Source organism: Lepisosteus oculatus, chromosome 18, assembly GCF_040954835.1.
Source record: "Lepisosteus oculatus isolate fLepOcu1 chromosome 18, fLepOcu1.hap2, whole genome shotgun sequence".
Lineage (NCBI taxonomy): Eukaryota > Metazoa > Chordata > Actinopteri > Semionotiformes > Lepisosteidae > Lepisosteus > Lepisosteus oculatus.
In genome coordinates, this window is record NC_090713.1 from 2,369,330 (window position 1) to 2,441,418 (window position 72,089).

General features: G+C 39.3%; 1 long non-coding RNA gene across 1 annotated transcript; it reads right to left on the bottom strand.

The window, feature by feature from the left end:
- Window positions 1–4,845: 4,845 nt before the first annotated feature.
- Window positions 4,846–46,446, bottom strand: LOC107075985 (uncharacterized). The gene is made up of 6 exons (XR_011182440.1): window positions 46,318–46,446; window positions 45,243–45,292; window positions 30,593–30,858; window positions 25,067–25,154; window positions 22,053–22,106; window positions 4,846–5,275 (listed from the first exon to the last, which is right to left on the bottom strand). It is a non-coding gene; the product is annotated as an uncharacterized lncRNA (long non-coding RNA).
- Between the last annotated feature and the right edge of the window lie 25,643 nt (window positions 46,447–72,089).

Sequence of the window (72,089 nt, forward strand, 5' to 3'; positions counted from 1 at the left end):
ACTCATTTCTGTTTTATTTTGCTTCTCTTGATTTATTTGTCCATCACAGTGTCTATAAAGTAGGCAGAAATAGCAAAACCTTTCCAATAATAAGCATTTTTAGTCCTTGAAATAAAAAATAAAAAAATCTAGATTAAATGTTTATGTTTATTTTTTTAATGACAACTAGTAATGTGCAGAAAAATTAATTGACACCAGGTTCTAAGAAATACTGATTGTTTTCTGTGTGATCAAGAGTTATCATTTCTAATTGTATTTTTCCTTCTTTGAGAAGGAACCCAATCTGGTGGTAATCTTCTGAATATTATTCCTGGTAAATCTGCATTATTTTATGGATGTGTAGAAAAGAATAGTAGAAATCTATCAATCTGGGTGAGGTTGGGTCAGGTGAGAAACACCTGAGAATGATTAAAGTAAGTTTTATTGGTAAATGTGACGTATTAACTGCTACTTCACTTCATATGATCTTCTCCTGTATAATTTGCCTTGAGCTGTTGCGAGTTTTTCAGCATTGATCAATGTACATAAAGTCTTATCACTTGACAAGCTTTTTCGCATTTAGATTCAACTATGCTAATAAAAAGAATGTAAGTTATTTAAGATGTATATAAAGTAAATTTATTACATATATGGTTTTTTCATAATAGTATGCATACTGAAGATTTTCACAACCTTTAAATACAAGCATTTTCAAAAATGAAATCTCAAGTATGGATATAGTGCTGACTTACTGTATGTACACAATGCACAAAATCTAAGTTCCCTCTTACCAAATCCGCAGTGAAGTTCTCTTGTACAATATTATGGAAATCCTCCAAAGTAAATCAGTCCTGTCCAGCATTTATCTTTATAGCAGGTGTCAACAATGAACACCTGTACCAGGTGGCTCAAGCAAACTGGCTATACACATAATCATCTCAATTATGCATATATTCTGACTGACCACACTCTGCAGGTATCATGCAAATTAAAATGTGTTTCATTCAAATCAATGTATCAGGAGGTCTGACGCAGATGTGTTGGAGAAAACAATTACATTCAGAATTCTACAAGAACTTCGCAGGTTCTGAGTAAAAACAAAAAAAAACTCCATCAAAACTCACCCACATATAAAGCAGGCTGCACAATGAAGTCTGCGGTGAATGCTGGACCCAGCCCTGCTATACATAGTCTCATCTGCATATCATCTGTTTTTACGTTCATGTTTTGGACACTGTTTGGTAAATGGAATCCCTCCGGGCTCCTATGGTTTACTGGTGGTACCCCTTTCTGTAAAGCATGCTCAGTCCAAAAAACAGTTTTTTTGTCTCGGGGATTAGCCAAGTTTCTACAGCTCATCTTCATCTCCTATGAATCCATTCTTATGTCTTGAAAAATCTACAGGAAGAGTCAGAGCAGATGAATTCCTATTGAAGACTACTGTATTTCTCTTCATTATCTGTCACGGTTGTCTCCCTCCTCTAGAGTAGTTTTTGTATTATGTTTAGTTTAAGTACTTTCACCTGAGTCTTGTCCCCCTTTTTGTTATTTAAGACCGGCGTCTCTGCAGTCTCTGCAGGCCCAGCTTTGGAAGACAGATGCCCTGAAACCCACCTACCTCCGGGCACAGGAGTGGCCCGAGGGCACAGGCTTCATCACACTATCCTGACTCCTGAATCTGGGGATCGGAGCACCCAGTGCTGTTATGTTGGACTGGACATTGGACTGTGCCCGAACTACCCCATTGGATCTCCCTTGGATTTGTTGCCTGGTCCCTTTCCATGTGTCAATTAAGCTAAGTGTGTCCAAATTCGCACTCCAGTAGGAGGAAGATTCAACCAAGTCTCAGCATGCACTATAACAATGTCATCTGTGGAGACAACTGTTATTAGGCAGCAATAATTGCATTAAATTAATTAATAGTTATAATACTTCTTTGTTCTTTTTATAGCTTTAGAAGTAATCAGCCACATAGGAATTCTTATGTGTTTTAATAATATTGAAAGGTACAATTCGAAGAGGAAACTGCTGCTGGTGTTCAAGGACAGCCATTTCTCAAAATGAGTTTGACCAGTATCTAGCTTTAGATGACAGCAGATTTGAATGAAATGCATTAAGCACACACATCTATAGTGATAAATCTTCCAAACCATTTGAACATTATGAAATTATCTGGAAAATTCTTACCCCACTTTTTAATTAAGATTATAAACACTACACCAAAGTCGTATAAGCAAAAAAAAACAACAACACATTGTGTCAGACGATCACCTAGGATAGATAGTGAATGGTATTTTTCAGAAGGATTTAGGGTTAAAACAGCTGGCTATCACTTTGTTCTTAGTATACTTAAATTAGGTAATTTGAGCACTTTAAAGATACAGACTGTTGCTTTTTGGGAATATTAATGTCATCTGGACTGGAAATTCCATTTGTATTTTGATGCACTGTTTGGTATTTGCAGTGTAGGTTCCCCATTTTAACACCCATGTAAAGTGATTTTTGTCCTTTGTATGCAGTTTTGTTTCATAACAACATTTAATAAGAATTTCTTATTGCATAATAAATGGGTCCCCTTTCCTCTACAGTATTTGTTCTTTGTAGCATTTAGGTTTTTACAGGCTCTGTGGAATCCTGGGCCCAGGTGCTGACTGTTCTTGTAAATACCAAGCCCTCAAAATGTACCCTTTTTTCATCAACAGAGGATACCCTAGCAGTATTATTGACAGGGCTCTTGCCTCAGCCAAAAACAACCCTCGGAACATTAACTCAATCAGGAACTCCCGCTGTAACATCCACATTCCTCTGGTGCTTCCCTACCACTCCAACACACTTCCTAGTCCCAGGACTATTAACGACAACTTTTCCATCCTACAGGATGATCCCTCCATTGGGACCACCCCATCATTTCATATCGCCGACCACCTAATCTGTGTAACCTTCTTGTTCACAGCTCCCTTGACTGCCCTCAGCAACCATCCACACCAGGCACTTTCCCTTGCAACAGAGCTCACTGCATCACCTGCAAGTACACATCTAACGCCACACTCATTCAAGGCCCCTCAGGACAATTCAGGATCACCAAGTTGACATCTTGTACCTCCAGCAACCTTATTTACTGTATCTCTTGTAGTAAATGCCCAGCCATCTACATTGGGGAAACAGGAAGGAGACTCAGAGACCGCTTCAGAGAACATGTTAGGGCTTTGAAGATTAAAGATTTCTCCAAGCCCATTGTCTCTCATTTCATCTCTGACGGCCATGACAACTCTAATCTCTCCGTCTATGTTCTCAAAGATGGTTTTCCTAACTCATACATCAGAAAGACTACAGAAACTAAAATTATCTTCAAAATCCTCAAATTTCTCTCAACGAAAGATTATGTTTCTTCTAAATTCTCTTTATTCATTGCAGATTTCATTTCACACCTCTCCTCACCTATCCCTACTTCACACTACCTGATCGGCCACTCTGTCTGTCCCCTGTTCCTGCCTCTCACTCCTCCTCTCTCCAAGCTTTTGTTCTTCTATGGTACATCACTTTTGCTTACTGCCCTGTCTTTCTTAAACCTGAAGTAGCCTCTACAGCTGAAACCGTGTATTTTCTTTCTTCTCTTTTTCAGCATGCAATAAACCTATTACTTGTTCTTGTAAATAACTGCACATAGCCTGTAAACAGCAGTTAGTATTGAATTTTGTAAAGTATTTATTTGTCTTTTTAAATTTGTGCCTTTTTCATTATCTGCTACTTTACATTGCCTGGAAATGTTACAACACAGTACCCAAATGCAACAGGGGCTGTGCAATTGTTAATAGGGCCAGCTGATGCCAGGAGCTGATTTTATGATTCAGAACTGAGCCTCATTTATGTAATTATTTTTACATAGCCCTGCCTGTAATAACATGAAAAGTACAAATTAGTTCTGAGGGTTTGAATAATTTACATGATTTCATCAGTGACAAATGTATTCATTGTCCCATCCATTTATGAAACGTGGGTGATTTGAATGGACAAGTGGGGAGAAAGTCTATGTCAGGCAAAAATAAAGAAACTTAATGGTTCAGTTTCAGAAAGAAATTGGCATGGTTTTACCAATGGGAAAAACAAGTTGAAACAAAAATAAAAACTTCTTGAGTTTTAGGCCTACAGCTTCCCAGCTAAATCTTTGGCATTTGTTGTGTCTCGCTTATCTCTGTAACGTTTCCACTCTTTTGTCTCTGCTGTCAGTTCCTTGCCTTTTGCAGTCTCATCTCTCTTCCGGATCAGTGGTGAATCGCTTGCTTCACACTCTTTTCACACACCTTCTACAAGGGATTTGTATACAAAGGAGCTCAGATGTCAGGTTTCAGAATCACAGAAGGCGATTGTGTTGTTTAAGTTGGTATATTTTGACACAAAATAACATTACCTTAAACTTCAATGGAGAAATATACAAGCTGTGTAATGTACTTTCTTTAATGTTTGAGCTGCACTTATCCATGGAAACGTGTTCTGCTTGAAGGTTTAATATGTGATTGGCTGATCAAACTGTCATCTCTGAAAAAGGGTGGAGAAACAATCCTGCATCAGGAGCTCATTGGTGCAGCCCATAGCAGACTTGTAAATCTATCCACTAACTGCTCCAGGAAAACTATTTGAACTGAAATCCTCAGGGCACACTAACTGAGGTAAGACACAGATTAGTTTATTCATTATTTTGCTATGTAATTATACTCCATTAATGCCTTGGTAAACATTCAGAGTTATGTGATGGTAATGTCTTTTCACATTCTTAATATTGTTTTACCATATTTTAACTTTGGTTTCTGATGATTTTCATTACATTGGACCATGGGAGGAGGATAGTTTCAGTTTAATATTATCAGTGTAACACGGTCACAGAGTATAAATGAACCACTTCTGACAGATCAAAAATAACAGCAGTCACAGGAAATGTTACTTACATTTGCAAACTGAAAATGTGTAACATGAGGGTATATTCAAAACACTAAATTCCTTTCAACAGGTATAACACAGCCCACCCAACACCAGGTGAACAGAAACAAAATAACAATAGAATAAAACACAATTTTAAAGTCTTGGCCGTAACTGCAGTGTATTAACCACATTGATTAATTTTGTCATGTGGGATATGAAAAACCTTCCAGTTACAGGTACAGAGCTCTTACCACCCTCACTAATTAAATTAAGCAGATGAAGTTCATTCTGAATTGAATTGTTGATTTTTCAGTTCTTCATGAATCCAGCAGTATCCTCTCTGATGTCCTTGAATCAGTCTGTGCTTGACTCTTTTAATCTGCAAAAAATCCAAGTAATAAATCCTTAAAAGTTTTAATCTTAGATAATCAAAATCATCAAGATTAATGTTGTTATATATTTTGGATTATTTGCTTTACTGTAGTCTAAGCAGAATTGTGGGTAATGTAGGCTTATTGTTACATTAATGTATCTGTTACGACTAAGTGAAAAATGTTATACTTCAGCTCTGTTCCCTGCAATTCATGACTTTTCCAGAAAGATCGAAGGGGTAAAAATATACATTAACTGACAACAAGGACTCTGGATTTCTAACTGTGCTGTACTGCTCTTTAAAATGGCCTGAGGAAAAGTACAGTGGGTTGCTAGTAAAAAGGAAAAAAATAATAAAACACTTAATGGACCTTTTGGACAGGTTGATGAAACAGTGGAAAAGTGGGGATTCTACACAAAGCGATTCGAGTTTTTTGTCCAGGCAAACAAAATTGCTGCCAAAAGAAAAGCAGCGACTTTTCAACATGTAATGGATGCTAGAACCTTTGGTTTACTGTGCAGCATGGTTCAACCTAATCCGATAACCCTGATACAAAATCATACATTGAAGTCCTCAAAATACTAGAAACACTTTTCTCTCCAAAACAAGTTGGTATAGCAAAGAGATTTCGATTTCACAAGAGAAATTAAGAGTAAGGTAAAACAATTACCTGGTTTGTAGGTGTTCTTAAACTGATCGTGGATCACTGTGAATTTAATGAAGCACTAAATGACAGATTCATCTGTAGCTTGTGCAGTGTGGCCATACAAAAATAGTCTAGTCTAGTAAGTCTAGCGTTACCTTGAATAAAGTCATTGAAATTGCAGTGCCAATGGAAACAGCAGTGAAAGAAGCACAATGGTTGAGTACATTTACAAGAGTACACAAGTTATCTACAGAACATGGGCATACATCAGCTGGAACACGAGAGTACTGCCATTCCAGAAAACCAGGACACATCCATCAGAATGTTGGCAATAATCGGAAATGTTAGAAAAACGGTCACCTTGAGTGGGCTTGTAAAATAAATACTTTATCAAAGACATGACAAAAGTGAAAAAGCAAAAACAGCAGGTTGGCAGAAGAAAAAGATAAATGCTACATGTTGTAGAACAAGTACCAGAGGACAAGAGTGACACACAGACTGAAGAAGACATTCCATTCAACATATTGTCGATGGCTGGGGGTTCACATGCTTACTGGGTAACACCCCTTACAGCAGGGCAACCAGTGTGAATGGAGCTTGAAACAGGAGCTGTACAAGCAGAAGTTTCAGCATTTAAGTTTTAGCAAAATTACTCTGAGAACGTAGACTAGAGGATCAGTTCCTATGCTCTGGGCTGTAGTTGCCAAAGTGGAGCTAAATTTACAGACAGCGACCTCACCCTATACAGTATGTGGTGAAGGGCAATTATCATGCCCCAATTGGTAGGTCTTGGCTAGACAAAATCAGTCAGCTGGACCAAAGTGTATACCATGATGAAAGAAAATGATGGATTGACAGTGGTGTTGGGGACGCATGCTGCTCTTTTTGATGGAGAGCCAGGAAGTATGAAAGAAATCAGTGTAAAATTAAGTACGGAACAGTCAACAGTACTGCTATAAACCAGACCTGTATGTTACGTGATCAGGCCTAAAGTGGAAGCTGACCTTGAATGTTTTGTCAAAGCAGGAATTTTGGCGCCAGTCTCACATTGCAAATCGGATACATCCATAGTCGCAGTGCTTAGGAAAGATGGTTCTATTAGGTTTTGTGGGGTCATTTTTGCAGGGTTAGCCAGAGGTCAGAAATTTAATAAAATTAATTTGTGTCAGGTGTAGTGTGTTCTCACGAGGCACCAGTTCTGTAGGGTTTTGGCATTTACGGGGACAATTATTAATTGTAGCCGTAAATCACAAAATTGATTCTTTTGATGGCTTTAGAATCCAACTGTAGCGGCAATGCTTGTTAATAAGACAGAATTAAGCGTTGGTATGCTTTCCTAAAGGAGGCCCCATCTCACCCTCCAAAGTATTCATGCAGGCTGATTTAAGATGTTTTCTTTTGATAAGGAACAAGCTCCCAGACGGGGATGCACTTAGCTAAGTCTGGCTATCATGATCAATGGTCATCCATTGGCGCCTATCAGTCTAGGGAGTGCCGAATGGACATCTGGACTGCATTCCTAAGTGTCAAGAGTAAGTGACTTATATCTCACCTTGACCAACCAATCAGGGACTGGGTGGGCGTGGTAATACCACATGGGTCTCCAATGCCTGCCAAACTCTCAACCAATCAGCACACATCTGGGTCTTGGTCAAAAAGGGAGCGCAAGCTCAGATCGGGGCTCTCCTTGGCCATTTTCACGCATCCTCAGAGACAATCACGTGACAACTGCTGTTGTCTGCAAAGGGACTTGGACTTTGTTCTAAGCGCGAGGCCGAGGATCCCGTACGTACTCAGAATTCTACCAACGTGAATGCTCCGCTTGATCAACGGCAGCCTACAGTTGGACCCTCGTCGACAACCTGAATAGCTTATTCAGAAGCAGCGCTGAACCGGGAATGAACCAGTTTCTTCCCAGGCAAAAGAGTGACTTGTGAGGACTCGTGGTCACACTCTGTGCATAGAGTTTTTCTACTAGCCAGCCGGACTGCTGGTAGATCCCCTCGGAGCAACGACTGCCCTGCGCACCGCAGTCAGATTCCTCCGCCCGTCCTACTCCGAGCTGCACCTTGACTGGTTGGCTGGTAGCCAGAGGACGCCGGGACAACGCCCATTGGACAACCGCTGGAACAGAGGCTGCAACAGAGCCTGTCAGCTGGTTTGGTGTTCGTGCCGGGAAATTCCAAATCCATACATTGTGGATAAGTAAACCCCATGTTCTACATTGCGTCTCGAGAATTCAATTGTACCTCAACATAAGTTGTTATCAATTTATTCATGAGTAATGTATTTACTTACGAGTTTAGAGTAACAGTGGGTAATAACACTGATTAGCGATTTGGTAACCGAACGATATATATTGACATATATTCTCTGTTGTGTATCTCTTTGTGTTTGCATCTCTTCGAGATTATATACCTTGTATATTGATAACCCTCACAGTAAGGTCTGCCGCTCGTATCCAGGCAGACTAGTATATGTTTGGTGCACAATTTATATTAATAAATGTATCTCGTGTATTGAACCCGTGTGTGCGTTGTTAGTTGTTCTGACGATTGATTTTCTAAAAGCCCCAACGAACAACCTCGTGATTACTGCTACAATTAATAATTGTCTCAGTAAACCCATCAAACCTCTACACAACCATGCGATATAACTCAAACAACGCACACACACAGGCACTAATACACAAGGATACATTTATTAATACATAAAATAAGCATATAAACCTAACAGATCTTATCGAGAGGGTTATCAGAATACAAAAGGTATATATTCAGTCAGTTACGAAGAGTTACATATATCAAGAGGACATACGTTCAGTATATCATTCATTTAGACCGTTTCGTAAATGAACTTGGTTATAACTTCTACATTAGATACTCAAAACAAGTACATAACTCTTAGGAATTAAATTGATATCATCTGGTTGGGATAACAATTGAATTCTCGAGCAGTAATGCAGTGAAGTTGAATACTCATCCAATCTCTGGGGATTCAGATCTCCTGCTGGCACAAAGAAACAGTTGCAGGCTGTTGCTGTCCAATCCGCGCTCTCTGGCTCCGTGCCAGGCTGTGCTGTGCGGCTTGCGACGGTGCGCTGCTGATGCTCACTGACCGGCTAGTTAGTGTTGGCTTTAACTAGAAAAGTTTGCGCACAGGAGAAAAGATAACTGTGGGTCCCAGCAAGTCAGGAAGAGGACCGGTTCGTTCCTGATGAAGAGCTAGTTCTGAATACCGATGCAGCTGTCCACAGTTCCGACCTGTTCATGAGGCTTGCTAACCTCGGGTGGATCCTCTGGTTACTCTCTGGCAACCTCCGCTCTAGACTCTTAGAACAGAGGAAAGTTCTGGCACTTGGACACACTGGCTGTTCCACGGTTGTCCGGGCTGAGTCTCAGGATGGTCAGGAGGTGCGCTGCGAGAATGTCCTGCCCTTGGGACCCTTCTGCTCCTGGGTCGTCCTGCCCTGGAATTCTCCTTAGAATTCCCTTTAGAATTGTCTCAGAAAGTCTCAAATAGTCTTGGAGCTCTATGTTGCCTGTTTTTACCTGGAGGAACTTCAGCTCATTCATTGGCTGAAAGTTCCATGGGCATCAGAGTCCCACGTGGGTTACTCGGCCCTACCAGTCCCTGATTGGTTGATCAAGGTGAGATATGAGTCACTTACTCCTGACACTTAGGAATGCAGTCCAGATGTCCATCTGGCACTCCCTAGACAGATAGGCGCCAATGGATGACCATTGATCATGATAGCCAGGATTAGCTAAGTGCATCCCCATTTGGGAGCTGTCCCTTATCAAAAGAAAACATCTTTAAATCAGTCTGCATGAATAGCTTCTCTGTGGCTGCACCACAGAGATGAAGAGGCAGATGGGGCCTCATTTGGGAAAGCACAGCAACACTTAATTCTGTCTAATTAACAAGCATTGCCGCTACACAGGTATGCCTACAGATGCACATACAGTAGGGAGAAAGTCACAAGAACTGCTGACCATTGTGACACACATTGTGTTTTCTTTTTTCCTACCTTTTGGCATCGACTCAGCTCCAGCTTTATTCCAAAAAACTATAGACCACATCCTGAGGGTTGGCTGGGGTCCAGTGTTACCTGCATGATATCCTGGTAACTTGCAAGAATGAAGGGGGACACCTGAAGAAAGGCTCCTTTTAAAATCCAGGCTTTAGTGGCTCAGAATGTAAGCCATTAATTTATTACATCTAGCAACCTTTCTTAAACCACTACACGAGCTTCTGTCAAAAAACACCTGGAAGTGGGCAGAAGCTTGTAAAACAGCATTCCACTAGACAAAAGGAATCCTTGGTAAATTCAGGAGGCCTTGCATATTTCAGTCCATCTTTATCTCTTCATTTGGCATGTGACACCTCTCCTTACAGGTGGGAGCAGTGATATCTCACATCACAGGAGAATAGGGACCTATTGCTTTCACATCACTAACCCTAAGTGTAGCCAAGAAAAAAAAAAACTATCCCTAGACTGAATGTGAGGCACTGGGAATCATGTTTGGAATCAGGAAATCCATCAGTTCTCATCTGGACAGAACTTCACATTTGTCACTGATCTTCACCCTTTGATGTTCATTTTTGGGCCACAGACATTCCTTCTGTAGCTGTGAACGGTTGCAGCGTTGGGCACTGATTCTTTCTGAACACATACAATACAATGTATCAAAGATCTGAGCAGCATGGAAATACAAATGGCTTACCAGGACTACCATTACTTGTCACACAATGACACATGCAGACATCTTTAATTTGGGTAAGTAGACAGCAGACCTGTCACTGCTAGATAAGTGAGGATAGTCACCCGTATGGACCCTGTACTGCCTCAGATGTGGGATACTACATGTTAAAAGGCCATTTGGGAATTGTTTTCATGAAGGAGACTGCGCAAAGCTATTTCTTGTGGCCTGATCTGGACAGAGCCATTGAGGAGAAAAAGAGACCTCAGCTGGTGCCCTAGCATCCATAGGATTGGCCTGAGAATCCTTGACTTTGTGGAACTTTATTGAAGGAAACATGATCTTGATGGTTGTTGATGCCCATACCAAATGGCAGGAGGCTGCTGTATGACAATCACCACAACAGAGTAAACAATTCAGAAACTGAGAAGGATATTCAATCGCTACAGTCTGCCAGAACAACTGGTGAGTGAGAATGGGACACAGTTTGTGTATGAGGAATTTAAAACCTTCCTAAAAGCCAATGACATAAACCACATTACCTCTACACCATCCCTCTACAAATAGATTGGAAGAATGATTTGTTCAAACATTAAAACAGGCTATAAGGTCAACACATGACAACTATTTAAAAGAATGTAGATATTGCTATCATATCAAAATACACCACATGCCACTACCAAATTATCTCTTGATTTTCTGATGATCTGGCATCAGCTCCATATTTGCTTTGACCTGCTGAAGCCAAATAAAACAAGTGGAAAAATTTTCAACAGCAAGAGCAAATCAACTGAAGAGCAATAAAGGCGAAAAACCAGAGTTTCCAAACTGGCCAGTTAGTTCTTGCTCAAAATGATAGTGCAGGATCAAAATGGATTTCTGCAACAGCTTTAGCACAGACAGGTCTTAAACTGTTCTGATGGTCAAGCCTTCCCTGAAAACAATCTGCCTTTGGAAGGATCTGATCCTGCTACAGCTTGTAACATCTGTTTTGGTCAAGGGTCACATATTTTTTACTCAAGTGAGACTTAGCTGCAACCCACAAGAAGAGAGAAAACACTTCACAAGTCACACAGTTTATCCTCTCCTTTTACCTCCTCCATCCTGCCCACCTTCAACCAACATTTAATTTTTTTTTAGTGTGTTACAGTGTGACAGGGTTTCTGTCTTTGGGAACATGAATATTAAACACTCCAAGACCTTCCCTCTACCCTTCTTGTATGTTTGTGAGTATGCCAATGAAGTGTGAGTAACGCTTACTTCCTTTTTTTCCCAAATCGTTGGGCAAGATGGCCATCAGTCACCTTTCTGTTTGTTGATTCTCATACTACTACAGTGGTTAGTGAAAGGTTAGTTGTAGGTCATCAATAATTAACCAATAAACACACAATAACTGATAGACATACAGTAATTAATAATTAACTGATCTATTTTCCTTGTTTAAACGTATTACAGGGGAATTGCAGTCCCAATTTCTCAGACCGGATTTTTAAATCTCGGTAACAAAATAAATGAATTGACGGTATTGCAAAATTTGACTAATTCTGAATTAAGCACAAAATCGTGAACTTTGTGAAAGTACTGGATGGTCACAATTGTTGTTGCAAACCCCTGGTCTCATCACGAGTGAGAACTAGAGTTTGCACAAATTGCGATGTGAAGCGGCCCTTCCTGCTCACTAGTCACTGTAATGACTAATGTGATATGATGTACAAGCAAACAAGTACAGGCTGTGCAGCAGACATTTCATTATAGAAATGTTTGAACGTGATCTGCATTCAGAGTTAACAAGTAAGTTGTATTTGTCTGCAAAACCTTCTCAAAGTCAAGAGCAATATTTCTATTGTATTCACAAGCCTGTCTGTTTACAATGTAATAGAGCCGCTTCACTTCCCCAGAAGTTTTTTTGCCTTGTTCTGAATCACATAATATGGCGCTGCCCATACCTGGAAATTATGTGTATTTTGTGATGGAAATTGGAGATTTTACATATTACTGTGTACATTTGTTTTGTCATTCATTATAGTACTTGTTATGATGTGGTGATGAATCAAATTTCATGACTTATTTCATTCTTAATAGGTCAATATATAACATTCAAATAAAGTTATATACCCCCCACCACTGCTGATCGACAAATGACATACAATACAAATAGAAGAGAGAATTAGGGCCCTGAGAAAAATAAATTTGTGTAACAAATACTCATCTTTGAGATTTCCTCTTTGAGAATTGTAGGAACAAACTCCCAAGCCAATAATTCAAAGCTCACAAAATCAGATCATTTTTAATCAAGCTACGGTACAAACAAACAGATAAGCAAAGAGGGCCATTTGGCATTCTCATGTTTGGTACTTTGCTCATATTCTTTTGTATAAAAGTGTTTTTGTAGCAATAAAACTTTTTTTTTCTTTTTCAACCAGGAATATCTGACCACCATAACTCGATTTCTTGTCTCATAATGTGGGTTTTCCACACCAATATTAGTACAATCCTCAACTCCAGCACACTCAATGTGACAGACACACACTGCGAGTCTACAGACCTTCACAGATTTCCTGCTATGCTATGGCTCAAAGCTGCCGAAGTTATTACTGCCATTCTTGGTTTACCAGCCAATGCTAAAGTACTGTGGATTATACTGAAAAACAAGGCTGATTCCTCCACTTCTGACATCTTCACAGCAAATCTTGCACTGATGGATATTTTGTTCTGCTCAATGATTGCTCTTGAAATCTTAAACACTCATTTTCTGAACCAGCCAAATATTTCACAGGGATTATATTTATTCATGGGTTTAAGTGAAATAGGTGGCCCTTTCTTCCTCACCTGTGTCTGTGTGGATCTGTACTTGGCAGTGCTTCACCCCATTGCCTTCATGAAGTTCAGAGACCACAAGTGGAGAGCAGTGTGCTCAGCTGTAGTTTGGGTCTTCACTGTCTGTTACTCCACCTCTTTGATGATAATTCAAATGGATTATATGGAAGTAATACTGTCAGTTATCCAGTTCAGCATCTTGATAGTCATTGTTATCTGCAATATATATATCCTCAGGGCTTTGAAGGAGTCTGGACCTGGAGGACAGGAGGTCCATCCTATAAAGAAGAGAGCCTACAACACAGTTCTTGTTAATTTTCTAATTATAATGATATCTTATATTCCCGCAGTTCTAGCATTTACTTTGAAGAGCCGTTTTACTAATCATGTCTTCTCCTGTTATATCATACCTTTCCCCTTATCGTTTATGTGTGTGAGTAACTGTGTTCAGCCTTTTCTCTATATATATAGAGTGGGGAAACTATTTTGTTGGTGAAATTCAATCTTACAGCCTGAGAGGGTTGACTATCAGAACCTCTTTAAAAGTAATAGAGCACAAAGTAAAACAGTATACAAATGGAAAATTCTGGCTCTGAATTGAATCTTAAGATATTAGAATCACATGATAGAAATATCACAAAGCATCACAAAGCATTTCTTGTTTCTTGTATCATGACAGCAAGTTATTTCTGGGGTTGCGGATGTTATGTGAATGAATATGGAGTTGACTGACAACCTATAATAATAATAATAATAATAATAATAATAATAATAATAATAATAATAATAATAATAATTGCTTACACTTATATAGCACTTTTCTGGACACTCCACTCAAAGTGCTTTACAGGTAATGGGGACCCCCCTCCAACACCACCAATGTGCAGCATCCACCTGGATGATGCAACGGCAGCCATAGTGCGCCAGAATGCTCACCACACATCAGCTATCATTGGGGAGGAGAGCAGAGTAATGTAGCCAATTCATAGATGGGGACTATTAGGAGGCCATGATTGGTAAGGGCCAATGGGAAATTTGGCCAGGACGCCAGGGTTACACCCCTACTCTTTTTGAGAAACGCCCTGGGATTTTTAAAGACCAGAGAGTCTGGACCTCAGTTTTACGTCTCATCCGAAGGACGGCGCCTGTTTACAGTTGTAGCGGCGAGGCTTATAAATAAGAAAGAATTCTGAGCCTTCCCAAATGAGGCCCCATTTCTCTGTTCATCTCTGTGGTGCAGCCACAGATAAGCTATTCATGCAGGCTGATTTAAGGTTTCCTTTGATAAGGACAGCTCCCAAAGGGGGATGCACTTAGCTAAGCCTGGCTATCATGATCAATGGTCATCCATTGGCGCCTATCTGTCTAGGGAGTGCCAGATGGACATCTGGACTGCATTCCTAAGTGTCAGGAGTAAGTGATTCATATCTCACCTTGATCAACCAATCAGGGACTGGTAGGGCCGAGTAACCCACGTGGGACTCTGATGCCCATGGAACTTTCAGCCAATCAACGAGCTGAAGTTCCTCCAGGTAAAAACAGGCAACACAGAGAGCCTGAAAGATTCAGTAAGATTCAGGAGAATTCTGTGGACTATTCTAAAGGGAATTCAAAGGAGAATTCCAGGGCAGGACGGCCCAGGAGCAGAAGGCTCCCAAGGGCAGGACATTCTCGCAGCGCGCCTCCTGACCATCCTGAGACTCAGCCCGGACAACCACGGAACGGCCAGTGTGTCCGAGTGCCAGAACTTTCCTTTGTTCTAAGAGTCTAGAGCGGAGGTTGCCAGAGAGTAACCAGAGGATCCACCCGAGGTTAGCACCAGCATCAAGCCTCGTGAACAGGTCAGAACTGTGGAAAGCTGAATCACTATTCAGAACTAGCTCTTCATCAGGAACGAACCGGTCCTCTTCCTGACTTGCTGGGACCCACAGTCATCTTTTCTCCTGTGCACAAACTTTGCTAGTTAAAGCCAACAGTGAGCATCAGCAGCGCACCGTCGCAAGCCGCACATCACAGCCTGGCACCGAGCCAGAGAGCGCGGATTGGACAGCAACAAGCCTGCAACTGTTTCTTTGTGCCCGCAGGAAGATCTGAATCCCCAAAGATTGGATGAGTATTCAACTTCAATGCATTACAGCTCGAGAATTCAATTGTTATCCCAACCAGTTGATATCAATTTAATTCCTAAGAGTTATGTACTTGTTTTGAGTATCTAATGTAGAAGTTGTAACCAAGTTCATTTACGAAACGGTCTTAATGAATGATATACTGAATGTACGTCCTCTATGTGTAACTCTTTGTAACTGACTGAATATATACCTTTTGTATTCTGATAACCCTCTCGATAAGATCTGTTAGGTTTAATTCATATTCTATGTATTAATAAATGTATCCTCGTGTATTAGTACCTGTGTGTGTGCGCATTGTTTGAGTTATGTCGCATGGTTGGACTCTAAAGCCATCAAAAGAATCAACTTTGTGATTTACTGCTACAATTAATAATTGTCTTAGTAAATGCCCAAACCCTACAGAACTGGTGCCTTCAGACAGCCACTACATTTACATTTTGGCTATGGCAACATTACACAGTATTGTGTCCCCGTCACTATATTGGGGCATTAGGAGCCACATGGACCACAGGTTGAGCACCCCCTGCTGGTCCCACTAACACCTCTTTCAGCAGCAACCTTAGTTTTTCCCAGGAGGCCTCCCATCCAGGTACTAACCAGGTTCACACCTGCTTAGCTTCAGTGGGTTGCCAGTTGTGAGTTGCTGGGTCATACGGCTGCTATAAGATTGTGAATAGCTTCAGTCTTTCCTTCTTTTATTGCATTCCTTAGAGGTTTGTGGCTTCCCACAGTTTACACTTTTTGATGTTGCTTACTCTATATGAAAGATTTGATTCCTAAAATCAACCCTATATATCATAAAATCTAGGCTCCCCTACATAAAGATAGCTTCTGTGCTCTTTATACATCCATCCATTCAAAAACACATATGCTCACACCAGAACCAATTTTCCCAGAAGCCAATTAACCACTATATCTTTGGACTGTCAGAAGAAGCTCACATAAACATAGGGGGAACATAAAACTCCACAAAGGCAGCACCCCAGGAATTGAACTCAGGGCTCCAGCACTGCGTTTAAACCTTTATCTAAAATGTGCCTACTGAGATAGAGAGGTGGCTTGATGACAGAGGAAAAAAAACCTGTGGAATACAGCACACCTGGTCTCATTGAGGAATTGACACTTTTTTGACACAAATTCCATATGCCTTGCGGTGCTGAGACCTTGGGTTCAATTCTTGACCTGGGGTGCTATGTGTGTGCTTGTTTATTCTCCTTGTGCTCATGTGGGTTTTCACTAGGTGCTCCAGTTTTGTCCCCCAGTCCAAAGACATACTGGTACTGTAGGTTATTATCTATCAAAACTCTCCCTTGTGTGAATGTGTGAGTGTTTGTACCTGTGTGTGCCCTGTGATGGACTGCGATACTAATCAATGAAATATCTGCACTGGTACTGATACATATATATCCAGAATTTAAAGAATAAGACTAAGAATGGGCTGTATTCACCAGTCACTGTATTCACCAGTCACCAGTATTTTCTGTAAGTAAGAATTCCATTGTACCAGTACCGGTTACATATGGCAATAAAGTTCAAGTTCAAGTTCAAGTTCATACTGTGGTGTAAAGAGAAGAAAGAAAACACAACATTTCGGCCATGGAGCCATCTTCAGGTGTGAAGAAGACTCCACGGCCGAAACATTGTGTTTTCTTTCTTCTCTTTTCAGCATGGAATAAGCCTATTACTTGTTCCTTTGCAGACTACGCATACTGACGCAGTTACCCACCTGAATTCATACTGTGGTATTTATTCAAGTAACCACATTGCTATCAAATCAGAATTCCAATATGTGCAGAAGTTTTATCACACAAATCTTCAAGTACCCCCTATTGGCATTTTAATATCACAAACAGCAAGAGAAGATATTTCCTTGCTGAACTGGAGGAATGGAAATTAACATAATTAGAAAATATATTATTTGCATAGAGTTAACACTGAGTTTCCTATATGTTCTAGACATTTCTTTTATTTCAATGGCAATCAACCCAACTCATCAGCTTTTGACACTCTGCAGTAATGTATGTTTTGCTGGTATACCTGCTACTAGATTGGCCCAGGGTAAAGTACTGGCTGATTCCAAATAGATAACCTTTCATATATTTATTTTAAACTATACAGTTAAATATGGCTTGAATTTAGTAAAACAATTAGGAATCAAATTCCAAGAGTACTTTATGGCTACTATGTATCTGTTGAGTGGAACAAAAAAAATTACAAATTCAAACAACATACAGTACATTGCGTTTGCTAATCCAATGATAAATTGTTCAAAATGAACCAGCATAAGAGTGAATATATGATGCAATCTGCCTTGATAAACACAAATGTCTGATCAATTATTACATTACAAGAAAAATACTAGTAATGGGTTAAAAGGCATAGACGATGATACATAAATAGCACATCTAGTGTACATTCATAAACTTAAAAGATGGCTAAATATTACATGACTATTAAAACAATTTCTACAGTTGTTGTTAATTATCAGCTTTAATCACACCACACACTTAGAGTGGAAAGTAATGGCTAAGTTGTTGGTTGTATTTGAATATAGATTCCATCTCGCTCAATTCCAAACATTTGAATAATTCTTCAATGGAGAGACACCAAAGGAGAAGGTTTATATATAAACACGGGTGGGAGAATATGTAACCTTGGCAATGACCAGAAATATTGAAAGTGTTATTTATAATGAAGTTAACATGTGTACATTAAACTTTCTCTCATGAAAGTTCTGAAATCACAATTAGCGTCAATCAATTACACAAAGCCCATGGCTTTTAGTTCCCATGATCATTGTCAAAAAGGACACCTGTTTTCTGTTCCACATTCCCTCACGCAGATAGGTATACATCAGTGACAGGTAACTAAAAATGCTGCACGATGGTGCAGTGGTTAGCACTGGGACACAAGGTTCACTTCCTGGGGTGTATTCAACTCCTGCATGGAGTATCTTCCATAGTCTTAATAACAGTCATAGATTATTTGGCTTTTGTAAAAGTGGCCCTAGTGTGAGTGTGTATGTGTGTTTGTGTCTGTGTGTGTTTTGCAATGAACTGGCGTCCCATCCAGAGTGTATCCTGCCTTATGCCATTTGCTTGCTGGGATAGGTTTTTGCTCACCTGCTGCCCTGAACTGTTTGAAGCAGAGAAAATGGATGGATGCACAGTAACTAAAAAGTGAAGGCACTGACTTTCATAAGGATTTGTCATTTGCCTAAAGATTAAGGAAAGGATTGAAAATTTGCATAAGTTATTGTAAGGGATTAGCCCACTGAATGGTACTAACGAGAAATATAAATTAAGAAGTTACTCCACTTACACACCAGAAGACAAACATAAGAACTCAGCTGTGCTTACTGGATACCCTCTAGGTGTTGCACATGTATTCTGGCTGTCAAGGAATCCCTCCTTATGTTTATACTTCGAGCATGGGCTCCCCATTACAGTGACTCTTCCAAGGATCAGGTAGGTTCTAGTATTGGATGGAAAAACAATTGTACATTGTAGTCTTGATTGTTGGTCATTGCATAATGTCTGATTTGAATAGTCTCTCTGTAACCTCTAAAGGGGGATTGCTCTAGGTGTAGAGTACTACAGGATTACAGGGAAGTTGTGTTGTGGCTGAAAGCTGACATTCTATAACAGGGGTGCCCAACCAGTCAATCGTGATCGACCAGTCGATCTCAGAGTGCTTGCCAGTCGATGGAAGTAATGTTTGGCAAAAAATAAATGGGCTATTTGATTACTTTTTTGATAGCCTACAGATTCATACAGATCTGTGCATGTAATTTCTAGATTTTACTGCCCTTGTGTGTGTTTAAACCCTGTTGAATGGGTTGTAAAAGCCTCTTCCCTGAGCGTTGGCTGACATTGAAAAAAAGGCTACAGGAGCACCGTAAATAGTGTTGTGTACGCTACCCAAGAATGGTCTCTTGGTTATTGCACTATTTAGTGCATAGTGGAGCGAAACAGACCGACCGTGACAACTTCGCCGGCAGTTTGATAAGTTTGATTGCCTATTTGATAGTTGTAGTGTTTTAGCTAAAATAATGAAGCAAAGAGACCGAAAACTTACCATTACCACAAGGAATGTGACCATGATTATTTTTTTGTACTTTCGCATTCAAATCTGCAATGCTAGTGTCTACGTGAAAAAGGGAAATATAGAACAGCATTTCAAAGAGGAAAAGCGGCAATCATCGCAACGTTCTGTGTGAGCCACATCCTGGCTAAACACAAAAAGTCATTCAGGGATCAGGAAGTAATAAAAAAAGTGTTTGTTGAGGCTATTGACTTGCTGTTTGGAAATTTCAAAAACAAACATTCTTGGCGAAATTCAAACAGCTGTTGCCTGAAATCAAAGAGTTTCTCATGTCATCTAAATATGGTGAAGATGACCAGTGGCTTCTGGATTTAGTATTCCTCACAGACTCAACTGAACTGTTAAATGAGCTGAATGTTGAGCTGCAGGGACAAAATAAAAATGTCATCGACATGATCAGCAGTGTCAACAGTGTTCCAAAAAAATTACAAGTGTTCTCAAGAAAGCTTCTTAGTGCCAATGCTCACATTAAGGTAGGATATTCTTTTTTCTAAAATGGGAAAACATTACTGGTTCACTGTAACATGAGTCACTTGCTTGTATTTGCTGTCATTTTACTGATGGGTATCGTTATTGTACTGATGTTCCCACAGTCTGTTTTTCCTATATCAGAGCTTCAAATTCACACTGGTAGATTGCGCTGGACTGGCAAATGAAAACGTAGGTCTTACATTAAAGAATTTGGGGCACCCCTGTTCTATAAAGATAGAAACAGTGAACACAGTATTACAAAGGGGAAAGAGATATACGCAGAGGGTGAGTGAAGTTTTTAAATGTTTTTAAATCAGACCAGTAAAGAAATATAAGTTAATATATAGGTATATTAGATTATTTTAGTTTAAATCTTACATGTCTTTTTATTTCTATGAGGGTATTGATTAAATTAATTTCACCATAAAGGCTTCTATTCTGCTATTCTTTTAAACCTTTTTTAAAAGATTGATGTTGTTCCGTGCAGTGGAATATTAGGAGAATAGAAAGTGCTCTTGGTCAGTGGACAGATAGTTAGGAATTCTACAAATTAAAAACGACCTGGTTCAGTATGCCAGCCTTTTGGGAGATGATACAGTAAAACACTCTGTGTTGCACTTAGCTCCATTCTTATCCTCTGGCCACTTAAGAAACTGCACTGAGTGGGTTCCTCTACTACACACCAGCCTTAAGAAATGTACCACATAATTCAAGCACCAAAAGACGTATGATTGTAAGAATCTTAGAACTTATTAAAGAAATCTTGAAACTTATGAAAGGATCTGTTATACTGTAGCTATGGGAATATTTATTTACCTTGATATTCACCAGGCAAAAGAAATACATTCTCTGTATATGGATGCACCTTTTGGAATATGGAGAAAGGTTCTCCTTTTTGACTAAACCTAATTAGAAATGTATTTTATTCTGAGTAGAGCTTCTTATTTTTATCCCATTTGCCGTACCTTTTGTATAATAAATGTATTAAATTTGTAAAAGCAAACACTTTTATTTCACTAGGTTTGTTGATGACACAGCCCCAGTCAGTTTATAAAGGGCCCAGAAAACCATCATAGATCCATTCTAAATTACTTTACTAAATGGGTGTGATGAGTTCTCTTGCAGTTGAATGTTTTAAAAACAAAGGAACTGGTCATTGATCTTAGGACAAATGCAACACCCCTCCAACCTACTGTAATTAATGGTCAGACTGTAAAAATTGTCAACAACTACAAGTACTTGGGACTGGTCAAGAAACCTAGATAAAACCTAGACAAAAAGACAAATGCTGCGATACCATTTATAAAAAAGGACAACAGAAACTAAACTATTTCAAGGTAGATAGAACCACCCTAAAACATTTGTTTAAAAGTGTCTTAACATACTGTCTCACTTGCTGGTTTGGTAACATCACTATCATTGATTGTAATACACTGGAAAAACTAGTCAAATTAAGTAGCATATTATTTGAGGGAACATCGAATCACCTTAAATATCCTCTGCACACAGAGGGTGGGAAAGAAAGAAAATGATATGTATTATGGATAAATAAGTCTGTTTTATTACTTAATCACCATTATTTAATCGTTTTGCGCTTCCTCAAAGACTGTATTCGGAACACACCAAAACAACATCTCATCATAGCAATGATTAACAGGTTCTGGGAGGAAGAGCTAACTGAAAAAGGTTGTGATAATTTTATTAACAGACTTTCTTGTGTATTTCTGATTGTGGAACACAGTGGGAGACTTTCAGGAATGTAATTTCAAGAATGCATTTGTTCTGTCTTATATTGTCACATTTGTAAAACAATAAAACAAATTAACAGGGGAGTGTGATGTTAATAAAAATACATATAATAAATCACATGAATACGTCACTGCATAATGCTGTAAATTAAACAGTCTTCTCACCTTCTATGTTTTGATAATTGTGTATGCTTTTGGTAACACATTCCTTTTCTGTACCTGTAGAGTGAATCAGAACATCAGAATTTGTTTAGATGACATGCTTAGTTTAAAAAAGCACTTACTTGGCCTGTTTGACTCTTAGTATCTTTTAAAAAATGACAAAAACAAACAAAAATTTTTTTTACATTAGTAATAAACTAAAAATGCTTTCCACAGCATAACAGTTACTGGCAGCACAACTGCTAATTTCTACAGCACATTATTTGTGCAATTAAAGATGGTTGTACTCAATTATTATTGTAAGATGGTATGGTCTCTTTCCTTCACAGTGTGTGTACTGTACTGTAGTTATAAAATGTCAGCCACATGAATTAATTATGTAAAGAAAGACTACAACTTCCAATGTGCCACATGGGTGAATTAGTCATATTGACAGTTAATGCTGAAACAATAGCATACAAGGAACTGTAGTATAATCAGTATACTTTATAAATATACCAAACAGTAAATACAGTATGATACTGTTGGTTTTAAATGCACTACAGTACAGTACGTTTGAAATATTTTTAAATTTCAGTAAAATTGTTTCCTCATTACTTGTTGCTGAAATTAGCATTAAGATAAAATAAAGATTATTTTAATGTGGATGTAAACCTTAAAAAAGCAGATTGCGTTCACAAAAAGCTATAATAAACTATTTTTTATATATATATATCTGGCAGAGTAATTTTGTTTAGTTAAACGGCCATACTTTCTTTTTTAATGTTAATGCAATATTTAACATACTGTAATATACAAAGTATACAAGTATACAAATTAAATTCTATAATTGGAAAAAGATTGTCCCTATAGGGCTGAGCAGTGAATGCAGTGAATGCGCGTTTTGAGTGATGAGTGTATTTGGGCTGTCACCCAAAAACCAGGTGTTTTTGGGTGACAGCCCAAATACACTCATCACTCAAAACGTGCATTCACTGTGCCACCTGGTGGTTTTACAAATAAGTGCAGTCCTGCATCAGAATCGTTTTTAAAAAGTGTGGTGCAATGTGATATGTAGCATTATTCATTGTGCAAAATTCATTCTTAATGGCTGAATCTGCATAATCTCCAGTTCCGTTACTGTACCTCTCCTCTCTTCTTTTGACTGTCTTTTTTTAAATGTCTCTGTTCCCCACTCTACTATTTTTGTTACTGTGTATAGACTCCCCAAGCTTAATAATGACTTTTTAGGAGAGTTTGCCAATTTGCTTTATTTTTTTTTTCATTTTTAAGACAGCACTCATTCTTGGTGATTTTAATATCCATGTTGATTCACACAGCTTAAGCTCCCCATTAAGCTAAGAATAGGCTAGTTTTTCTGGAATGCTTTGATTTGATTTTAAACAGCTTGTTCTCAGCCCAACACACAACAAAAGTCACACACAGGATTCAGTAATTTCTAACTTATCTTATTCTTTCTAGATATACATTCTTAGAGCTGTTTTGCTCTAAGATTGACAACATCCGGCACAACGTTCTACAACATGCTACCACCACACCTCCTCCCTGCATGCCTAGTTTTGCTGCTTACCTTAGAATCACATAAGAAATCTACCACCTATCTGTTAGATCCCATTCCCACTGTTTTATTTCAACCCTGTTTTTCTACTCTCTGCCCTGTTGCGTAATAATTGGGTCTTTGAGCACTGGTGTGGTAACAATGGCCTTTAAAACACCTGTAGTTACCCCTGTACCAAATCAAACCTACCCTTTCTTGCAAACATTTTGGAATGTACTGTTCAGCTGTTTCTGTGCTGATGATACTAAAATCTATGTCCATAATAATCCTGACACTGAAGTGTATCTGCTCTAATTGTATCTCTGACATAAAAACATGGATGACTATAATGTCCTTCAGCTAAACTGTGACAAGACTGAAGTCTTGCTTCTCAGCACCTCCCATTAACTATGTAAAGCCAAAGAAGTAGCCCTATTTGTGGATGGTACTGTACTTGGATTTCAATCTTAATTGAAAAGCTTGGGGGTGAGATTTGATCCAGGCTTGATATTTGACCGACATGTGCAATGTAAAAACAAAATCCACATTAAACAAACTACAGTATGTCCAGATTTCTATATTCAAAATTGTCCTCTTTAAAAGGCCTTTTATTTAGTAGCTTTCCTACTGTATTCCAAACCCTTATTGTTATTGTGTAATTCTGCTCTCTCCTCTCATTGTTTTTTTCAATAGAAAGTGCTTTCAGAAGCCACTTTTAAAGGTGCTACATGAAAGTTTTATTTATTCATTATCATTTATGAACTGATCATTTAAATTATTTGAGACAAGATGTGTTATATTTTATACCACTTAAATACCAAATACAATATAGCACGATACAAAACACGTTCTGTAACTGAACAGACCCACTGAAAAATTATATAATTAATAACCAGTTAAATCATGTTAAGTACAGTATATGGAAATCACTGTGGTAAAACCTACAGTATATGCAGTGCTACAGATTGTAGATATCAATGTAGAGGAGGTGAGGTAATCAAAGATGTTCTGACTGCATTTAGGTTGTACTATTTATGTGATAGATCTCATTTACTCATGTTATGATTAACACGGTCCATCCAAAATTTAGCTAATTTTTTTCTCCTCATTATGTGTTTTGATTAATAAAAGAATTGCCTGAATATCCTTAGCTACTGTTGCAAGTACATTAGGGTTCAGTACTGGAACACATTTGCCTGCACCTGTGAGTCCATTAATTTTACCATTGTGACTGGCAACCAATCAGCTACTCTTATTTACAGTAGGTGTTTTGGTTATGTCAAAATCTAGAAAGTAAAGAAAACAAATTTATTAGGAAACTGAGAGCATTATGCAGGTGTTCAAAGACAGCCATTTCTCAAACTATATTTGACTAGCATTTTGCTTTAGATGACATCAAATTTGAAATGAACAGATTCAGCACAAAGGCCTCTACACTCTTCAAATCAGTTTTTATCTCCCACAATCAAAAGCCTTTTACCTCCCCTGTCCACTGGTGGCAGCCTTTCCCAGCCCATCGATAATGGGATCCATTCTCTTGTCAACAGCCACCAAAGAATGTAGAGATACTGTAGAACCATAAGAACAGAAGCAAGAAAGGCAAAGGATGATTAGCAACATGGAAGAGACTTTGTCTGCTTATTGTGTGTCTGTGGTTGGGGGTTTGGTAAGCATAGTCAGGTTTGCTTACATTCTCATCCTCAGAATTATCATTTTCTAATCTTGTTACAGTCTGAAGCAACAAGAACACCTCTGCACCATGATACAACCCACTATTACAACCATTTGATGTTACCGAATGCAAACACTCCAGAGTCTCTGAGGAGGGTGTGCAGTGATTGGAGTAGCAATATGTTTGTGATTCAGATATGATTGATATCATACTTGCTCCTAATTTGTTCATTAAACACACACCAGCTAACTCAAGCCCGCACAAGAGCCTTGCAGGCCTTTTGGTAACTTAATTACCAGTCTGATTGGGGCCCTGTAACTGGAGCTATTGAGGTGTAACCAGAGGCCAGATGACCAGGCAGATTTAATGGCATTTACAAATTATCAGACGAATATTGGGTGATTAGTAAGCCAAGCTTTTCTGGTGATAGTCTGGCATAACAGGGACTCTGCTCTCTCTCTCTCTCTCTCTCTCTCTCTCTCTCTCTCTCTCTCTCTCTCTCTCTCTCTCTCTCTCTCTCTCTCTCTCTCTCTCAGAACCTCCGACTGATGAAAAAGCAGTACCGGGAATAGGACCCCACCTTTTTCAAGGCCAGATGGCTATTACACTGTACTATCACTCAGTGTAATCTACCAGGTAATATGAGCAGTTTAGGAAAGGGAATGTTATCATGTGGGGATATTAATATAGTTCTGGACTGGAAAGTTTGGAAACTTCTCTAATCTGATGTACTGCTTTGTAATTGAAGTAGATTTTCATTTTTTTTGGCAGTAATTTGTCCTGTGCAGGGTGTTTTATTCAGTAAACATGGTTCCTGGCTCGTATTTACTGGCTCTGAGGAAGCCAGGACTTGTTGTAAATGTTGTAAATAATTCTTGATCTTTTTTAAATTTCTGCCTTTTTCATTACTCTGCTACCTTGTAGTGCGTGGAAGTGTTTCTGCTCAGTATCCCCTGGTAACAGAGCCTGTGTGATTGTTAATGTTGAGAATCTTCTTGTGGTCAGCTGGTTTCAGAACCTGATTCTATTATTTAAAACTTTGCCTTCTTTATTGAACTTGTTTGATTTGTTTTTATTGCCCAGCTTGTAATAACTGTATTTATCACAATTGCACCTTTTGTTTATCATCATCAGTTATGATGGTTTGAAAAAAAGTTATATTTTATATTATTTCATCAAATATATTAATCTTCTCTTTAATTTATTAAACATGGATGATCTGAATGGAAAAATCCATGCAGCTTTCTAGCTGCTATTGTTAAGGTGGATTGTTGTGGCTCATTCTTCTATGTAACTTTTCCACTTTTTTCCTAATTGTCAGTTCCTTGCGGTTGTGTAGAGCTGTCTCATTCCTCTCCTGGGTCACTGGCTTGCTTCACATTCTGTTTTCATACACCTGCACAAAGGGATATTTATACAGAGGAGCGCAGCTGTCAGGTTTTAAAAGCACATACAGTAAGTTATACAGTTGTTTTACATATTTTGTATCGCTTTGAGTAAACATTTAATAAACAACAAGGTTTATAGGATGAAAATTTAAAAACAATTGAGAAGAGAAGAAACTGAAAATACCTTTGCATTTTCATTTGCTTTCGTGCCAGAGGATGGCAATTGTGATATTGTTTGAATTTAAACTTATTTGGTAGAGACACGGGTGGCCTAGTGGTGCAGTGGTTAGCATTGCAGCCTCACAGTGTTGGAGCTCTTGATTCAGATCCTGGGGTGTTGTACAGTATGTTCTTCCTGTGTTCACATGGTCTCTTACAGTCCAAAGACATACATGTAAGTTAGCTGGCTTCTGGGAAAACTGGTCCTGGTGTGAGTGTGTTTGAATATGTCCTGCGATGGTCTGGTATCCTGTCCAGAGTGTACCCTGCTTTGCACCCGTTGCTTGCTGGGATAGGTCCCAGCTCCCACCACGACCCTGAGTTTGGATAAAGGGGTTAGAAAATGGATGGATGAGATGAAAAGGACATTTTATTTATAGAACTTAGAAATGAAAATCAATGGGGATATTTTCCAATTGATTACAGAAGTGTCCAAAATTTCCAGTCCAGAACTAAATTAATATTCCCACATGATAACACAAATTTTCTATTAAAACCTGAGTTAATCATAATTTGAAACTAATAAGACATAATTTAACCTGTATTTAAAATAGTGTTACTTTATTTTAAAAGTGTAGTTGAGAAGAGTAAAGTCTCTGTTCTGTAATCTTAGGGTTGTATTAATAACTACAGTCTCGCTCTGTTTGTATGTGATTGGGTGATCCGACTGTCGTTTCTGGAACAGGGTGGATAAACAATCCTGTGTCAGAAGCTCATTAATGCAGCCCAAAGAGGAGAGATAGCAGACTTTAAAATCTATCCACTCTCTATCTATCCACTCTCCAGGAAAACCATTTCAGCAGAAATCCGCAGAGCACGCTAACTAGTGTAGCGGCAAGGCTTATTAATAAGAAAGAATTAAGTGTTCTGAGCCTTCCCAAATGAGGCCCCATTTCTCTGTTCATCTCTGTGGTGCAGCCACAGAGAAACTATTCATGCAGGCTGATTTAAGGTTTCCTTTGATAAGGACAGCTCCCAAAGGGGGATGCACTTAGCTAAGCCTGGCTATCATGATCAATGGTCATCCATTGGTGCCTATCTGTCTAGGGAGTGCCAGTTGGACATCTGGACTGCATTCCTAAGTGTCAGGAGTAAGTGACTCATATCTCACCTTGATCAACCAATCAGGGACTGGTAGGGCCGAGTAACCCACGTGGGACTCTGATGCCCATGGAATTTTCAGCCAATCAATGAGCTGAAGTTCCTCCAGGTAAAAACAGGCAACACAGAGAGAGATTGAGTAAGATTCAGTGGAGAATTCTGTGGACTGTTCTAAAGGGAATTCAAAGGAGAATTCCAGGGCAGGACGGCCCAGGAGCAGAAGGCTCCCAAGGGCAGGACATTCTCGCAGCGCGCCTCCTGACCATCCTGAGACTCAGCCCGGACAACCACGGAACGGCCAGTGTGTCCAAGTGCCAGAACTTTCCTTTGTTCTAAGAGTCTAGAGCGGAGGTTGCCAGAGAGTAACCAGAGGATCCACCCGAGGTTAGCACCAGCAGCAAGCCTCGTGAACAGGTCAGAACTGTGGAAAGCTGAATCACTTTTCAGAACTAGCTCTTCATCAGGAACGAACCGGTCCTCTTCCTGACTTGCTGGGACCCACAGTCATCTTTTTTCCTGTGCACAAACTTTGCTAGTTAAAGCCAACAGTGAGCATCAGCAGCGCACCGTCGCAAGCCGCACAGCACAGCCTGGCACCGAGCCAGAGAACGCTGATTGGACAGCAACAGCCTGCAACTGTTTCTTTGTGCCCGCAGGAGATCTGAATCCCCAGAAATTGGATGAGTATTCAACTTCAATGCATTACAGCTCAAGAATTCAATTGTTATCCCAACCAGTTGATATCAAATTAATTCCTAAGAGTTATGTACTTGTTTGAGTATCTAATGTAGAAGTTGTAACCAAGTTCAATTACGAAACGGTCTAAATGAATGATATACTGAACATATGTCCTCTTGATATGTGTAACACTTCGTAACTGATTGAATATATATCTTTTGTATTCTGATAACCCTCTCGATAAGATCTGTTAGGTTTACATGCATATTCTATGTATTAATAAATGTATCCTCGTGTATTAGTACCTGTGTGTGTGCGTTGTTTGAGTTATGTCGCATGGTTGGATTCTAAAGCCATCAAAAGGATCAACTTTGTGATTTACTGCTACAATTAATAATTGTCTCAGTAAATGCCCAAACCCTACAGAACTGGTGCCTTCAGAGAGCCACTACATTTACATTTTGGCTATGAATCATTACACTAGTAAGGAACAATTTACTTTCTTTGTTGTTATACTCTAGTATTGGCACTATGGAAGGAAATATGTGATAGTAATGTCTTTTCACATTTTTACTATGGTTTTACAATATTTTAACTTTGGTTTCACATGCTTTCACTACATTGTACCGTGGGAACACCATGGCATACTATGGAAACATTTATCATGGCATATTGTAGTTTGTCCATGGTAGTGCATTAAAATATGGAGATTAAGGTAGGATAGGAAAATTGCTGTTACATGTTTTACGCCGTTGAAACTCAGCATCTCTTCATCATCTCTGACTATGGACATAGAAGTAGCAGTTAAGTAACATGGAATGGTGGGGATAATAGTTTAAATTGAGTTCAGCTTCATTCAGGGCAGAAAACGAGATACTTCCTTACGCAGAGTGTGCAGGGTATTTGGGACCAATTGTTAAACCAACAATGGGGCCAGCAGGGGACGCTCACCCTGCGGTTCTGTTTGGCTCCTAATGCTCCAGTATAGTGATGAGGAGACTATACTGTAAAAAGGTGCAGCCCTTTGGATGAGACGTTAAACCGAGGTCCTGACTCCCTGTGGTTATTAAAATTTCAGGGCATTTCTCGAAAAGGCACCCTGGCCATATTTCCCACTGGCCTTTCCTAATCATGGCCTCCTAATAATCCCCATCTCTGAACTGCCTTCATCACTCTGTTCTCCTCCCCACTGATACTTTGCTTGTGGGGAGCATTCTGGTGTACTATGGCTGCCAACACATCATCTGAGTGGGGCTGCACGTTGGTAGTGTTTGGGGGGAGTTCCCATTGCTTGTAAAGCGCTCTGACTGGATCATAACTTACATAACTGTAAGGAATTATTATTGTTATTATTTTGTGTATACATATCAAAACCTTTTTCCCTTTTCTGACAAAATTAGAATGTTTTGCCTCACCATTGCCTCAAAAGCCTTTGTTTTGCTGAACAAATTCTGAACAAATTGGAAGAAGTGGTTGGGAAATGGAAGGATGGATTAATGTGATTCTTAGTCTCAGTATTAAAACATTTCTCTTTTTCAACAGGAACGTCTCTCCAGCAAAACCTGAGTCCCCATCTCATAATGTATGTTTTCCACATTAACATTACTGCAGGCCTCCACTCCAGCACAGTCAATATGACAGATGTATACTGCAAGCTAATAGACTTTCAGGCATCTCCTGCTATGATGTTCCTCAAAGCAGCACAAGTCATTACTGCCATTTTCGGTTTGCTAGCCAATGCTTAAGTACTGTGGATTATACTGAAAAACAAGGTTGTTTCCTCCACTTCTGACATCTTCACTGCAAGCCTCGCAATTATGGATATTTTGTTTTGTTTGATGATTCCTCTTGAAATCATCAACACTTATTCTTTGAACCAGACAAATATTTCACAGGCCTTTTACTTTTTCACGGGTTTCAGTGAAATAGGCGGCCCTTTCTTCCTCACCTGTGTCTGTGTGGATTTGTACTTGGCAGTGCTTCATCCCATTACTTTCATGGAGTTCAGAGACTACAAGTGGAGAGCAGTGTGCTCAGCTGTTGCTTGGGTCTTCACTGTCTGTTACTCCACCTCTTTGATGATAATTCCAGCAGATTATATGGAAGTAATACTGTCAGTTATCCAGTTCAGTGTCTTGATAATCATTGCTGTCTGTAACATCTATATCCTCAGGGCTTTGAAGGAGTCTGGACCAGGAGGACAGGAGCTCCATCCTGTAAAGAAGAGAGCCTTCAACACAGTTCTTGTTATTTTCCTGATTATAATAATGCGTTATCTTCTGATAGTTCTGGCACTTTCTTTGAAGAACTGTTTTTCCAAACATGTTTTCTCTTGTTATATCATTCCTCTAGCCTTATGATTTATGTGTGTTAGCAGTTGTGTTCAGCCTTTGCTCTATATGTATAGAGTTGGGAAATTATTTTGCTGGTGGAAATCAATCTTACAGGCTGAAAGGTTTGACTGTCAGAGTCTCTTTTACAACAATAATACAGTACAAACTAAAGCAGCACTAAAATGAAGCAAGGAAAAGGCTGGCTCTAAGTTCAATCTTACGATATTAGAATTGCATGATGGGGTTGTAGAGGTTACTGCACTGTACAGTAAGTGGATGAATATGGGGCTGATTGGTGATCTATGAGATCATGAACAGCTTCAGCCTATAGATCTGCCAATTGAAGTAATTACTTTTTATTAACGATTTGTTATTTCCCACAGTTTACACTTCTTGATGTTGCTTATATGAATTAGTTCATATGTTCTGTGATTTAGACTTCCGATTCTGCTACCTAAAAGTTCTCTTTTCAAAAGACCATGAAAGGCTTTTTTCAGTAATAAAGTTTCATTGTTGGGCTTCTGGGTTCAAACCCAGACCTGAGGTACTCTCTGTTTGGAGTTTGTATTTTGTTCTCAGTTTCCTGGCTTGAGTGTGTGTGTGTGCCGCAGGGATGTACTGCTTCACTTCCACAGTGAATCCGATCTTGCTCCCATTGCTTTGCAAGATAGTCTTTGCTCTCCAGTGACCCTGAATTGGATAAAGTGGTAGAAAATGGATGGATAATATAGAACTTTTTATTTTTAATTTCAATATTTCAGGAAACTTGTTTTCACTCTGTATACTTACAATGTTTTTAATATCCTTAAAATGTTTGAAACAGATTCTTTTTTAACCTTGAGTCTACATTCGGAGAGGGAAACTCCTGAATCTGATATTATTATTTGTGCAAATTTGAAATTGTTCATTTTTTTATGAACTACCTTAATGAAAATCACTTTATTCCAAATAAATATATATATAATGTTGAATATATATCCAGAGTTTAAACAATAATACTAAATTAATCTTTTCACATACCCCATCTTGCTCTCCATGAGACACAGACAGGGAGAGAGGCCTGGGGTCAGAGCACAGGGTCAGCCATTGTACAGCACACCTGGAGCAGCTAGGGTTAGGGCCTTGCTCAGGGGCCCAACGGAGTACGATTCCTCTGCCGACTGTGGGATTTGAACCGACAACCTTCCTGTCACAAGCACAGAGCCACCGCTCTGCCCTGTGTATATAATACACAGGTTATAAAAGTATTCACACTCTTTGGCATTTTGTAACGAAAGTGTATTTATTCTGGAACTCTTACCACTGATCAGCACAACAGGGGTGAATTCTTTTTATGGCCACTGTATACGTGCAGAGATGCTAACCATGCTGCAAATCAGTACTACAGTTTGTGAATATTTATTTATCACATAAATCATCATTATGGTATTTTAAGACCACAAAACTGCAAGACAAGTATGTTTCACTTGCTGGTCCTTGATTAATTGGATGCATTTATTTTAGGTTGACAGCCTCTGCATTCTATGTCCCTCGGTCAAAGGCTTCATAATAATAATTCTGCTGTATTTGCCTCACAGTCACATAAATCCTATTTTAGGAAAAATGCTGAATTAGAAATTAAATTGAATTATGAAAAGGATACAGAACAGTTAGTCCCGGGCAGGTCAGAGCACTCAGCACCAGTGTTCTCTGAGATCAGCCACATACACAAGAGGAGCTCAACCCTGACCACTACTATCGATACAAGTAGATGCTACACATTGGTGTTGATGGAGGGTTCTGTTTTCTAGTCCTGTCCTGGTGCTGGAAGTCTTGTACAGTCTCACTGCTGCTTCCCTTCTCATCCTGCTTCTTCTTTCTGTCTCATCCTGCTCATGTTCCTGTCTCATCTTGCTCCTGCTTCCCGTTTCGTCACGCTTCTGCTTCCCCTCTCATCCTGCTCCTGCTTCCTATCTCATCCTGCTCCTGCTTCCCTTCTCATTCTGCTTCTGCTTCCTGTCTCATCCTGCTTCTGCTTCCTGTCTCATCCTGCTCCTGCTTCCCTTCTCATCCTGCTTCTGCTTCCCTTCTCATCCTGCTTCTGCTTCCCTTCTCATCCTGCTCCTGCTTCCCTTCTCATCCTGCTTCTGTTTCCTGTCTCATCCTGCTCCTGCTTTCCATCTCATCCTGCTCCTGCTTCCCGTTTTGTCACGCTTCTGCTTCCCCTCTCATCCTGCTCCTGCTTCCTATCTCATCCTGCTCCTCCTTCCCTTCTCATGCTGCTTCTGTTTCCTGTCTCATCCTGCTCCTGCGTCCTGTCTCATCCTGCTCCTGCTTCCCTTCTCATCCTGCTTCTGCTTCCTGTCTCATCCTGCTTCTGTTTCGTGTCTTATCCTGCTCCTGCTTCACTTCTCATCCTGCTTCTGTTTCCTGTCTCATCCTACTCCTGCGTCCTGTCTCATCCTGCTCCTGCTTCCCTTCTCATCCTGCTTCTGCTTCCTGTCTCATCTTGCTCCTGCTTCCCGTTTCGTCACGCTTCTGCTTCCCCTCTCATCCTGCTCCTGCTTCCCTTCTCATCCTGCTTCTGCTTCCTGTCTCATCCTGCTCCTGCTTCCCTTCTCATCCTGCTTCTGCTTCCTGTCTCATCCTGCTCCTGCTTCCCTTCTCATCCTGCTTTTGCTTCCTGTCTCAACCTGCTTCTGCTTCCCATCTCATCCTGCTCCTGCTTCCCTTCTCATCCTGCTTCTGTTTCCTGTCTCATCCTGCTCCTGCTTTCCATCTCATCCTGCTCCTGCTTCCCGTTTTGTCACGCTTCTGCTTCCCCTCTCATCCTGCTCCTGCTTCCTATCTCATCCTGCTCCTGCTTCCCTTCTCATCCTGCTTCTGCTTCCCATCTCATCCTGCTCCTGCTTCCCTTCTCATCCTGCTTCTGCTTCCTGTCTCATCCTGCTCCTGCTTCCCTTCTCATCCTGCTTCTGCTTCCCTTCTCATCCTGCTTCTGCTTCCCATCTCATCCTGCTCCTGCTTCCCTTCTCATCCTGCTTCTGTTTCCTGTCTCATCCTGCTCCTGCTTTCCATCTCATCCTGCTCCTGCTTCCCGTTTGGTCACGCTTCTGCTTCCCCTCTCATCCTGCCCCTGCTTCCTATCTCATCCTGCTCCTCCTTCCCTTCTCATGCTGCTTCTGCTTCCTGTCTCATCCTGCTCCTGCTTCCCTTCTCATCCTGCTTCTGCTTCCTGTCTCATCCTGCTTCTGTTTCGTGTCTTATCCTGCTCCTGCTTCACTTCTCATCCTGCTTCTGTTTCCTGTCTCATCCTACTCCTGCGTCCTGTCTCATCCTACTCCTGCTTCCCTTCTCATCCTGCTTCTGCTTCCCCTCTCATCCTGCCCCTGCTTCCTATCTCATCCTGCTCCTCCTTCCCTTCTCATGCTGCTTCTGCTTCCTGTCTCATCCTGCTCCTGCTTCCCCTCTCATCCTGCTCCTGCTTCCCTTCTCATCCTGCTTCTGCTTCCTGTCTCATCCTGCTCCTGCTTCCCTTCTCATCCTTCTTCTGCTTCCTGTCTCATCCTTCTCCTGCTTCCTGTCTCATCCTGCTCCTGCTTCCCTTCTCATCCTGCTTTTGCTTCCTGTCTCAACCTGCTTCTGCTTCCTGTCTCATCCTGCTCCTGTTTCCTGTCTTATCCTGCTCCTGCTTCCTGTCTCATCCTGCTTTTGCTTCCCTTCTCATCCTGCTTCTGCTTCCTGTCTCATCCTGCTCCTGCTTCCCTTCTCATGCTGCTTCTGCTTCCTGTCTCATCCTGCTTCTGTTTCCTGTCTCATCCTGCTCCTGAGTCCTGACTCATTCTGCTCCTGCTTCCCTTCTCATCCTGCTTCTGCTTCCTGTCTCATCTTGCTTCTGCTTCCCGTTTCGTCACGCTTCTGCTTCCCCTCTCATCCTGCTCCTGCTTCCCTTCTCATCCTGGTTCTGCTTCCCTTCTCATTCTGCTTCTGTTTCCTGTCTTATGCTGCTCCTGCTTCCTGTCTCATCCCTCTCCTGCCTCCCTTCTCACCTGCTTCTGCTTCCTGTCTCATCCTTCTCCTGCTTCCTGTCTCATCCTGCTCCTGCTTCCCTTCTCATCCTGCTTCTTCTTCCTGTCTCATCCTGCTCCTGCTTCCTGTCTCATCCTGCTCCTGCTTCCCGTTTCGTCACGCTTCTGCTTCCCTTCTCATCCTGCTCCTGCTTCCTGTCTCATCCTGCTCCTGCTTCCCTTCTCATCCTGGTTCTGCTTCCCTTCTCATTCTGCTTCTGTTTCCTGTCTTATGCTGCTCCTGCTTCCTGTCTCATCGCTCTCCTGCCTCCCTTCTCACCTGCTTCTGCTTCCTGTCTCATCCTTCTCCTGCTTCCTGTCTCATCCTGCTCCTGCTTCCCTTCTCATCCAGCTTCTTCTTCCTGTCTCATCCTGCTCCTGCTTCCTGTCTCATCCTGCTCCTGCTTCCCGTTTCGTCACGCTTCTGCTTCCCTTCTCATCCTGGTTCTGCTTCCCGTCTCATCCTGCTTCTGTTTCCTGTCTCATCCTGCTCCTGCGTCCTGTCTCATCCTGCTCCTGCTTCCCTTCTCATCCTGCTTCTGCTTCCTGTCTCATCCTGCTCCTGCTTCCCTTCTCATCCTGCTCCTGAGTCCTGACTCATCCTTCTCCTGCTTCCCTTCTCATCCTGCTTCTGCTTCCTGTCTCATCTTGCTTCTGCTTCCCGTTTCGTCACGCTTCTGCTTCCCCTCTCATCCTGCTCCTGCTTCCCTTCTCATCCTGGTTCTGCTTCCCTTCTCATTCTGCTTCTGTTTCCTGTCTTATGCTGCTCCTGCTTCCTGTCTCATCCCTCTCCTGCCTCCCTTCTCACCTGCTTCTGCTTCCTGTCTCATCCTTCTCCTGCTTCCTGTCTCATCCTGCTCCTGCTTCCCTTCTCATCCTGCTTCTTCTTCCTGTCTCATCCTGCTCCTGCTTTCCATCTCATCCTGCTCCTGCTTCCCGTTTCGTCACGCTTCTGCTTCCCCTCTCATCCTGCTTCTGCTTCCCTTCTCATCCTGCTCCTGCTTCCCTTCTCATCCTGGTTCTGCGTCCTGTCTCATCCTGCTCCTGCTTCCCTTCTCATCCTGCTTCTGCTTCCTGTCTCATCCTGCTCCTGCTTCCCTTCTCATCCTGCTTCTGCTTCCTATCTCATCCTGCTCCTGCTTCCCTTCTCATCCTGCTTCTGCTTCTAGTCCTGTCCTTTTGCTCGCGGTCTTGTTCAAGTTGACTTCCCTGTCCAGTCACCTACCAGCTGCCTCTGTCTGTCTATTCAGCTTCAGCTTCTGAGCCTCTGTCAGACCTCCTCTGGGAGACATCACCCTTCTCATCAGACCTCATCTCTACACCTGCACTAACCTCTCTGTTTCCCACCTTCAATACATTAAATCAGCCAGAGTGACACCTACAGTATAGATCCCTCTGTTCCTCCTAACATCACCGGCTATTTCCCATCTGGCCACGGGATAACAAGAACATTCAACAACTTATTTTATATGGCCAGTGCAATGGGAATTAACATTATTAAAAAACAAAATTCTTAGATGCTTAGATGTTGAGCTACTGTAATTTCTTATATGTTCTAGATAATTTTATATTAAAATGGCAGTCAACCCAACTCATTAATAGCTTTGACTCTCTGTAATAATTAAATGGTTGGCTGATATCCCTGCCATTAGATTGGTGCAGGGGGGATTACTGGCTAACTCCATGCAGATAACCTTCCACAGTTTCATTTTAAATTATAATGTTGTTCCAAATACGGTTTGAGTAAACAATTAGGAATTAGAACATGAATTACCAAGACTGGTTTATGGCTACTATGTATCAATTAAATGGGAGTAAAAGCAATTTATACACATGTATTCAAGCAATATACATTTCTATTTAAACAATAATAAAATGATCAAAATAAACCAACAAAAGAGTGAATTTATGATTCAATCTGCCTTGATGCTCACAAATGTATAATCAAAATACACAGACTAAACCACTTGTCGTAAACAGCACATCTACATTCATACACTTACAGGATAGTTAAATATTTACAGTGGTGTGAAAAAGTGTTTGCCCCCTTCCTGATTTCTTATTTTTTTGCATGTTTGTCACACTGAAATGTTTCAGATCATCAAACAAATTGAAATATTAGACAAAGATAACAGAAGTAAACACAAAATGAAGTTTTTAAATGAAGGTTTTTATTATTAAGGGAAAAAAAATTCCAAACCTACATGGCCCTGTGTGAAAAAGTGATTGCCCCCCCCCCCCGTTAAAACATAAATCAGCTGTGGTTTATCACATCTTTGGAAAGCTGAGTTCAATTTCTCTAGCCACACCCAGGCCTGATTACTGCCACAACTGTTCTCAATCAAGAAATCACTTAAATAGGACCTGCCTGACAAAGTGAAGTAGACCAAAAGATCCTCAAAAGCTAGACATCATGCTGCGATCCAAAGAAATTCAGGAACAAATGAGAAACAGAGTAATTGAGATTTATCAGTCTGGAAAAGGTTATAAAGCCATTTCTAAAGCTTTGGGACTCCAGCGAACCACAGTGAGAGCCATTATCCACAAATGGCGAAAACATGGAACAGTGGTGAACCTTCCCAGGAGTGGCCAACCAAAATTACCCCAAGAGCGCAGCGACAACTCATCCAAGAGGTCAGAAAAAACCCCACAACAACATCCAAAGAACTGCAGGCTTCACTTGCCTCAGTTAAGGTCAGTGTTCATGACTCCACCATAAGAAAGAGACTAGGCAAAAATGGCCTGCATGGCAAAGTTCCAAGACGAAAACCACTGCTGAGCAAAAAGAACATAAAGGCTCGTTTCAGTTTTGCCAGAAAACATCTTGATGATCCCCAAGACTTTTGGGAAAATACTCTGTGGACTGACGAGACAAAAGTTGAACTTTTTGGAAGGTGTGTGTCCCATTACATCTGGCGTAAAAGTAACACAGCATTTCAGAAAAGGAACATCATACCAACAGTAAAATATGGTGGTGGTAGTGTGATGGTCTGGGGCTGTTTTGCTGCTTCAGGACCTGGAAGACTTGCTGTGGTAAATGGAACCATGAATTCTGCTGTCTACCAAAAAATCCTGAAGGCCATCTGTTCGTGACATCAAGCTGAAGCGCACTTGGGTTCTGCAGCAGGACAATGATCCAAAACACACCAGCAAGTCCACCTCTAAATGGCTTAAGAAAAACAAAGTGAAGACTTTGGAGTGGCCTAGTCAAAGTCCGGACCTGAATCCGATTGAGATGTTGTGGCATGACCTTAAAAAAGCGGTTAAGGCTCGAAAACCCTCCAATGTGGCTGAATTACAACAATTCTGCAAAGATGAGTGGGCCACAATTCCTCCACAGCGCTGTAAAAGACTCATTGCCAGTTATCGCAAACGCTTGATTGCAGTTGTTGCTGCTAAGGGTGGCCCAACCAGTTATGGTTTAGGGGGCAATCACTTTTTCACACAGGGCCATGTAGGTTTGGATTTTCTTTTTCCCTTAATAATAAAAACCTTCATTTAAAAACTGCATTTTGTGTTTACTTGTGTTATCTTTGTCTAATATTTCAATTTGTTTGATCTGAAACATTTCAGTGTGACAAACATGCAAAAAAATAAGAAATCAGGAAGGGGGCAAATACTTTTTCACACCACTGTATGACTGTCGTGAGTCACACACTTGTTTGGAAGAGCCCCAGTTTTGAGCATCTGTTTTAACAAACAATAATATATATCAGGGTCATTTAAACTGTATATCCATTTCAATATAACAATAGACAATTTCCCCAGTTGTTGCTAATTATCACCTTTAATCTTCCCACACACTAACCGTGGAAGGTAAAGGCAAATCTGTTGGTTGTATTTGAATATAGATTTCATCTTGCTCAATTCCAAATGTGAAAAATTCCTGTTGACACTAATGCAGAAGGCTTATACATAGACACAGGCTGGAGAATATGTTACCTTGGCAAGGAGCAGAAATATAGAAAGTGTTATTTATGATGAGGTTAACATGTATACAGTACATTAAGCTTTCTCTCATAAAATTTATATAATATTTAGTGAGAATCAGATGTATTTTGCACTAGTTTTTAATTACACAAAGGCCATGCCTGTACGTTTCTATGATTACTGTCACAAGACACAATCCTTTTTGGTCCCACATCACCAAAAGCAGAAAGGGATAAACAATGACTTGTAACTAAAAAGGCTACATTGTGGCATAGTGGTGAACATTGCTGCATTGCAACACTGGGATGCAATTGGCGTGATGTTTGTAGGTTCTGTTTGTGTTCGAGTGGGTTTCCTCCAGGTTCTCTACTCTCCCCCCACAGTCCACTTACTGTACATACTGTACGTACTAGTGGCTCCTGTTAAATTGGCTCTGGAGTGAGTATCTGCGTGTTAATGTCTGTGTATCTGCCCTGCGGTGGACTGGCTTCCTGTCCAGGGTACCCTGCTCCTGTCGCTTGCTAGGATAGACTTTGGCTCACCCACGACCCAATGTAACAAAAAAGAAATTTGAAATCTTGATTGCAAAAGACAGTAATATATAACTGATTCTACTTTATAAGTGTGGTTAAGTAGCATCACACTATGGGATTGTGCAGAATTTAAAGCTATACAGTGATAATGCTATTCACTTGTGAAATAAGCGGTAGAGTCCCTTAGAGGTACCAAAAATAGTTATTAACCTCATAAAAGGAAGAAAAATACCTCTTATCTCTTCTAATTATTTGGCAATTTAGAAAATGTGGTTTTTGAGTGTTGCAGACAAAGAAAGAAAATGTAATCACAGATGAGTAAATCAATAGAGAGGAAGGTAGATCAACTCTGCTTTGAATTGGGATGTCATTAAATAGTAACTGTGTCTTTTATTAAAAGTATAACTAAGAGTTCCATGCTTTCAGAGAAGCGGTCCTATTAACAAATGTTAATGAAACTTTTGCAAATATAATGTTCCTCTCTATAAACAAAGGCAGCTGAAGATAAACATTGCTTGAACCAGTGATGAGTTCATAGTGGACACCCAACACTCTTCACCCCTGTATTAGCAGTGACTTTGCTAGACCTTTGTGCCATTTCTATTTTAAGAACTTGAGGTCTGAATAACACATTTAAATCAGTAAGGGGAAAGGGAGAAAAATTTGTGTAATTTGAATGGATTAGGTAGAAGGCAAACTGTGTGATTTGAATGGGTCAGGTCACCGACGTCATTTGAATGGTTTCCACAGATGAAGATCAGCTTATTTGTGGCCAAAAAAACCTGTTTAGAATATCTCAAATTAATATGACAAATCAACTATTTTGCTATTTAGCACATTTTAAATGGGCACATGATTATGAGAGTCATTTTTTAACTTTCTCATTGTATTTGATTTTGATTATTACAAATTAAACAATACACACTACAAGAAATGTTCAGAGTGAGGCTACATAGCACAGAACCCACATTTAGACAATCTCTAAGGTCAAAACTTTGAGAAGTAATACACATTCGGGATTGTGAGAATCCTCACTTTGGTACCTAATGTGTTATTATTTCACTGTAGATTTTTATAGTACGGTTAACAAAACCAGTGGTTGACATGACACTGCTCTGCCACATCACACAATGAAGAGCGAAGTATAAAAAACTAATTCATGACTGTCTTCTGTACAGGCAGGAGGGCTTGACTGTAAAGGAAAGGAGAAAAACTAAGGAAGCACAACTAAAAGCCATTAAAAGACAGTTATAAAGCAAGGAACGAACAGAACATCACAAGTGCAAATGTAATTTAGGAAGAAAACAAATAGCTAATGAAATCTAGCAGACAAAATAAGAACACAAGACATGAATTACACATCTGTGCTTGTGGATCCACAAGGACAATTATAGAGCAGCGTGCTCTTACATGAAGCATTACGTTCACCCCATTAGTGCTTTACTGCATTAGTCATACTGTATACATTCTAGTGACCAACAATTTCATTTAATACAACGATTACATTGTTGAGACAGGGTGTTGTAACCACACTGCTAGCACAACTCCAACTGAGATGTGTCACAAAACTGAATAACAATAATTGAATTATTAGACATTGCTCAGATCAGTTTATTTGTCATGAATAAGTATAATGAAACGCTTATTTGCATGCATGCTCCAATACAAAGACACTAAGGAAACATAAACTTAAATACAGAACAGAAGCAGCATCAACAACAAAGTTAAATAACACACAACTTAAATAAAAGTCAGTGAAAACAGTGTAAAAATACTAAAAAAGAGTGAGTCAGTGGTAGAGGTACTATTCAACAATCTGACAGCTTGTGGGAAGAAGCTGTTTCTGAATCTGGAGTTACGTGCCTGTACCTGTATTGTGGATAAATATTAATTAGAAAACTTATTACTATATAATCACCCTCACCAAGCACAGCATGTGGATGTGTGGAATACAAGGACAAAAAAACTAAATTTCCCCACATTCCACAAATATTAAAGAATTCTGTGAAATAATATGTAGCAATATCCATACAGTGGCATTATAAAGTAAATAAACAGTAAAGATTTATGGCTTTCTTGGACTTCCTGTTTGCCTTCACCTTCATTATTTGAGATGGATGTGTCTTGTTAATGTTTGCCACAGACTGCCTTCATCTACATGCAATAATTTACACCCCTGTTTTGTAAGCTATCATTAAAATATTAAAATGTTATATTTTGAGAGATGCATATCTCAACAATAATTGGCAAACTGCAATATTAACAATTTCAGTTGTTTTGGATAGTTTATAGTTACTCCATGACTATTCTTTTTTTTGGAGAATTTCCGAGAAACCAGGCACATTGAAGAAGCGTGATCTGATCCATTTCTTAGCATACAATCCTTTTTTCAAGAAACAGTACTGTATATCCACGTTACATTTTAAACATTAGCTAGGCATTTTATATGACATATAAAATATGTTGTATTTTCAGGAAATATGATTACTGGACTAAAAATTAAAATTATGCTACCATTTCAGTAACATCTAATTCAACACAAGTGCCACCCAGAGATCTGCTTGGAGCTGTGAAGGCTGAAAGCCAGAAATGATAAATAGGATTTAGGAGATATATGAAATATTCTAGTACTTGGTAAGATGTGATGCTCAAACAAATGTCTTGTCCTCTTATTCAGGCATTCGGGAATGTGAGTTATGTGAGTTGGATTATGAATGAATAAAAAACATTTTATTAAAAACACATTTGCCTTTGTTTGGGTGCTATATTATGTATTTTTCATATATAAGATATAATTATGTGTTACTTTCTACACATTGCACAACTTTAAAAGCTATAAAAACAGGTTTTGATTTGTGTGTCTTTCACATTATCTGTTAAAGAACCAGAGATCATCTCGCTTTCAAAGGACAGCACAGACTTTCAAAAGGCCGCAAAGGTACTAGCAAGGGTTAATTGCACTATGAACCGCACAAAGAAATGTAAAATAGTCTTCTTTAGGTGTGAGGGCAGGCAGGCACTGACCCTGCGCTCTGATCCCAAAGCTCTCTCCCTGTCTGTGTCTCATGGAGAGTGGGCTGGAGTATGCAAAAGGACAAATTCTTAATGCAAGAATTATCTTATCTTATCTTACACCCTTGCAGTAAACTCTTTATTATAATAATAATAATAATAATAATAATAATAAACTTTATTTTATATAGCGCCTTTAAAGGTGGCTTCTCAAAGCGCTTTACAGGATGACAATAACAATAAATAAGAAGACTACAACAATAAATAAGAAGATTTCACAAGATAGGACACAATTATAATTACAACAATACAACAATAACAATAGAGGAGACAGTGGAAGGTGGTATTAAGAAGAGCAGAGGGGTGAAGAATGGAACCAGTTAAGTAAAGGCTTTTCTGAAGAAGAAGGTTTTGAGTCTGGATTTGAAGGAGTTTAGAGAAGATGACTCTCTAATATCCTTGGGCAAAGAGTTCCAGAGCTTGGGGGCATAGCAGGAAAAGGCCCTGTCGTCCATACAATGTAGACGGGCTTGGGGGACAGTAAGGAGGGCAGAATTTGAAGAGCGGAGGTTGCGAGGTGGGGAGTAGGGCGATAAAAGTTCAGACAGGTATTGAGGTGCCAAGCCATGTAAAGCCTTATAGGTGAGCATGAGGATTTTAAAGTCTACGCGGAATGTGACCAGAAGCCAGTGCAAGGACTCCAGGATAGGAGTAATGTGAACACTTGTACTAGACCTGGTCAGGATTCTGGCTGCTGAATTTTGGACATACTGCAGCTTGTTCAGAGTAGATTTAGATACCCCAGGGAGTAGAGCATTGCAGTAGTCAATTCGAGAGAATACAAATATGTTGATCAGCTTTTCAGCCACAGTTAATGATAGCATAGGGCGTAGTCTTGCGATATTTCTAAGGTGAAAAAAAGATGTTTTGATAGTATGCTGTACATGTGGGTCGAATGTTAAGCCAGAATCGAATATAACCCCAAGGTTTTTCAATTTTGATTGAAGCTCAAGTACAGAGCCATCTACAGACAGGGTTACAGAGTGGCTTTACGAAGTTGATGGGGGGTACCAATAAGCATGACTTCAGTCTTGTCACAGTTAAGATGAAGGAAGTTTTGAGTCATCCAAATTTTTATGTCAGAGATGCAATTAGATAGAATAGAGACAGCCACATCAGTGTCGGGTTTGGTATGGATGTATATTTGAGTATCGTCAGCGTAAAAATGAAAGCTGAGGCCATGTGATCTTAAAAGCTGACCAAGTGGGAACATGTAAATGCTGAAGAGCAAGGGGCCCAGTATTGAGCCCTGGGGGACACCAGACTTGACAAGACCAATTTCAGACCTGTACCCATTGAGAGAGACAAAGTGACAGCGATCAGTGAGGTAAGACTTTTGAGGGCAGTGTCAGAGACTCCAAACAGTCTCGAGACGAGAAAGTAAGATGTTATGGTCAACAGTGTCAAAGGCAGCACTGAGATCAAGAAGGATGAGTATGGAAAGAGAACCAGAATCAGAAGCTATTAGGAGATCATTGGTGACTTTGACTAGGGCGGTTTCTGTGCTGTGAAGTTGACGGAAGCCATATTGGCGGGGTTCGAAAAGGTTGTTTATCATGAGGTGGTTATGTAACTGAAGTGTAACAGCACGTTCTAGAATTTTAGAGAGAAAGGGTAAGTTGGAGATGGGGTGGAAGTTGTTAAGATTGTCGAGAGCCATGTCAGGCTTCTTTGGCACGGGGGTAATAGCAGCAGTTTTGAGGACCGTTGGTACAATGCCGGTGCTTAAGGATTCATGTATTATATTGAGGACAATGGGACAGAGAGAAGAGAAACAGGACTGGAATAAAGTGGTGGGAATGGGATCTAAAATAGATGTGGTGGGTTTCATGCACGTAACTAGTTTGTTTAGAAATGCTGAGTCAAGAAGAGAGAAGCTGGAGAGACGGGAACCAGAGAAGTTGGATGAGGAGGGAGGAGGTATGGAAATTATATCCGTAGTGGAGAGAATGTGATGCCGGATGTTGTCAATCTTAGAACTAAAGAAATCTAAGAATGTGTTGCAAAGTTGTGATGAGGCAGGTAATGTGGTAGGGCAGTTTGGCTTGAGCAGTCTGTTGATGGTGGAGAAAAGATGTCTGGTTGTTTTGGTGATTTTCAATGATGTGAGAGAAGTAGGTGGATCTAGCAGACTCTATAGTAACCTTATAATCAGATAAGTAATCTCTCCAGGCCTGATAATGTACATTTAGCTCTCTGCAATAGGTTTGGGTAACCTATCCAGCCCCAGACAGACTGCCTTTCTCTTAGTTAGATGTGTCACGACAAATACTTTAATACATATTCATATCTCTCTCTTATTGGTTAGCTCAGTTAGAGCATGGTGCTAGTAATGCCAAGGTTGTGGGTTCGATCCCTGTACTGGCCAGAATAGTTGCTTTTGGGTGGCTCTGTGGCTAGAAGGTTGCTGGTCCATATCCTGTGCGTCGTATAAGTGTCTGGCCCTGTGCTCTGACCCCAAGCTTCTCTCCCTGTCTGTGTGTCTCATGGAGAGCAACTTGGGGTATGTGAGAAAGACAAATTCCTAATACAAGAAATTATATGTGGCCAATAAAGTGATCTTTTTAACCTAAGTACTGAAATACATAGCTATTTCAATACATAGTTAGATACTGCTGTTGACATTACTTAGCTTAGTTGGACTGCACACACATTTCTTTGAAGAAAAAAAAACAGTGACTCACAGATAACATATCTGGATCACGTCTTTCTTGACTAAGGCAGGTAGTCCCCTCTGAGATCCAACCACAGATGCACCAGCATCAGCAGAAAAAGAAGAATTCAGAACTGTTCATTGGTGCTATAAACCTTTTCCAAAATCCTGCCTTAGTAATTCCATGACTTGACATCTTGAATCTCAAAATCAGGTGTAATCTTACACAGAAAAATACACTGATGGCAGAATTCATTAGGTTACTTTCCTGTTCTGCATCCATGGAACAGAATTCAAAATCAAAGACATTTTTATACCCTAGGAATGTAATTAATTCAATCAAGCTGTTGTTTTACCACACAGAAAATGAAGGGGGCTTTGATTCAGATTATTTATACTTTCTGGTATTATTTGTACCAGAAAGCTAATGCAAAGTAAAGTAATCTACATGGGCCAACATTTATATATATAACTGTGTCATAAATATAGTTGAGTGCTCATGATACTTTACTGGTTTTAATAAATAGTTTTTCAATAATATATGTATGCTAAAATGCTCAAGAAGAAGGGACATACTGTGAATTGGCATTATTATATACATTAATACCCCTGTATCAGAACCAAATTTGTTCCTGAAAATCTGTTTGAAATGTGGAACATCATAAATCAAAAATAAAAATTCCATTGTTTCTTATGGGGAATTCCACCCAGTTCCCAACCTAAGTCAAGTTCACTCAAAAAACATTATATCAAGCTTAGTGAACAATGTGTCACGATCGCTACTCCTCCTCTTAAGGGCACTCCAGCCCTTCCTTGTTCTGCCCCATTACCTGCACCTGTTTCTGATTTCTGTTCCCCCTTAAAAGCCAGACGCAGATGTCACCCGAGGTTCCTCATTGAATCCAGTTTCGTGAGAACCCGGGGTCCTGCTGCGTCTGGCTTCGTTATGGTTTTAACCCTCCGTTCCTGATTCCCCCTGCCGGTCCCGACCCGGCTCCTGGTTTTTAACTCCTTTGGATGGATCGTCTGGCATTGGACTACTCTTCTGCTTTGGATTCCCCGTTTTGGATTTAGTCTTTGATTGTTCGCCCCGGACTCCTGCTCACCTTGGATACACCCCCCTGCCTCCATACCCTTCTCCTGCATGATTTTCTCCCTGCTGTGTCCTCACCAACTGGATCATGTCATCTGCATAGGGCCCGGAAAGAACTGCTTCGTGACACAACACAGTTCTACTCAAATAAGCCAACTGTAAAAGAATTAAAAATATATTTACATTTTTCATTCTTTGGTAATAGATCACTATCCAAGCTAGAATTATGTGCATACTGTTGTCGGCTATTAAGCTAAATAATCTTTTTCTCTTTCTTAAGACCCCATAATGAACAAAAACTTCAAAACAAACACAAAAAAACACTTTGAAAAAAATGAGAGCACAAGCTTTCACTGTGATTGTAACCAAAGCACTGCTCACAGTGTCCTTAACAAAAATGTCTTGTACCCGTACAGAAACAAAGCTGTTCGGTGGCGCTAAATTCAACTGCAGCTGTTTTTCTTGGCCTCCCTGGTCATTGTCAATTGCTAAGCACAACAGTACCAGGTTTTCTTTCTTTTTCAAGATAATCCAGATAGTTGATTTTGCTATGTCCAGGTGCTGATTAAGTTCTTCTTTTGTTTCAGCATCCACGCTGCTTGCATTTCTTTCAAAAACAGCTCTGTAGTCTTTGTTTGTTGGTTTAGGCTTAGTGACTCCAAAGGCAGACACCAAGGGAAAGAACAAAGTCTAAATCCAGCACTATACACTCACAGCCCTTTTATTTGTGCACAATCACTGCAGCACGAAACACCTGACCACTAAGAAACACCTGGCAGCCAAATGTCATAATACTTCTGCTCACCTGAAACAGGTGGATGGAACATAAAAAGTGGTATTGTTATATGTTAAAGTATATAGCCCCTTCTATCACACAGGTAAAATGCATTCTGGATGTCCAGGGATTGTCCCACCTTATGTGCTTCTGGAGAGGGCTCTAGGTTACAGGGACCCTTGCTAGGAGCTGGTACTTTTTGGTATTGGATGGAAAAAAATGGAAACGTTTGCTGTTCTGGTACAGGATGTTCTTTGGTTTGTCATTGCATAATACCTGATTTGAATTGCCTCCCTGTAACCTCCAAAGACGGAGTAGTGTAGGTGTTGGGTACTTCAGAATTGCAGTGAGGTCCTATGGGGAAGGTATAAGAGACATATCTACACCTGGAGGCAGACAGTTTTAGTTTCATAAGGAGAGAAACATTACACATTATACAGTGTCAGAGATATACAGACAGGGTGAGTGAAGTTTGTATATTTCATTATATCAGACTGGGAAAAAGTATAAGTTAAAATATAAGTTATATAATATCTTTAGTTGAAATTTTACATGCATTTCATACTTGCTATTACTTCAAGGTAGATCTTGATTAAATTTCACCATATAGTTTTTAAAGGATTTCTTTTTGAAAAGATTGTTGTTGGTGCACACAGTGGGTTATCAAAAAATTAACTACACCAACTAGCATATTTTGTCTATAAGGCAAACTATTTAAAGTTTTGGAGGCTGACAGCAGCTGTCCCTTATCTTAGCTTATAAACTAAGGCAGCCACAATGATTAGAGGGTCGTTATAGCCATTGTAGCCTGGCAGTTTTAGAAATAACCAAAAATGACTACACCCTTCTTGGGACATCAGTAAGCCAGCCTTTTTGGGGAAGATACAGTTAAACTCCACAAACTCTCTCTGGTACACTGAAGTGATTGTATTCCATTACATGCTAGACTGATAAAGAGCACCATGGAATTTGAGCAAAAAAAAAAAGATCTAAGATTGTAATTCTAAGAATCTGGGAATTTTTGAAAGGGTTTGTTGAACTTGTGGGATTATGTATTTATCCTTGTTTCCACTAGGCAAAAAATATACTTTCTTTCAGTTTTGATGCACCATTTAGAATATGGAGAAAGATTGAATAGAAACCATTTAGAGATTTATCGAATTGTTTTTCCTGATTTTAAAATATTAGAAACAATGTAAAAGGGAAGGCCCTGCAACTCTTAAAAAAATCTGACAAAATGTTCGTTGACATTGTACTTTGGTAGTTATATATTGTTGTGAATAAATATTTGTGTTTTTAAGTTTGTGATCTTTTTATTGTTACCTAACTGCTCCAGAGAGGAATACAGTATGTGACTATAACCAATTTCCTGACAAAAAGGTGCAATTGGTAAAATTCTAGAATATGCTTGTAAAGGAAACTAGTGTCAGGACATGACATGATTTTCTCTATTTTATCATTTTAACCATAGAATTCAATTATTCACTCTCCTTGTATAAATATCCACAATTTTAATAGAAGTTTTCATCTCTCTCTTGACCTTTTTAATATCCTTTAACAGCTCTGTTCACAGTTTGTTATACTCTATTTGGATCTTGTTGTTTTTGAAGGGTGTCTATCATTCTTTATTTCGTTTAATTGGCTTATTTAAGTGTCTAGGCCATTGCCAGCCTGAGCTTTATTTACTTGTGGAACAATTTAATTTATGTTAGAATATGTTAGTTTGCTACAGATGCAGCCATTCAAAACAAGCGGGCGATACCGCATTATTTTGCGGTGGGCTTTACGCAGTCTACCGCGAGTTACCGTAAATTCTCCTATAGTACCTCAATAAAATAATAGTATCCGGAATTTCCGCAAGGTGGAGCTAATAAAGCTCAACCTCTCATGTTTGAGCTGTCGCCATCAAAGTCTTTAACGACGATATTACTAATAGTATTAATAATGAATGACCTTGGACAAGCTGTAAACTCAAAGTATTGCCCTGGTCCACATTCTTTTTTTCATTGACCGTCTTATAAAAATAACACCACAGCATTTCGCAATCAGCATTTGTTTCCAATCATGCAAAGCACAGTAATTTTTTAGAATCTCCAATTCACCATGCCTTTCACATGCTCATAAAAGAGATTGATTTAGGAACATAAACATATTACTGCATGCAAACTGTACTGTATACAGTATGTATATGTATATTTAATGTCTTTACTGTGCCTGTTTAAGTATTGAATATTTATATGGAATTTTACCACTGAAGGGAAATCTTAGTAGCTGAGCACAAAAAGAATATAACCATACTGTAACGCGTGTGAAGGCCATAAACGATATTAATTTTGGAACATAAACATACAGTATATGGCTGGTCTTGGTACTTTAAAGAAAACATACTCACCAGTACCAGCACCACACCTGAAGAAGGCTCCACGGCCGAAACGTTGTGTTCTCTTTCTTCTTTTTTTCAGCATGGAATAAACTTATTACTTGTTCCTTTGCAGCCTACGCATGCTGACGCAGCTACCCACCTGAACTATACTCACCAGTATTCCATTACTCCCTAAACATTTTAAGCATCGAAGTCTTTAACTAACGTGATACCAGAATCAACAAGCATACTTTTAGAATTTGATTAAAAGGGAATATAATATGGAATCGCGTATCTAAAGAAATTAATAACGATATAATTTGGTTTCTGTTAAAGCGCAATGAATTAGTGACAATGAATTAGTGTACGATCTATAGTTGAAATCTGAGCCTAAATAAAAAGAAAAAAGCATTTTCAGAGAGCAATTACGCTGTGTTTATGTAGAATAAGTGATTAGGTTTATGAGCAATCTAATTACTTATTCGTTTAAAACGCTATATAAAAGAAAGTTTATTATTAATTTGCTGCACAGAGTGGTGAACATTATTATGCATAAGACAAAGATAAAGATTTACGTTAAAAGACATTTAATTAAACACGGGTTTGTGATTTAAATGGAAATGGGGGTGACGGGAACTCTTAATCTAAATAAAAATAAAATAAATAAAACAGGTTTCGATAGTTAATAACCACTTTTTACGCACGAAACACAGGTGATTTTTCTTCCTCCTGATCAGTTTAGAAATCTGTGTACACTGTAAGGTTTTTACTTCTTAATTAAACTTTTAAAATACACGTTTCGAATAGAAAGAAATCCTCTTCCTGGTACAGTATGTATAGCAGACCAGCACGTCGTTTTTCTCCAATCAGAGGGGTGTCAGATGGTGTCAGCCAATCACCATTCTGAAGCCGTACCGTAATCTCTGGTATAGGGAGAGCCCAGAATTCTGTCCCATAGTTTAGATAGATGATAGATACTTTTATTGATCCCGTGAGGGAAATAAAGTAAATCATTTTCATTTTAGGAAATTATTAAACGCTTGGTTAAAAGCAAAGGAGATTGTCTGTTATAGTGGACATAAAAACAAGCTTTTGTACCTTGGTGTTAATTTTGTAATTTATGGTTGTATATCACACATTTGCCAGTGCTGGTAAAATTGTAAAAAGATGGTAAAATTTCTTTCCTGCATGTGATTTATGGTTGTGAGAAAGGTCTAATGCACATCCTGGTCACATGACCTACAGTATGTTGAAGAGTATGATCATCTTTTATTTATCCACCAGTGGTATTTTATATATATTTGATATATATATAGATATATTTCTACGGTTACAAATGCAAAGTTCTCTGAAAAGAGAAGAAAGAAAACACAATATTTCGGCCGTGGAGCCTTCTTCAGGGTGTTCCAATATTCCAATATACCTGAGCAGTTATAATAATAATTGCTTACACTTATATAGCGCTTTTCTGGACACTCCACTCAAAGCGCTTTACAGGTAATGGGGTCTCCCCTCCACCACCACCAGTTGGCATAATTAGAGGCAGGTGAATTCTTTGTTCTCTGGCACAGCTTTGGTGAGAGGAGTAATAACCCAGGCAATAATCCTCTAACTGAGCTATCTTTTACCCAGGAAACCCATGTTCCCTAAAAACACAGAATATCATATTTTCTCTAACAAGGTTCAAATACTCAGCTCCAGTCACGATTGGTTTGGATGATCATAAAGTAAGGGCTCTAGCCTGGTGCAAGCTTCAAGTCCCAACTCCTCCAGACTCTTTTCCTTCTGTGCTTGCTTCTTCCTCTTCTCCTCTGTGGTATTATTGTGATCATATATTGTGTGTTTCTATTTTTGCTCGGTATGCTAAAGTCAATCCTTTCTGCTCGAGGGACACCCCAGACCTCAGCAAACAACCTCTCTGCTTTGAAGCTAGAAGGGTTTACTCTGCAAAGTGTCACAAACTTTATCAAAAATTCAAGATACAATTCTCAGTCACCTAAAGCTGTAACAATATGAAAGTCTTTATCTTTGTATTTTGGTGTTAAATACTGTAAACAATTTTAGAGCAGATTAGAGTTTATTGTCATATGCACAAGTGCAATTAAATGCTTATTTCCATCTATACTCCTGTAGGCATCCTCTCACGAGGCACCATTAAATGTAGGGGTTTTGTGCTTAACTGGGACAATTATTAATTGTAGCAGTAAGTCACAAAATGATTCTTTTGATGGTATTAGAATCCAACCTTGCGGGATAACTCAAACAACGCACACCCACGGGTACTAATACACGAAAATAAATTTATTAATACATAAAATGTGCATATAAACATAACAGATCTTATCGTGAGGTTTAGCAGAATACAACAGGTATATATTCAGTCACAAAGAGTTACGAATACCAAGAGGGACATACGTTCAATGTATCGTTCATTTAGACCGTTTCGTAAATGAACTTGGATTACAACTTCTACACTAGATACTCAAAAGCAAGTACATCACTCATAGTAATTAAATTGATATCAATTGGTGTTGTGATAACAATTGAATTCTTGAGCTGTAATGTAGAATGTTGAATACTCATCCAATCTGTGTGGATTCAGATCTCCTACAGGCACAATGAAGCAGTGGCAGGCTTGCTGCTGTCCAATCGGTGCTCTCTGGCTCTGTGTCAAGCAGTGCTGTTGAGCTTGCTGCTGATGCTCTCTGAATAACCAGCTAGTTAGTGCTGGCTGAAACTTGCAAAGTTTGTGCACAGAAAAGCAGAAGAAAAGTGACTGTGGGTCCCAGCAGGTCAGGAACAAGACCGGTTCGTTCCTGATGAAGCGCTAGCTCTGAATACTTAGATTCAGAGTGGGTTCACGAGGCTTCCTTCTGGCTAACCTCGGGTGGATCCTTTGGTTACTCGCTGGTAACTTCCGTTCTCGACTCTTAGAACAAGGGAAAGTCCTGGCACTTGGACACACTGGCCGTTATATGGTGGTCCGGGCTGAGTCGGAGGATGTTCAGGAGGTGCTCTGAGTCAGAGACTGTCCAGGAGGCGGGCTGCCAGATTGTCCTGCGCTCATAGGGGCTCTGTGTTGCCTGTTTCACGTGGAGGGACTGCAGGTCGTTCATTGGTTGAAAGTTTCAGAGTACAGAGACCCATGTGGGGTTAACCTGCCCTACCAAATCCTGATTGACTGATGATGAGTAACCATGCACTCTGACCTTAGAGTTGTAAACCAACTTTGAATAAGACTCCCTTTGAATCTCCCAGACATTAAGGCGCCAGAGATGACCATTTATTAAGGTTGCTGGAGAATCTTAGCACTGGGAGTTGTTCCTTATCAGGACACTCTATCAGCTAGAAAAACACCTTAATTGTGAACCAAATGGAATGGCCTCTCTGTATCAAGCACCACTGAGATGAAGGAGAGAGGGACTGGCAAAGGAGCAGAAAACATAATTCCTGTACTTTAATAAGCCTTGCCACTACACGCCTATACAAAGACATCAAGGAAACACCAACAACAAAAACACAGAACAGCGGCAGAAAAACCAACAAGTTAAATAACATGCATCTTAGAGTAAAAAACATCAGTGTGAGCCAGTGAAAGGGGCATAGTTTAGTAAACTGACAGTTGAGGAAAGATGCTGTCCCTGAGTCTAGACGTTTGTGCTTTTATGCTCCTATAACGCTTACAAGAGGGCAGGGAGGAGAAGAGTGAGGATCCAGGATGACTGGTGTCCTTAATGATTCTAAGGCAGTGAGTAGTAAAAATGTCTGAAATGATGGACTGGGCTTGACCCGACCATACCCTGTAATGTCTTCTGGTCAGACAATGAGCTGCTGCCAAACCACAATGTAATCCAACACGTGAGCACACTCTCAATAGCGCACCTGTAACATGTGGTAAGGACAGTTGAAGACCACATTTTTTCAATTGTCTGAGGAAGTAAAGGTGCTGCAGTGCCTTCTTTGTAGCTCCAGTTACATGTTTGGTCCATGTTAGGTCGTTAGTGTTGAAGGTATCCAGGAACTTGAAGCTGCTAACCATCTCAACAGCCACCCCATTGATGTGAACGGGGGTGTGGTCCATACCCTGCTTTCTAAAAATCAATGCCCAGCTCTTTGGTTTTGTGGAAATTGAGAGAGATTATTGTCAAGGCACCACTCCACCAGGTTCCTGACCTCAGCCCTGTAGGCTGTCTCATCATTACTGGTGATTCGACCAATGATGGTAGAGTCATTAGCATATTTGAAGATGGAATTGGAGCTGTCTGGTCACACAATCTTGAGTAAACAAGGAGAACAGCAGAGGGCTAAGCACACAGCCCTGGGGGGCACCTTTGTTGATGGTCAGTGTGGAAGAAAGTTTTCCATCTACTCTCATAGTCTGTAGTTTTCCAGTCAGGAAATCCATAACCCACATGCACGGAGAGGTGTTGATGCCCAGGTCATTCAGCTTTCTGACCAGTCTGGAAGGAACTATTGTGTTAAATGCGGAGCTGTAATCAATGAATAGCATTCTAACGTATGCGTCTTTGTCTTCCAAATGAGTCAGGGCAGTGTGCAGAGCCAGGGAAATAGCGTCGTCAGTGGACCTGTTAAGCCGGTATGCAAACTGCAGAAGGTCTAAGCACTCAGGTAGCATTGTGTTAATGAGCCCCAATACCAGCCTTTCAAAGCATTTCATTACGGTGGATGTGAACGCCACCGGTCTGTAATCATTAAAACAAGCCGTAGTATATTTCTTTGGGACTGGAATAATAATGGTTTTCTTAAAGCACACTGGAACAGAAGACTGTAAAAGTGAAAGGTTAAACATATCTATGAAAACCATGGCCAACTGGTCTGCACACGACTTAAGGACCTATCCAGGAACTCCGTCCTGGCCAGTTGCCTTCCATGTATTAACCCGTCTGAAAGTTGCCCTGACTTCAGCCTCTGTGACAGACACGGCTTTATCACCAGCCACTGGGAGCAATGGCACTGGTTCTGTGATTTCCTTCTCAAAGTGAGTATAATAGTCGTTCAGCTCATCTGGGAGAGAGAAATCTCTTCTGGTTGTTGTAACACTGCTTGTTTGGGCTTTATAGTTTGTAATTGACCAAATACCCCACCACATTTGGCGCACATCAGTAGAGGCAGTTTGTGTTTCAGTTTTGTTGTTGTATTGCCTTTTAGCATCCCTGATACTGTAGCTTTTCACAGGTCATACCTTGCCTTTTATAAAGATCCAGATCTCTAGATATAAAGTGCGGGCAGGGGATGGAGTGGTATGTGTCTTTGATTGCAGTGTAGCAGTGATCAAGTGTATCTGCACCCCTTCTTGGACGTGAGACATGCTGGTAATATCTCGGAAGAACTTTCCTTAGGTTGGCTTGATTAAAGTCCCCCCCAACAACAGACACAGCTTCAGGGGAAGCAGTTTCATAGCTGTTAATGTTGGCATGTAATTCACTGAGTGCTGTTGTCACATCCAATCGGGGTGGAATATGCACTGTAGATGATGATGAGTGATCACTCATCATAATGAGTGATGAAAATTCTCTCGGTAGATAAAAAGGCCAACATTTTACAGTAAGATATTCCAGGTTGGGAGGACAAACTCTCTTCAGAATTTTCACATTTGATCACCAAGAGTTGTTTATCATTAGAGATACACCACCGCCTTTTTTCTTACTGGCCGAGCCAGAGCAATCCATGTGACAGGTGGAGAATCCATCAAGCTGAATGACTGATTCAGTTGTACTGGGGATTAGCCAGGTCTATCGGTGAGGTAGAGAATAAAGCAATCTCTGATGTCATTTTGATGGCTTAACCTTCCCCTTAGCTCATCCATCTTGTTCTCTATGGACTGCACGTTGGCCAGGAAAACACTCGGGAGTGGAGTCCAGTATTCGCGGTGCTACACTCTCGCTTGAAGTCCTCCCCATTTCCGTGTCTGTCGTATTTGCTGGCTCTGCTCTGAGTCAGGTGGGGGGTCCATATGTAGAAGCACCCAGGATAGTTGATTCAGTTCCACATAGGATATATCTTTGTTTAACTCAGCAATTCTCAAACCAATGTCCATAAGCACTTGTTGGTCATAAATAATTGTTTTTTATCCAGACAAACTGGATTCAGAAAGCCCACAATACGAAACAGACAAAAATGCACAAACGAGGAGCCACACGCAACACATCTCCACTCTCCGGTGCCATGTTCAAATCATCTATCTATGTTTTGGTTGTTTTGTGTTCATCTTACCTGTTTTGGATGCACAACATTGACACAGCAGTGTTGTCTATGCTGTGTCATAGTTACAGAGACTCTCTTACTCCTGGTTAAAATTATTTTTCTTGCCTGACAACTGGAGAAGGAAAGTATTCAGTTTTTACCCTGGAACTTATGTTGTAGCCTTTAGTCTTTGTTTGTCATTGTTTTGTATATTATAGCTGGTCTGTGTTTACTAATTTCTTTCGGAACTGCCAGAAAGAATGTCCGATAAAGACTGCAGTTTACACTTTTTGTTGAATATTCTTATTTTTCTCCCTTTTTGTAGACAGCTTTTTAGCACAAAAGCACAAAGAAACCTCTTTTTGAACAATGTTTCTTTGGCAATTTCAAGACCTCTGCAATAGGTGGTTCCATCACTAGTAGTGTAGAATTTCAATATATAATAGATGGTGATTACTACTTTGAATACTAGTCCATGTTTCTATTTGTTTGCAGGAAAACAATCTAAGCCCATGGATCAAATCATAACTTTAACAGTGCTTTTCTCAGGTCAGTATTTCTCTTTCCATTCTTTATGGGTGATGCCACGGGGGGTTGCAGTCATCAAATTGACATTTAAATGACACAATACAATGCAGCACAATGATGCAGCTTGAACTGTGTTTATTTACCTCAAAGAAAGAGATGCAAATATAAAATAACAAATTTAAATAAACCTAGCTCATTGTTTGGGAAACTAAATGAGAAAACCTCCCTGCTGGGGGTAGCTAATCTGTTACTGTTGTAAATTACTGTTTCTTTTTGCCAGTTGTAAATTACTGTTTCTTTTTTTGTAAAGACATAAAAAGAAAATAAGGCTTCTTTATTCTCATAATCCCAAGAAATGTTTGTACCAGATCCTGGTCTTCACAATTTCCTCCTCCTTTTGGTATTTAGGACTCATTTCCTTCTTTTCTGCCCATGTCGTAATCTCTCTCTCTGTTCAGGCCCATTTATCCTCCTCAGCTGGCATTGTGGCGGCCATTCACTCTCACTCTGTTTGCCGATCTCCTTCTAAGAGCTTTAGTCCATGTTAAGCTGAGTCTCTCCCTTATGACAAATATAGCATTACATTAGAATTCATTGCAGCTTTTCGGATAAGCAGTCATTCCACCTGCAACATTCCAATCCAGTATTTCTCACTTCTTAACATCTCAATGAATAAACAAGTGGATACTCACAATACGGTTTATCAGTTTAGGTGTAGCTGGATTTCTCTGGGGTTTGTGTTTGTCTCTCCAGGAGTTCTCTCTTGTGTATTTCTCACCTGCATGTCCTTTTCCTCGGGTTCTCTATCCTGCAGATCTCTTCTCTGGTGACTTGATTGTTTGCTTATATAGCCTGCAACAAGAGGAACTCCTGTCCCCTATTCCAGTAGTGTTGGCATTCATCTGCCATGATCTTTGTGTGGACAACAAAATGTATAACGCACCATAAAATGTATTGGCCCTCCTGAACAACACCTCCTGTGGCATCACAGTATGTATGTGCCTCACGTAAGCGTTTATGAATATACTGTAAGGAATCCCTAATGAAGAGATATGTGGATCCTGTGCAGACGCAGGAGTAGGTAGATGACAAGGCAGGCAAACAATCCAATATGTAAGGTGAGTTTGTGGTCCAAAGGAAAAGGGGATTCAGAATCCAGGAAGTACGATTGAAGCAAACAGTCCGAAACAAGAGGCGAGGTTGCGGTCAAAAGGAGTAAGGTAGGTCGAAATCTGGGAAGTACACTGGTGGCAAACAATCCGAGACGAGAGGCAAGGTCCAAAGTCGAAAGGCAAAAGGGAAGTCCAGAATCCAGAATAATATGAGATACGGAAAACACCAGGTAGAGCTCTCAAAGAGTAGACTCAATACCGAGCAGCATGAAGCGGGTTAGAATGGCTTAAATACTGCAGCCTGCCGCCCGATAGGGCGGCACTTGTAATTATTGCCCCACAGCTGGCACTGGTTAGCTGTCTTGGGGGCTGGTCTGGGCAGGTTGGCAGTCGTGACATATGCAGTGTGAAAGATATACTTAATATTTGTACCTATGCATTTCTCACTACAAAACACTCAAGCACAAAGAGATATTTAGTTTTCAATATCCTTTTGACACTAGAACCATGTTCTGTTTAGGCATCTGAAGTGTGACGCACTGTACAATGCAGATTACATACCTTGAAGTAAATTGCTCAAAATTATTCTGTTTGTGTCTCATAAGTGAGCAGTGTTATGTGTCATTAATATTTAGGCATTTACATTTGTGCTGTAACACAGTAGTGATAAGTGAAGGGTGATTGCGTGAAACACTTGGGAAGAAGAGTTTCTGAAAAACCTTACTTCCTCTTGCTGGAGTTAGAAGGAAAACCTTGATTTTTGTTCCTGCTGAATGGACTAGGTCATACAGTGATTTTTCCTGTATTTGTTCTTGTGTAAGACATTCTTCTTTTAGATAACTCAATAAATTTCCTTTGAAGTAACCAAAGAACTGGCATCTGTCAAAGAGGTATGCAAACAGAAGCCTTAAGAAGTTTGTCTCAAAATGAAAAGGAAGCTGTAGAGAAGCAGCTTAAATGGGCAAAAGAGTACCTTAAACACAGAGTGTGAGCAATATGGGCTTCTTACCAAAATTCTAGATGTTCTGAAGGTTCTTCAGGAAGCTGTGCACCACGAAAAGCAAGTATGGCTATTAATATGGATGAAATGACCCAGGTGGAAGAATGTTTGTCTTGCCCACACTACCAAAATTCTTAGAGGGAGGTGATCTTCAAATGGCTGGTATTTGGTTGGCAGGTGTCCATCCAAATATGTAACTACATACACCATGATATTTAAGAACTCAGCCAGGCCAGACAAGATAGCAGCCTTGTTTGGAACATATTCCCTAGAAGGTTTTGGGTGAATGAACTCAGTTACCTTTAAAGAGCAAGAGGCGGAGGTTTTCTTGGTTGGTTAGCGGGTAGAGGTCAGAAAGCAGATCTTACAGATGCAGCCATTCAAAGTGAGCGGTACAGACACGTACCCCAGGTAAGATGACACGGGGTACCGCGGTGCGTGATTGGTTGACCGACAGGGGCACTTGTGGTCCGTTGGTCTGTCGTAGAAAGACTTACTGTAAACGTCTTTACTGTGCCCGTTGTAGATATTGAATTTTACCACTGAAGGGAAATCTTAGTAGCTGAGCATAAAAAGAATAGGAACATACTGTAACGCGTGTGAAGGCCATAAACGATATTAATTTTGGAACTTAAACATACAGTATATAGCTGGTCTTGGTACTTTAAAGAAAAAAATACACACCAGTATTCCATTTCTCCCTAAACATTGTAAGCTTCGACGTCTTTAACTAACGTGATACCGGAGTCAACAAGCATACTTTTAGAATTTGATTAAAAGGGAATATAATATGGAATTGCGTATCTCAAGAATTTAATAACGGTATGATTATATCCGTGTACTGCGGCAGGGCTGTGTAGGGCTGTTTCGCCTGCCTGTTCATGCGAGCTGTCTTGTAGCCTACTGGTCTAGGTGCGTGACTACCAACTGGCAGGTTGTGCGTTTGAATCCAGCTGGTGCTGGACCTTTCAGTTTTATTTATTTATTTTTTAATCGCGTAACATAAACATATTACCGTTTGCAAACTGTACTGTATACAATATGTATATGTATATTTAATGTCTTAACTGTGCCCCTTTAAGTATTGAATATTCATATCTAATTTTACCACTGAAGGGAAATCTTAACATAAACATACAGTATATGGCTGGTCTCGGTACTTTAAAGAAAAAAATACACACCAGTATTCCATTTCTCCCTAAACATTGTAAGCTTCGAATGAAACCACTAAATAAAGACATAAATATAGAAATCTTAAGATTTGTTTTATTTAATGTTGGTAGCAGGATGAACTGTCAGAGTGTATATTTTGTCGCAAAGTTGCTACAAGATGTTAACAGTGAAAAAGGTATTTAGAAATGAGTTATTTCAAGATGAAAAAGAAAACATACACGAAACATGGTTTCATTACAACCAGAATCGGTCTTAAAATATTTTTAACTTGATTTACAGTATTTGAGAGGTATGTCTTAACACCGATACTACAGTGCTTAAGTACTGGTCACGTATATGTTTCTAGGTTTATATTATGCATTTCATACGGTCAAATTACTTTTGAGCAACTAATAAGAAGCGCGAAACGGTATGCGTTTTAGTTTTGTTTTGTGCTGGAACCCGTGGATTGATTAGAGATATCAAGTACATACAAGTCATTTTTTAAATGTTGTAGTTCGTCTTGAAAAAATGTTACGAGTACATCATCTATCAACAATTACACAGGTTCTGTTTCCATATTGCGGATTTTGGTTAGGTACAGTATTATCAAATCCAGTGGCGCTGTGTGTTACTTTACTGAGTCCCATGTCACATGGTCTGTGATTGAAACCTGTAAAACCGGTTTAATTCGTCACAGCCAGCACTCTTCAGGTGTGAGGGTCTTCTGCTCAGAATGAAACGCTAAAATGTTTGTGTATATTCTAATGGTAGTGGGGGCAGGGTGTGTGGGAACAGGTTTGTCCTTCACACCTGAAACATTTTCTCTGAAAGGATTTTCTTCGCAGTTTAACCGATCTTGTTACAGCATGTTACAGTTTACTATTATTAACCATATTAATTTTAAGTGCTTAATGTAAAATCTTGTAAAAATATATTTTCATTGTTCAAATATACATTAATATACATTAAGTCTGACTATCATATAATAAGTTAAATACAAAACTAAAGAAAAAATAGGGTTAAATATAATTCAAAATATTTTGCCAACAATGTTAACTGTTTATGAATAATAAAATGTATTAACTAAGGAGTAGGATGGCACAGTTGTTAGTATGTTTTTTGTTTTGTTTCTTTTTCATAAATACAACAGTTGTACCTGATGTCTCAGTGGCTTTCAAAATTAAATTATGCATGCAAACCTGTGAACTAGAAAGATAACTAGGATTTTAATACTAATTAAATGACTGCGGGCACTTTCCACCCCCTCTACATTCTCAGAGTAGAACAGACTAACCTTCTAATGAAAGACGGTCCACCCCCCACGGACAGGAAAAGTGCCCACAGGCACTTAAACTTAATATGGTCAGTAACAGTAAACAGTAACATGGTAAGAAGGAGCACGTACAAACGTTTTCGAAATAACCACATGTAAGACTCTGATGCTTAAAATGTTTAGGGAGAAAGTGGAATACTGGTGTGTATTTTTTCTTTAAACTACCAATACCAGCCATATACAGTCTGTAATGTAGGGATTTCTATATGTCTTTATTTAGTGTTTACATTAGTGACAAAGGCTAAACTTTTAGCTTCAGTAACGTGTACATATCTCCCCTTTTTATAAAACGACTTGGTTGAAAACTGTTCCAGAGCCACTGTTGTTTCATCAGTGAAAAGTACATCATGAAATGCCTCTCCCTGTTCAATCCACTGGAAAAAAGAAAAGGAGCATAAAGCTTCTGATGGTCATAAACAATATTCATTTAGGAGCAGCATCAGAGGTATGTTTTTAACTGCACTGCATTGGAGAGAATACCATAGTGTGTTTTTTTTTTTTACTCCCTGGCGGAAACTGGCTTCCAGAAGAATCAGTATGGCTCAGAGATTAAATAAAACTTCACAGACATTAACGAAGAGCATAACGCGTGTACTGTATACACTGCAAGTACAACCCAACTCTCTGCAGGAGTGCTGGCTGTGATGAATTGAACCGGTTTCACGGGTATTTTCAAAGTAGGAGGCGAGATTTCCAGCGAAAGACACCCCCCCCCTCAAAAACCCAGTAAATACAGTACTTACTAGTTAAAGGCTAGGCTCCCGACTACGGCGAAAGGAACCCTTCTTTCATTAGAAGACAATGAACATATTTTAGCCCTGAATGAATTAATAGCAAACATGGTTTACATAAAAGACATTTTTCCAAGAAAGTTTAGCCTTTGTCACTAATGAAACCACTAAATAAAGACATAAATAGAAAAATCTTAAGATTTTTTAAATACATGACCTTGCTAAAATTTATTTGAAAATAAAAACAATTACAACCGCCAGGGGAGAGAGAGAACAGGGGAGGGATGTTGGTTTTGCATAAGGGGCGGGGCTATGGAAAGTAGGTATGTTTGGGAATGTGTAGTTACATGTTCTGGCTGTTTGTGAATTATCGTTGTTGAGTATGGAGTGTTGAGGTATTGATTTTGTGTAATGCTTTATGTTGAAAATTGAGGTGGATTTTGTTTATGATAAACAGGATAAACTGGGAGGATGGGAGGAAGGTTTGGTTTTGCATAAGGGGCGGGATTATGATAATTGAGGAATTTGAGAGAGTTTGCGGGCTATTTTTGGTTTGTATTACGAATAATTCGTACAAGATATTGAGATTTGTTGATAATTGGAGGACGATTTTGCTTTAATGGTTTGATATATTTGATTTTGTATTGTGGTTGCTATCTATGTTTTTGGTTGGTATTATGTTTTTATGCAAAGGAACAAGTAATAGGTTTATTCCATGCTGAAAAAAAGAAGAAAGAGAACACAACGTTTCGGCCTTGGAGCCTTCTTCAGGTGAAAGAAGGCATAAAAACATAATACCAACCAAAAACATAGATAGCAACCACAATACAAAATCAAATATATCAAACCATTAAAGCAAAATCGTCCTCCAATTATCAATTATCGTCCTCCAATGACCAGGTTCACCTGAAGAAGGCTCCAAGGCCGAAACGTTGCGAGTGTAAAATGGTTTGATTATTTGATTTTGTATTGTGGTTGTTATCTATGTTTTTGGTTGGTATTATGTTTATATGGTTGTTTTTGTTGGTTGGTTGTTATTATGGTTATTAATAATACGATCTATAGTTGAAATCTGAGCCTAAATAAAAAGAAAAAGCAAGTGATTAGGTTTATGAGCAATCTAATTACTTATTCGTTTAAAAAGCTATATAAAATAAAGTTTATTATTAATTTGCTGGACAGAGCGGTGAACATTATTATGCATAAGACAAAGATAACGATCCTGATCAGTTTAGAAATCTGTGTACGCTGTAAGGTTTTTACTTCTTAAACTTTTAAAATACACGTTTTGAATAGAAAGAAATCCTCTTCCTGGTATAGCAAACCAGCACGTCTTTTTTCTCCAATCAGAGGGGTGTCAGATGGTGTCAGCCAATCACCATTCTGCGTTGGGTAGCAACGGGTGACTGTTCTCAGGCGGAAGATGTAAACTGCTTAATGTTCGTGTTAATTTTTTTTTTAATTAAAATTCATTCTATACAGCAATCGCATATTTGGGTACCGTTTCATAAAACTTTCATGCTTAAAATGTTTAGGGAGAAATGGAAGACTGGTGTGTATTTTTTCTTTAAACTACCAAGACCAGCCATACACAGTACAGTTTACATACATACAGTAATGTTTATGTTCCTAAATTAATATCGTTTATGACCTTCAGATGCGTTATGCTCCTCTTCTTTTTATGCTCAGCTACTAAAATTTCCCTTTAGTGGTAAAATCCATATAAATATTCAAAACTAAGCGGATTAAAATGTGCACAGTAAAGACATTAAATGATTAAATCTTTGCACTACCAACCAATGCACCACGAGTGCCCCTGTCGGTCATTTTGGCCAGCCAATCACTTGCCCTGCGGTACCCTCCGGTGCCCCGCGGTGGCTTGTGGGTAGGTTATCGTACCGCGGGTTTTTACCGCGCATTTTGAATGGCTGCATCTGTAGATCTCCAATGCAATTTCAACCAAACCTGTTCCCACAAACCCTGCCCCCACTACCATTAGAATATACACAAACATTTTAGCGTTTCATTCTGAGCAGAAGACCCTCACACCTGAAGAGTGCTGGCTGTGACGAATTAAACCGGTTTTACAGGTTTCAATCACAGACCATGTGACATGGGACTCAGTAAAGGAACACACAGCGCCACTGGATTTGATAATACCTAACCAAAATCCGCAATATGGAAACAGAACCTGTGTTATTGTTGATAGATGATGTACTCGTAACATTTTTTCAAGACGAACTACAACATTTAAAAAATGACTTGTATGTACTTGATATCTCTAATCAATCCACGGGTTCCAGCACAAAACGAAACTAAAACGCATACCGTTTCGTGCTTCTTATTAGTTACTCAAAAGTAATTTGCCCGTATGAAATGCATAATATAAACCTAGAAACATATACGTGAGCAGTACTTAAGCACTGTAGTATCGGTGTTAAGACATACCTCTCAAATACTGTAAATCAAGTTAAAAATATCTCAAGACCGATTCTGGTCGTAATGAAACCATGTTTCGTGTATGTTTTCTTTTTTATCTTGAAATAACTCATTTCTAAATACCTTTTTCACTGTTAACATCTTGCAGCAACTTTGCGACAAAATATACACTCTGACAGTTCATCCTGCTACCAACATTAAATAAAACAAATCTTAAGATTTCTATATTTATGTCTTTATTTAGTGGTTTCATTAGTGACAAAGGCTAAACTTTCTTGGAAAAATGTATTTTATGTGTTGCGGAAAAAACTGACTTGCTTTAACAAAATATGTTTACAAATCCTTTCACCTGGCATTTTCGTAGTTAGAAATTATGGAACGCTCTGTTAAAAGCAAGGGAGTTTTTATGTCCGTTGCAGTTCTTTTGCAACATGAATATAATTATATCGTTATTAATTTCTTGAGATACGAGATTCCATATTATATTCCCTTTTAATCAAATTCTAAAAGTATGCTTGTTGACTCTGGTATCACGTAAGTTAAAGACTTCGAAGCTTACAATGTTTAGGGAGAAATGGAATACTGGTGTGTATTTTTTTCTTTAAAGTACCGAGACCAGCCATATACTGTATGTTTATGTTAAGATTTCCCTTCAGTGGTAAAATTAGATATGAATATTCAATACTTAAACGGGCACAGTTAAGACATTAAATATACATATACATATTGTATACAGTACAGTTTGCATACGGTAATATGTTTATGTTACGTGATTAAAAAATAAATAAATAAAACTGAAAGGTCCAGCACCAGCTGGATTCAAACACACAACCTGCTAGTTGGTAGTCACGCACCTAGACCAGTAGGCTATAAGACAGCTCGCATAAACAGGCAGGCGAAACAGCCCTACACAACCCTGCCGCAGTACACGGATATAATCATACCGTAATTAAATTCTTGAGATACGCGATTCCATATTATATTCCCTTTTAATCAAATTCTAAAAGTATGCTTGTTGACTCCGGTATCACGTTAGTTAAAGACTTCGAAGCTTACAATGTTTAGGGAGAAATAGAATACTGGTGTGTATTTTTTTCTTTTCATGATAGGTGTCGCATTTTAAATCATTTTCGTAGTTAGAAATTATGAAACGCCCTGTTAAAAGCAAGGAAGTTTTTATGCCCGTTGAAGTAAAACAAAATGCCTGACAAAGTATGGCTTGGACAGATTTCAAGTGCTTGTACAAATGTGCTAAAGAAATTATACTTTGAGTATACAGCTTGTCCAAAGTCATCCATTATTAATACTATTAGTAATATCTTCAGTAAAGGCTTTGATGCATAAATATTTCTGATAAAGGTAGGTTGTGTACTTTTGTCCAACTGAGCAATCTTGCTTTCATAAAATATACCAACATTTTAATGACTGATGATTAACATGCTATAATACACAGTTCAAAATTAAAGGCTCAAATGCTGTACATGCTGGCGGTTTTACAAGGCGACGCCGGATAGTTAGTCACGTGACACACGTGAACTGCGTGATACCCCAGTGGGCGTGTCGCGGTATGCCGCAAAATACCTCACCCATTTTGAATGGCTGCATCTGTATGTCTGCAACCTCAGCAATTTGGGGTGGTGGGGGGGAGAACCTACAATGATCTGTGTTTTGAGTTTTGTGAGTGTTTGGAGAAAACTGAAAAGCAGCTTAGCTGTTCAGTTTGATAAATATGGACGGAAAGGAGCATGGTTTTGTTTTGGTTTGTGGTGGCAGGTTTTTTCCCATGCTCTGTAAATGAAAGGGCACTGTTTTTATAACCTTTTTTAAACTCATGACAGTGTTTGAGTGTTTCTGTTGTCCTGGACCTGCCTATTTTTAAAGATACTGTCATGTAAATCATGTAAATCCCAAGGGGTTATCACAGTGCATAAGTGATCTAAATACAGAAATAAAATTGCTTAACAAAATCAAAACACACAACTAGCTTGTTTGATCAGGTAGATTTGGATGGAGTGAATGAGAAGATTGTATGATGCAGATGATCGAATACGATGGCTAGCTTGAGATTGAAACTGATGTTGCAGAGATTCAGAATATTAGACTGAAGTAGAAGTAGGAAGAGAGCTAGTGCCTGATGAAGAAGAATGGATGAGGACAAATTTGAAGTGGAACCCCCAGAAGAAGAAGAAATATCTGCTATATTCATGGCTGAAAGTTTTTCGGAGGGGGAAGAGTTGAGGGTCATTTCCACACCATTTGGACACCAGCTAATTAAAAGAAAGAGAAAGCTATGAACAAGTGCAGACTTATTGTAGCTGTGGGACAGAGCAGGCATCAGCATCCTGGGAGCTTGTGTGGCAACAGCTTTAAGTAGGACTATGAAAGAATCAGCAAATATGAAGGGTTGGATGCTTGACCTTAAACAGAGTAAAAGGGGACAGAGGGAGAGAAGAGTTAATGCTATTATGTAAAGAGAGGAGGGAAAGGGGGAGATAAAACTGTATGTTGTTCAGAGTTCTTGACAGGGCGGACAATATCAGGATAACTAAATAAGAAATGCAGACAGCACTGAAGCAACACGGTCCCTTGTTTCCAGTGGAGTGTTTGAAGTCAAAGAGGTGAGAAGGTGACTTCAATCCTGGCTCACAGAGATTGATGTGATAAACATAAGGTCCCAGCAACGCCAAGTGAGAAACACATCTGATTAAACAAAATGCTGAGTGCTAAAAAAGAGGCATGCAACGCTGAGTGTGACCATGGGGCATATGAGCATAGAGAAGAGGAAGTGCAAGATTTGGGTTTGCCCTCCTGAACGTCTGTTTAGATAAATGTAATTAATATTTTTTTGCACATTCACTAACTGCAATCTAACTGCACAAGGCAGTGGGCACTACCTGTTGAACATGAAGGCAGCACATAGTGATTTATGTTTTGATATAAAACTTTCAGCACACTGCCTGAGCACAGTAAAGAATGAGAAAGAAATTGTTTTTAGTGAAATATAAGTGGAATAACTGAGCTGAGGTTTGGGGAAAATAAACTTTATTTTAAAATGACTGTACAGGACATATGAATCAAATATTAAATCATAATAGACCTTCTCAGTACATCACAGGATGGAGCAGATTGGGATTTTTTTATTTTTAAATAAGCATTTGAAATTAGAATTTAACATTTAAAATTTTAAATTAGAAGGAAAGGGATGAGATTGTAAATACTTGTATTCACGGGGGAGGAAAGAATGGGACATGACTGAAGCTAGTCTCTTCTTACTCTCTAATGTGCAACACAATTGTTTGTTTATTTTACATGTTAAACAGTAAAAATTAATTGTTTTTAATGCATAATTCTAAATACAGATGCAGCCATTCAAAGTGCGCGGTACAGACACGTACCGGAGGTAATTGGCTACGGCCTCGCCTGTCACGATGCAAAATACCGCGGTACATGATTGGTTGACCGACAGGGGCACTCGTGGTGCGTTGGTCGGTCGTAGAAAGATTTAAATGCCTTTACTGTGCCCGTTTTAGTATTGAATTTTACCACTGAAGGGAAATCTTAGTAGCTGAGCATAAAAAGAATAGGAGCATACTGTAACGCGTGTGAAGGCCATAAGCGATATTAATTTTGGAACATAAACATACAGTATATGGCTGGTCTCGGTACTTTAAAGAAAAAATACACACCAGTATTCCATTTCACCCTAAACATTTTAAGCATCGAAGTCTTTAACTAACGAGATACCGGAGTCAACAAGCATACTTTTAGAATTTGATTAAAAGGGAATATAATATGGAATCGCATATCTAAAGAAATTAATAACGATATAATTATATTCATAACAACACAAGAATAGTACAGGCTGTATGATGTGTGTTGATAATGTTTGTAGGACTTTTTCAACACTCCTCATGTTGTGCTGTGGGTTAGGTTCCTGACTCCCACATCACATGTTGTGTGTTCAAATCAAGCTAGAACTGTGACTTTTTTTTTAACAAACATTTCTTTGAAAAAATGAAATGTTTCCCTGGGTCAGAGATTAAATAAAACTTCACTTGCACCAAACACATTTATATTTCTAAATATCACAACATGATCAAATTTAAGTCATTTTAATAACAATGAATAGTCACCTATGCGTTACAATATAAACATTTATATTGATTTAAATCGCATTTAAATCGCCTTTATTTAAAACCCATAAATAAAGCTGATACTGTTTAGACTTTTAATTATTTAAAACTGTATTACAGCAGCACAATGCACAATGCAACGTAAATCGCTATCTTTGTCTTCTGCGTAATAATGTTCACCTCTCTGTCCAGCAAATTAACAATAGTAATAATAATGAACTTTATTGTATATGGCGCCTTTAAAGGTGGCTCCTCAAAGCGCTTTACAGGATAAAAACAATAACAACAATACTGTTAGGCTGGGCAAATGATTTTTTTTTAAAAAGAAATACAAAATGAGATATAATGATGTGTTCCGGCTTAGACATTAACGAAGAGCATAACACGTGGGCGGCGTAGCGGTCGGCTCTGGCTTTCCCATCCGATGCACTGCAAGTACAACCCCCCTCTCTGCGGGAGTGCTGGCTGGGATGAATTAAACTGGTTTCACAGGTATTTTCAAAGTAGAAGGGGGCGAGACTTCCAGCGAAAGACACCTCCCCCCCTCCAAAACCCAGTAAGTACAGTACTTACTAGTTAAGAAAGCTAGGTTCCTCAATGAAATCACTTTAACATGCTAATGCGTTGGTGTAACAGTCCGGGCGTGGCAAGCTTCTAATGTCTCCCGACTACGGCGAAAGGAACCCTTCTTTCATTAGAAGACAATGAACATATTCTAGCCCTAAATGAATTAATAGCAAACATGGTTTACATAAAAGACATTTTTTCCAAGAAAGTTTAGCCTTTGTCACTAATGAAACCACTAAATACATAAATATAGAAATCTTAAGATTTTTAAAATACATGACTTTGCTAAAATTTATTTAAAAATAAAAACGATTACAAACACCAGCGGAGAGAGAGAACAGGGGAGGGATGTTGGTTTTAAGGGGCGGGGCTATGGAAATGAGGTCTATTTGGGAATGTGGAGTTACATGTTCTGGCTGTTTGTGAATTATCGTTATTGAGTATGGAGTGTTGAGGTATTGACTTTGTGTAATGCTTTATGTTGAAAATTGAGGTGGATTTTGTTTATGTTAAAGAGGATAAACTGGGATGGGAGGAGGGTTTGGTTTTGCATAAGGGGCGGGATTATGATAATTGGAGGAATTTGAGAGAGTTTGCGGGCTATTTTTGGTTTGTATTACGAATAATTCGTACAAGATATTGAGATTTGTTGATAATTGGAGGACGATTTTGCTTTAATGGTTTGATATATTTGATTTTGTATTGTGGTTGCTATCTATGTTTTTGGTTGGTATTATGTTTTTATGCAAAGGAACAAGTAATAGGTTTATTCCATGCTGAAAAAAAGAAGAAAGAGAACACAACGTTTCGGCCTTGGAGCCTTCTTCAGGTGAAAGAAGGCATAAAAACATAATACCAACCAAAAACATAGATAGCAACCACAATACAAAATCAAATATATCAAACCATTAAAGCAAAATCGTCCTCCAATTATCAATTATCGTCCTCCAATGACCAGGTTCACCTGAAGAAGGCTCCAAGGCCGAAACGTTGTGTTCTCTTTCTTCTTTTTTTCAGCATGGAATAAACCTATTACTTGTTCCTTTGCAGCCTACGCATGCTGACGCAGCTACCCACCTGAACTATTATGTTTTTATGGCTGTTTTTGTTGGTTGTTATTATGGTTATTATGTTTGTTGTGTCATTTTTGATCATTGGGTGAAATAATCAAAAGAGAGAGAGAGAGAGCGAGCGCCTTCTTTTTACTTTTGTAGCCAAAGGGCCTTGCAGATCAGATTCCCTTCCCCCTACAGAAAGACAGACACATGTTTTCACAGTTTAGAAGCCGCTATTCAGACGCAGGCGAGGCGAGCAGCCCCTAGATAAAACATCAATTTTATTTAAACTTCAACGAAAGTATTAATGGTTTTTAATTACCGTACTCTTATGGAACATGCCACCAGCCATCTGCATTGAACGATTAAAAATAAAAACGATTACGATTGGCACTCCTGTAGCTTTTTCACGAAACTTCCAACAGAGCTGTTCAACCAGTTTTTATCGGGCACCTCTTATGTCAGGCGTAAGTGATAAATATACAGTATTTAGCTGAAAAGCTGTACAACGCAAGACATTTCATTACTCTGGGAGGTTTCGTGAAAAGGCACATTGTGCTGCTGTAATAGTTTAAAAAAAAGTCTAAACAGTATCAGCTTATGTATGGGTTGTAATTTTAAAAAAGTCAAAAACCGCACTCAAAATGCAATTTAGCGCTTTTAGATACGCGATTCCATGTTTTTCTTTAATCCCTGGCGGGACCGGGCGTCCATAAGAATCAAGTTATAGGTTTCATTGTGCTTTGACAGAAACCAAATTATATCATTTTTAATGTCTTTAGATACCCGATTCCACATTATATTCCCTATTAATCAAATTCTAAAAGTATGCTTGTTGACTCCGGTATCGAGCGTATTCGCAGAAAAGCTTAAAACTACCACTTTTTATACACGTTATTTCACGTTAGTTAAAGACTGCAATGCTTAAAATGTTTAGGGAGAAATGAAATGCTGGTGTGTATTTTTTCTTTAAAGTACCAAGACCAGCCATATACAGTTTACATACTGTATGTTTATGTTCCAAAACTAATATCGTTTATGGATTTCACACACGTTATGGTAAAATTCCATATAAATATTCAATACTTAAACGGGCACAGTAAAGACATGAAATATACATATACATACTGTATACAGTACAGTATACATGTTCCTAAATCAATATCTTCTATGAGCATGTGAAAGGCATGGTGAACGTGGACCAGGGCAATACTTTGAGTTTACAGCTTGTCCAAGGTCATTCATTATACTATAAATACTATTAGTAATATCTTCGGTAAAGACTTTGATGGCGACAGCTGAAACATGCTCCCCCCCTCCCTCTCTCGATTCATTTCAATTTAAGGTGCTTTATTAGCATGACAGATGGGTACAATCAGTGTTGGGTATTTACTTTGTAATCTGTATTGCTTTGAGATGCCACTTTTAAAGGTGATATATAAAATCAAGGCTTTAACTTGCTTTAACTCCGCAAGTCTGAGTTCGTGTGTCCGTCCTATCCGAGCCTGAAAGTATTACAATATGTATCTTTATAGCGGGTGGTGTACAGCTTTTTAGTATAGATAACACTTTTCTAAAATGTATTTAAAAAATAAAAACGATTACAATCTAATCTTTCCACGTTTGATCCCAAGATCCCAAGAAAAATAAATCTAAACAGGGAGAAAGCTATGCTGAAAGTTTATTAAGATACTTAGAAGACAAAGATATCAATTTATGTTGCATTTGTCTGATTGTGAATCAAAAAACACATATATTTAAACACGCGCTTGAGTTTTAAATCAAAACGCGATTTAAATCAATATAAATGTTTATATTGTAACGCATAGGTGACTATTCATTGTTATTAATTTTCGTAGTTAGAAATTATGAAACGCTCTGTTAAAAGCAAGGGGGTTTTTATGTCCGTTGCAGTAAAAGAAAATGCCTGACAAAGTAGGGCTTGGACAGATTCCAAGTGCTTGTACAAATGTGCTAAAGAAATTATACTTTGAGTTTACAGCTTGTCCAAAGTCATTCATTATTAATACTATTAGTAATATCTTCAGTAAAGGCTATAATGCATAAATATTTCTGATTAAGGTAGGTGGTGTACTTTTGTCCAACTGAGCAATCTTGCTTTCATAAAATATACCAACTTTTTAATGACTGATGATTAACATGCTGTAATACACTGTTTAAATTTAAACGCTCAAATGCTGTACATGAGAGGTTAAGCTTTATTGGCTCCTCCTGGCGGTTTTACAAGGTGATTCCGGATACTTTCGGCATGACATCAAATGACACGATATACCGCGTGATACTGCGTTTTGATGTGACACGCCCACCGGGGTATACCGCGAAATACCCCACCCATTTTGAATGGCTGCATCTGTATGTTTTAAAATTTAT